At 46.1% G+C, this 71,799-nt stretch overlaps 1 long non-coding RNA gene, 5 other non-coding genes and 3 pseudogenes across 6 annotated transcripts; 6 read left to right on the plus strand and 3 right to left on the minus strand.

Annotated features, from left to right (window-relative positions):
- Window positions 1–24,311: 24,311 nt before the first annotated feature.
- On the plus strand, window positions 24,312–24,475 carry LOC131126791 (U1 spliceosomal RNA). Its single transcript, XR_009129309.1, has one exon. It is a non-coding gene; the product is annotated as a U1 spliceosomal RNA (small nuclear RNA).
- Window positions 24,476–25,567: 1,092 nt separating this feature from the next.
- Window positions 25,568–25,746, minus strand: LOC131126956 (U2 spliceosomal RNA; annotated as a pseudogene).
- A 9,825-nt stretch (window positions 25,747–35,571) lies between these two features.
- LOC131126792 (U1 spliceosomal RNA) lies at window positions 35,572–35,735 on the plus strand. The gene has a single exon (XR_009129310.1). It is a non-coding gene; the product is annotated as a U1 spliceosomal RNA (small nuclear RNA).
- A 1,093-nt stretch (window positions 35,736–36,828) lies between these two features.
- LOC131126970 (U2 spliceosomal RNA) lies at window positions 36,829–37,006 on the minus strand (annotated as a pseudogene).
- Window positions 37,007–52,268: 15,262 nt separating this feature from the next.
- On the minus strand, window positions 52,269–52,437 carry LOC131126977 (U2 spliceosomal RNA; annotated as a pseudogene).
- A 4,824-nt stretch (window positions 52,438–57,261) lies between these two features.
- LOC131125314 (uncharacterized) lies at window positions 57,262–58,870 on the plus strand. Its single transcript, XR_009129007.1, has 3 exons — window positions 57,262–57,401; window positions 58,132–58,253; window positions 58,402–58,870. It is a non-coding gene; the product is annotated as an uncharacterized LOC131125314 (long non-coding RNA).
- Window positions 58,871–66,611: 7,741 nt separating this feature from the next.
- On the plus strand, window positions 66,612–66,693 carry trnas-aga (transfer RNA serine (anticodon AGA)). The gene has a single exon. It is a non-coding gene; the product is annotated as a tRNA-Ser (tRNA).
- Window positions 66,694–68,783: 2,090 nt separating this feature from the next.
- trnas-aga (transfer RNA serine (anticodon AGA)) lies at window positions 68,784–68,865 on the plus strand. The gene has a single exon. It is a non-coding gene; the product is annotated as a tRNA-Ser (tRNA).
- Window positions 68,866–70,127: 1,262 nt separating this feature from the next.
- trnas-aga (transfer RNA serine (anticodon AGA)) lies at window positions 70,128–70,209 on the plus strand. Its single transcript has one exon. It is a non-coding gene; the product is annotated as a tRNA-Ser (tRNA).
- Window positions 70,210–71,799: the final 1,590 nt, after the last annotated feature.

The following is a 71,799-nucleotide window of genomic DNA, read 5'->3' on the forward strand; positions in this document are numbered from 1 at the left end:
AGCTAGTCTTTTTGCTTGTTGGCCGCTTGGTGGGATGGGTTCTTCTTCAGATTCAGGTGATAGTAGGCTGACTTCCAGGTGAGTGCACCCTTCGCTTGCCAGCAGACCACTCTGAGTCATGGATTCTGGGGCCTCTGTAAGCCCCTCCCTCTGTCCCGCCTCACCTGTTTCTTCTCCAATCACAGGTTTTGGCGGGAGATTTGAATTATTTTGGGTCTCAACAGCCATATTGGCCCCAGCATTTTCCTCTCCATTTTTCTGTTCTTTTCCAGCCTTTAGCTTGTTGGCAAAGGATTTCGGGCAGTCTCTGAAGAGATGGTTAGAGTCTCCACAGAGGTTGCACTTCCTGCCATTGGTACATTGTTCAAAAGTATGTCCAATTTGCCGACAGTCTGCTGACATGCCTCTGCCAGGTGCCCGTGCTCTCCACACTTGCGGCAGAGCTTGGGCTGACCCTGGTAGTGTATGTAGCCTCGGTTTTCTCCCAGAACTATCATTGATGGGAGATGTTTCAGACCCTGGAAGCCCTGAGGGTCCTGCCATTGCTGGATGGGGACCCTCCAGGCGCAGTTCCAGATGCCATCTTCATCCCTCACCTTCATAGCCTGGCCTTTAACCGTGCAATATCTTCCCAGCCAAAAGCAAATGTAATCTGCGGTCACTGTCTCATTAAACATTCTAACAATAACGGTTTTAGCCGCATTGTCAGTCAGTTTTTCAACGTTGAACACAGGCAACTGTGATAAGAACAGATTTTTTTTTTTTTTTTGAAACTGTTTATTGTCACTAATACAAAATTTCACCACATTTCATTATTTTTGAAAACTGCCCTTTAAAAAAAATGTAAAATACACACCACATTTAATATAAAAGTGTTCAATTAACTTTTTGTTTTTGTTAAAAACTAGTGCTGTGGGCAGTAAAATGTGTAAAATTTGTACAAAACATTTTAAAATATCATAAAAAAGAAGCTTCAATGTCTTCTGCTCTACAGGAGCGCAGTGAGTCCTTATCAATAGTCTCTACATCCCACCCTCCCAGACAGCTAATCTCCAGGACACTGTCAGGGTACCCTCAGATCCTTATCCTTCTTCTCTTTCTCTTCCTTCTTCTCTCGGAGAGTCAGGCTGCCGCTGCCGAGACCTTTTCAGTGAAGCTCCGGGTGCCACCTCCGGGTGGGCACAGACGATTCTTCTTTGTGGCTGTGTCCTTGGCCCGCCGCTTGCAGCTGTGAGGGTTGCTGCAGCCATTCGGATCACAGCCACGGGGGGGATCTGTCTGTGCCTCCTTACCAGCAAGTTGCGGGAGGTCCAGATGGCGTCTTTGATGGTGGCGAGGGCGAGCCACTGCTTTCCGAAGTCTTTGTCGGTTGACTTCTGGTGGCTCACCCCGTACAGCACAAGCTGTTCATTTAGGACCTCCCTTGCTGGCAAGTCCGGGAAATTTAGGTCGCCGGCTGTCGCCCACAGGTCTACGGCAGCACTGCACTCCCAGAGGAGGTGCCTCACCGACTCTGGTGCGCCACAACCCGGTCGGGGGCAAGTTGGGTTCGCTGACATTCCTCGGGAGTGCATAACAGACCTGACTGGGAGGATCTCGTGGGCCACCATCCATGACAGGTCCCGAAGTCTGTTTGGGAGAGCAGGATGGTTCACATTGCGCCAAACCGATGTGGGCTCGCCGAAAGCAAGCCCGCGCACTGGGCTCACTGGGTCCCGCTCCTGCACAACAGAAATGACAGAGCGATGATTTTTTAAAATGTCTAATGTTTGTCTTTCTAAATTAAAATGTTTTAAAAAAGTCCTTATAAATATATATGCCGGTGGTAAGTTAAAAGCCACAGGTATCGTTAGATCTGTTGGAATCATTTTTAGTTTTCTTAAGTAGGAGCCCATCCAGTATCGTACCAAGGCTTTGGTCTTGGGAGTACTGGATGAGCCCACTGCATTTTCCAGGTGCAATGCTATATATCTTGCGCCTAAAAACAGTTTCAGATCTGGTATTGCTTTTCCACCTTTTTCTTTTGCCTTTTTGAGAGTATCTCTTCTCACTCTCTCCCACTTGGAGCCCCAAAGGAAATAAAAAATGGCTCGATCTAGTTCTAAAAGCACATGTCTTTTGGGGATAAAAACAGAGCTGATCAGTAAAAGCAAAGGTAAAATCACAGCTTTTATGATTAAAACCTTTCCCTCTAAAGTCAGTTGTCTTAGTCCCCAAAAGCCCAGTCTTTGTCTCACTTTCCCTACCACGTCTCCCCAGTTGGTTTCCCCTCCCCCTTCCTTGCCAAATTTAATTCCCAGTATTTTTTGGTCAGTCTGTGTCACAGTCAGGGGAAGTCCTATTTTCTCTGTTGCCGTCCAGGGTCCGTAAAATTGGGCTTGGGTCTTATCCCTATTGAGTTTGGACCCAGAGGCCCCTCCAAACCAGTCAGTCAGGTCCAGTGTTCTGTTAACTGATGTAATATTTGTGCATAAAATGTTAAAATCGTCCATGTATAAAATGCATTTTGTCGTCAGTCCCCCTGGAATAGTCACCCCGTTGATCCATTTGTCCCTTCTCAAAATCTGTGCCAGGGGTTCTATACATAAAATATACAGGAGGGCAGATAACGGACATCCCTGACGGACGCCACAGTTGATTTTAACTGCTTTTGTCAGATTCCCGTTAAGCACAAATTTGCTGGTAATATCCTGGTACAGCAGTCCCACCCACGCTACGAACCTTTTTGGAAAACCCACTTTTTGCAGTACCCTAAAAAGGTACTGGTGCGAGACCCGATCAAAGGCTTTCTCAAAGTCTAAATTTAGTACTACTAGCCGAATATTTCTGTCTCTCGCAAGACAGATGGTGTCACGGATCAGCATGAGGCTGTCTGTGATCTTCCTCCCAGGGATGGCACAGGTTTGATCCGGGTTGATCAAGTCGTCTAAAACCATGGTCATACGTGTGGCTAAAAGTTTGCTAAAAAGTTTACAGTCACAGTTTAGAAGGGTGATCGGTCTCCAGTTTTTCAAGTCGGTCTTGTCTTTAGTTTTGTAAAGGAGTGTCACTATCCCTACTCTAAAACTGTCAGGTAGTCGGCTACTTTGGTCAAATTCATTAAAAACAGTGAGTAAGTCTGGTGCTAAAATGTCCCAAAAAGTTAAATAAAATTCCAAGGGAAGTCCATCCTCCCCGGGGGACTTCCCTTTCTTAAAAGCCCTGATACATTTATTTAACTCTTCGTGACTAAAATCCTGTGTTAAAACTATGTTTTCATCCACTGTTTTTTCCATAAAATCTAGTGCTCTTGAGATGACCTCTGGGTTTGTATTTTTGATTTCATATAGTTCTTGGTAGAAGAATTCTACCGTTTCATTTATCTCATTTTTTGTCTCCACCATGTACCCGTCTTTGTTTTTTAATTTAAAAATACCTCCTGCTTTGCTCATAATCTTTTTAAAGAAGTACCGGGTACATTTTTCTCCTTCTTCAATTTCTTTTTCCTTACTCCTTAGAAGCACCCCTTTACTTTTAATTTCCGCTAAGGCAGCCATTTCATTTTTTACCTGTTTGATTTCTTCATTAAAATTCAGCCCTTTTTGTGTTAAGTAAAAATAACGTTGTAAACGTTTTTGCAGTCCCAGCATGCATCTCTTTTCTTTATTACATTTTTTTCGCCCTGCTTTTTTAAAAAAGGTCCGGGTCCTTGCCTTCACCATTTCCCACCACTGTGCTCGTGACTCATGCAAGTCTTGAAGGGTCTGCCAGTCCCTGAACCGCTCCCTGTACTGGTTGACCAAATCTTGATCTTCCAGCAGGGAGCAGTTCAGTTTCCACAGACCTCTTCCCACCGCTGCACCAGACGGGAGCGAAAGAGTGCAGGTGAGAACCAGGTGGTCAGAGAAGAAAACAGGGGTCAATCTAGCATCAGTAGGGGCCCAGTCCCGTGTGAATATATAATCTATGCGAGAGGCTCTGGTGCTGTCACCACTGAACCAGGTGAAGCCCTCCTCTCTGGGATGCATGGCTTTATAACAGTCATGTAAGTTAAAATCCCTACTCATGTCCTGTAATAAAACTGATGATTTATCTACTTTAAAATCTTCCCCCACCCCCTTTCTGTCTTTCCTACTTAAAATACAATTAAAATCCCCACCCACTATAAAAGGTACCCGGCCTAGCATGTGGGACTGCAAGTTTTCTAAAAAATCATACCTTTCATTTTTGTCGTTAGAACCATAAATATTTAAGAGGTTAAAATCCTGTCCCATAAAAGTCAAATGTGTTAATAGTGCTCGCCCTTCCCTCACCACAGTGCTCCCCTTTACCGTGACATGTGGGTTTTTTATTAAAATGGCCACGCCATCATTTTTATTTTCATTTGACCCACTCCATAAGGATGTTTGTGGCCACATTTCTTCCCACTGCTTGTAGTTTGTTAAAAAGGGCAAACCACATTCTTGTAATAAAAACACATCTGACTTAAAAGTTTGAAGGAAGGATAAAACACTTTGAGCTCTAACTTTCGACTTCACACTTCTCACATTGATGGTAGAGAAGGTGAGAGTCATAAGTACGATTTTAAAATTAAAAAACAAACTTAAAAGGGCCTAAAAGTTAAATAATTGCTCTAAAATTTATACTGTGACTATGAGATTTCTTGTGAGTGAGGCTCCTCCTTCACTCCAGTGGGTGAGGGTTGGAGGGGAAGAGCCTCCCTTCCCGGCCGACGTCTGGGTGTCGGTCGTTCCTGGAGTCTGCCATTAAAAGTTCGCTTCTCACGAGGGGTTGACTGCAAAACAATATTTAAAAAGGACAATTCATTCGGGGAGCCCGAGGGGAAGACTCGAGGCTCCTCCAGTGAAGAACTGTCAGAGAGAGCCTCAGGCCTTCCCCGCTTCTCTGATAAAACAGAGGAATCCGACAGCTCTGAAGCTAGTCTTTTTGCTTGTTGGCCGCTTGGTGGGATGGGTTCTTCTTCAGATTCAGGTGATAGTAGGCTGACTTCCAGGTGAGTGCACCCTTCGCTTGCCAGCAGACCACTCTGAGTCATGGATTCTGGGGCCTCTGTAAGCCCCTCCCTCTGTCCCGCCTCACCTGTTTCTTCTCCAATCACAGGTTTTGGCGGGAGATTTGAATTATTTTGGGTCTCAACAGCCATATTGGCCCCAGCATTTTCCTCTCCATTTTTCTGTTCTTTTCCAGCCTTTAGCTTGTTGGCAAAGGATTTCGGGCAGTCTCTGAAGAGATGGTTTGAGTCTCCACAGAGGTTGCACTTCCTGCCATTGGTACATTGTTCAAAAGTATGTCCAATTTGCCGACAGTCTGCTGACATGCCTCTGCCAGGTGCCCGTGCTCTCCACACTTGCGGCAGAGCTTGGGCTGACCCTGGTAGTGTATGTAGCCTCGGTTTTCTCCCAGAACTATCATTGATGGGAGATGTTTCAGACCCTGGAAGCCCTGAGGGTCCTGCCATTGCTGGATGGGGACCCTCCAGGCGCAGTTCCAGATGCCATCTTCATCCCTCACCTTCATAGCCTGGCCTTTAACCGTGCAATATCTTCCCAGCCAAAAGCAAATGTAATCTGCGGTCACTGTCTCATTAAACATTCTAACAATAACGGTTTTAGCCGCATTGTCAGTCAGTTTTTCAACGTTGAACACAGGCAACTGTGATAAGAACAGATTTTTTTTTTTTTTTTGAAACTGTTTATTGTCACTAATACAAAATTTCACCACATTTCATTATTTTTGAAAACTGCCCTTTAAAAAAAATGTAAAATACACACCACATTTAATATAAAAGTGTTCAATTAACTTTTTGTTTTTGTTAAAAACTAGTGCTGTGGGCAGTAAAATGTGTAAAATTTGTACAAAACATTTTAAAATATCATAAAAAAGAAGCTTCAATGTCTTCTGCTCTACAGGAGCGCAGTGAGTCCTTATCAATAGTCTCTACATCCCACCCTCCCAGACAGCTAATCTCCAGGACACTGTCAGGGTACCCTCAGATCCTTATCCTTCTTCTCTTTCTCTTCCTTCTTCTCTCGGAGAGTCAGGCTGCCGCTGCCGAGACCTTTTCAGTGAAGCTCCGGGTGCCACCTCCGGGTGGGCACAGACGATTCTTCTTTGTGGCTGTGTCCTTGGCCCGCCGCTTGCAGCTGTGAGGGTTGCTGCAGCCATTCGGATCACAGCCACGGGGGGGATCTGTCTGTGCCTCCTTACCAGCAAGTTGCGGGAGGTCCAGATGGCGTCTTTGATGGCGGCGAGGGCGAGCCACTGCTTTCCGAAGTCTTTGTCGGTTGACTTCTGGTGGCTCACCCCGTACAGCACAAGCTGTTCATTTAGGACCTCCCTTGCTGGCAAGTCCGGGAAATTTAGGTCGCCGGCTGTCGCCCACAGGTCTACGGCAGCACTGCACTCCCAGAGGAGGTGCCTCACCGACTCTGGTGCGCCACAACCCGGTCGGGGGCAAGTTGGGTTCGCTGACATTCCTCGGGAGTGCATAACAGACCTGACTGGGAGGATCTCGTGGGCCACCATCCATGACAGGTCCCGAAGTCTGTTTGGGAGAGCAGGATGGTTCACATTGCGCCAAACCGATGTGGGCTCGCCGAAAGCAAGCCCGCGCACTGGGCTCACTGGGTCCCGCTCCTGCACAACAGAAATGACAGAGCGATGATTTTTTAAAATGTCTAATGTTTGTCTTTCTAAATTAAAATGTTTTAAAAAAGTCCTTATAAATATATATGCCGGTGGTAAGTTAAAAGCCACAGGTATCGTTAGATCTGTTGGAATCATTTTTAGTTTTCTTAAGTAGGAGCCCATCCAGTATCGTACCAAGGCTTTGGTCTTGGGAGTACTGGATGAGCCCACTGCATTTTCCAGGTGCAATGCTATATATCTTGCGCCTAAAAACAGTTTCAGATCTGGTATTGCTTTTCCACCTTTTTCTTTTGCCTTTTTGAGAGTATCTCTTCTCACTCTCTCCCACTTGGAGCCCCAAAGGAAATAAAAAATGGCTCGATCTAGTTCTAAAAGCACATGTCTTTTGGGGATAAAAACAGAGCTGATCAGTAAAAGCAAAGGTAAAATCACAGCTTTTATGATTAAAACCTTTCCCTCTAAAGTCAGTTGTCTTAGTCCCCAAAAGCCCAGTCTTTGTCTCACTTTCCCTACCACGTCTCCCCAGTTGGTTTCCCCTCCCCCTTCCTTGCCAAATTTAATTCCCAGTATTTTTTGGTCAGTCTGTGTCACAGTCAGGGGAAGTCCTATTTTCTCTGTTGCCGTCCAGGGTCCGTAAAATTGGGCTTGGGTCTTATCCCTATTGAGTTTGGACCCAGAGGCCCCTCCAAACCAGTCAGTCAGGTCCAGTGTTCTGTTAACTGATGTAATATTTGTGCATAAAATGTTAAAATCGTCCATGTATAAAATGCATTTTGTCGTCAGTCCCCCTGGAATAGTCACCCCGTTGATCCATTTGTCCCTTCTCAAAATCTGTGCCAGGGGTTCTATACATAAAATATACAGGAGGGCAGATAACGGACATCCCTGACGGACGCCACAGTTGATTTTAACTGCTTTTGTCAGATTCCCGTTAAGCACAAATTTGCTGGTAATATCCTGGTACAGCAGTCCCACCCACGCTACGAACCTTTTTGGAAAACCCACTTTTTGCAGTACCCTAAAAAGGTACTGGTGCGAGACCCGATCAAAGGCTTTCTCAAAGTCTAAATTTAGTACTACTAGCCGAATATTTCTGTCTCTCGCAAGACAGATGGTGTCACGGATCAGCATGAGGCTGTCTGTGATCTTCCTCCCAGGGATGGCACAGGTTTGATCCGGGTTGATCAAGTCGTCTAAAACCATGGTCATACGTGTGGCTAAAAGTTTGCTAAAAAGTTTACAGTCACAGTTTAGAAGGGTGATCGGTCTCCAGTTTTTCAAGTCGGTCTTGTCTTTAGTTTTGTAAAGGAGTGTCACTATCCCTACTCTAAAACTGTCAGGTAGTCGGCTACTTTGGTCAAATTCATTAAAAACAGTGAGTAAGTCTGGTGCTAAAATGTCCCAAAAAGTTAAATAAAATTCCAAGGGAAGTCCATCCTCCCCGGGGGACTTCCCTTTCTTAAAAGCCCTGATACATTTATTTAACTCTTCGTGACTAAAATCCTGTGTTAAAACTATGTTTTCATCCACTGTTTTTTCCATAAAATCTAGTGCTCTTGAGATGACCTCTGGGTTTGTATTTTTGATTTCATATAGTTCTTGGTAGAAGAATTCTACCGTTTCATTTATCTCATTTTTTGTCTCCACCATGTACCCGTCTTTGTTTTTTAATTTAAAAATACCTCCTGCTTTGCTCATAATCTTTTTAAAGAAGTACCGGGTACATTTTTCTCCTTCAATTTCTTTTTCCTTACTCCTTAGAAGCACCCCTTTACTTTTAATTTCCGCTAAGGCAGCCATTTCATTTTTTACCTGTTTGATTTCTTCATTAAAATTCAGCCCTTTTTGTGTTAAGTAAAAATAACGTTGTAAACGTTTTTGCAGTCCCAGCATGCATCTCTTTTCTTTATTACATTTTTTTCGCCCTGCTTTTTTAAAAAAGGTCCGGGTCCTTGCCTTCACCATTTCCCACCACTGTGCTCGTGACTCATGCAAGTCTTGAAGGGTCTGCCAGTCCCTGAACCGCTCCCTGTACTGGTTGACCAAATCTTGATCTTCCAGCAGGGAGCAGTTCAGTTTCCACAGACCTCTTCCCACCGCTGCACCAGACGGGAGCGAAAGAGTGCAGGTGAGAACCAGGTGGTCAGAGAAGAAAACAGGGGTCAATCTAGCATCAGTAGGGGCCCAGTCCCGTGTGAATATATAATCTATGCGAGAGGCTCTGGTGCTGTCACCACTGAACCAGGTGAAGCCCTCCTCTCTGGGATGCATGGCTTTATAACAGTCATGTAAGTTAAAATCCCTACTCATGTCCTGTAATAAAACTGATGATTTATCTACTTTAAAATCTTCCCCCACCCCCTTTCTGTCTTTCCTACTTAAAATACAATTAAAATCCCCACCCACTATAAAAGGTACCCGGCCTAGCATGTGGGACTGCAAGTTTTCTAAAAAATCATACCTTTCATTTTTGTCGTTAGAACCATAAATATTTAAGAGGTTAAAATCCTGTCCCATAAAAGTCAAATGTGTTAATAGTGCTCGCCCTTCCCTCACCACAGTGCTCCCCTTTACCGTGACATGTGGGTTTTTTATTAAAATGGCCACGCCATCATTTTTATTTTCATTTGACCCACTCCATAAGGATGTTTGTGGCCACATTTCTTCCCACTGCTTGTAGTTTGTTAAAAAGGGCAAACCACATTCTTGTAATAAAAACACATCTGACTTAAAAGTTTGAAGGAAGGATAAAACACTTTGAGCTCTAACTTTCGACTTCACACTTCTCACATTGATGGTAGAGAAGGTGAGAGTCATAAGTATGATTTTAAAATTAAAAAACAAACTTAAAAGGGCCTAAAAGTTAAATAATTGCTCTAAAATTTATACTGTGACTATGAGATTTCTTGTGAGTGAGGCTCCTCCTTCACTCCAGTGGGTGAGGGTTGGAGGGGAAGAGCCTCCCTTCCCGGCCGACGTCTGGGTGTCGGTCGTTCCTGGAGTCTGCCATTAAAAGTTCGCTTCTCACGAGGGGTTGACTGCAAAACAATATTTAAAAAGGACAATTCATTCGGGGAGCCCGAGGGGAAGACTCGAGGCTCCTCCAGTGAAGAACTGTCAGAGAGAGCCTCAGGCCTTCCCCGCTTCTCTGATAAAACAGAGGAATCCGACAGCTCTGAAGCTAGTCTTTTTGCTTGTTGGCCGCTTGGTGGGATGGGTTCTTCTTCAGATTCAGGTGATAGTAGGCTGACTTCCAGGTGAGTGCACCCTTCGCTTGCCAGCAGACCACTCTGAGTCATGGATTCTGGGGCCTCTGTAAGCCCCTCCCTCTGTCCCGCCTCACCTGTTTCTTCTCCAATCACAGGTTTTGGCGGGAGATTTGAATTATTTTGGGTCTCAACAGCCATATTGGCCCCAGCATTTTCCTCTCCATTTTTCTGTTCTTTTCCAGCCTTTAGCTTGTTGGCAAAGGATTTCGGGCAGTCTCTGAAGAGATGGTTTGAGTCTCCACAGAGGTTGCACTTCCTGCCATTGGTACATTGTTCAAAAGTATGTCCAATTTGCCGACAGTCTGCTGACATGCCTCTGCCAGGTGCCCGTGCTCTCCACACTTGCGGCAGAGCTTGGGCTGACCCTGGTAGTGTATGTAGCCTCGGTTTTCTCCCAGAACTATCATTGATGGGAGATGTTTCAGACCCTGGAAGCCCTGAGGGTCCTGCCATTGCTGGATGGGGACCCTCCAGGCGCAGTTCCAGATGCCATCTTCATCCCTCACCTTCATAGCCTGGCCTTTAACCGTGCAATATCTTCCCAGCCAAAAGCAAATGTAATCTGCGGTCACTGTCTCATTAAACATTCTAACAATAACGGTTTTAGCCGCATTGTCAGTCAGTTTTTCAACGTTGAACACAGGCAACTGTGATAAGAACAGATTTTTTTTTTTTTTTTTGAAACTGTTTATTGTCACTAATACAAAATTTCACCACATTTCATTATTTTTGAAAACTGCCCTTTAAAAAAAATGTAAAATACACACCACATTTAATATAAAAGTGTTCAATTAACTTTTTGTTTTTGTTAAAAACTAGTGCTGTGGGCAGTAAAATGTGTAAAATTTGTACAAAACATTTTGAAATATCATAAAAAAGAAGCTTCAATGTCTTCTGTTGTACAGGAGCGCAGTGAGTCCTTATCAATGGTCTCTACATCCCACTCTCCCAGACAGCTAATCTCCAGGACACTGTCAGGGTACCCTCAGACCCTTATCCGTCTTCTCTGTCTCCTCCTTCTTCTCTCGGAGAGTCAGGCTGCCGCTGCCGAGACCTTTTCCGTGAAGCTCCGGGTGCCACCTCCGGGTGGGCACAGACGATTCTTCTTTGTGGCTGTGTCCTTGGCCTGCCGCTTGCAGCTGCCAGGGTTGCTGCAGCCATTCGGATCACAGCCACGGGGGGGATCTGTCTGTGCCTCCTTACCAGCAAGTTGCGGGAGGTCCAGATGGCGTCTTTGATGGCGGCGAGGGTGAGCCACTGCTTTCCAAAGTCTTTGTAGGTTGACTTCTGGTGGCTCACCCCGTAGAGCACAAGCTTTTCATTTAGGACCTCCCTTGCTGGCAAGTCCGGGAAATTTAGGTCGCCGGCTGTCGCCCACAGGTCTACGGCAGCACTGCACTCCCAGAGGAGGTGCCTCACCGACTCTGGTGCGCCACAACCCGGTCGGGGGCAAGTTGGGTTCGCTGACATTCCTCGGGAGTGCATAACAGACCTGACTGGGAGGATCTCGTGGGCCACCATCCATGACAGGTCCCGAAGTCTGTCTGGGAGAGCAGGATGGTTCACGTTGCGCCAAACCGATGTGGGCTCGCCGAATGCAAGCCCGCGCACTGGACTCACTAGGTCCCGCTCCTGCACAACAGAAATGACAGAGCGATGATTTTTTAAAATGTCAACTGTTTGTCTTTCCAAATTAAAATGTTTTAAAAAAGTCCTTATAAATATATATGTCGGTGGTAAGTTAAAAGCCACAGGTATCGTTAGATCTGTTGGAATCAGTTTTAGTTTTCTTAAGTAGGAGCCCATCCAGTAACGTACCAAGGCTTTGGTCTTGCTAGTACTGGATGGGCCCACAGCATTTTCCATGTGCAATGATGTGTATCTTGCGCCTAAAACAGTTTCAGATATGATTCTTGAATTGAAAAAATATAAAATGGCGTAAGATTTAAATAACTGCTTTAAAATTTACACTGTGGTTAAGATATTTCTTGTGAGTGAGGCTCCTCCTTCACTCCAGTGGGTGAGGGTTGGAGGGGAAGAGCCTCCCTTCCCGGCCGACGTCTGGGTGTCGGTCGTTCCTGGAGTCTGCCATTAAAAGTTCGCTTCTCACGAGGGGTTGACTGCAAAACAATATTTAAAAAGGACAATTCATTCGGGGAGCCCGAGGGGAAGACTCGAGGCTCCTCCAGTGAAGAACTGTCAGAGAGAGCCTCAGGCCTTCCCCGCTTCTCTGATAAAAACAGAGGAATCCGACAGTTCTGAAGCTAGTCTTTTTGCTTGTTGGCCGCTTGGTGGGATGGGTTCTTCTTCAGATTCAGGTGATGGTAGGCTGACTTCCAGGTGAGTGCACCCTTCGCTTGCCAGCAGACCACTCTGAGTCATGGATTCTGGGGCCTCTGTAAGCCCCTCCCTCTGTCCCGCCTCACCTGTTTCTCCTCCAATCACAGGTTTTGGCGGGAGATTTGAATTATTTTGGGTCTCAACAGCCATATTGGCCCCAGCATTTTCCTCTCCATTTTTCTGTTCTTTTCCAGCCTTTAGCTTGTTGGCAAAGGATTTCGGGCAGTCTCTGAAGAGATGGTTTGAGTCTCCACAGAGGTTGCACTTTCTGCCATTGGTACATTGTTCAAAAGTATGTCCAATTTCTCTACATTTCCGACACACAGTCTGCTGACATGCCTCTGCCAGGTGCCCGTGCTCTCCACACTTGCGGCAGAGCTTGGGCTGACCCTGGTAGTGTATGTAGCCTCGGTTTTCTCCCAGAACTATCATTGATGGGAGATGTTTCAGACCCTGGAAGCCCTGAGGGTCCTGCCATTGCTAGATGGGGACCCTCCAGGCGCATTTCCAGATGCCATCTTGTTGGAATAAAACTGTATATATCATGTACTCACATTTAATAAGCTTGCTTCATATTATCCAAGTTAATATCATGTAATCACATTCTTCATATTATTCTTCATATTATCCAAGTTACTGTTACATGCACATATTATTCTTCATATTATCCAAGTTACTATTACATGCACATAGAACACACGCTTGCATAGAGCATCACATTCCTTTAGACACTGCTTTCTCTTGACATTCCTTTAGACACTGCTTTCTCTTGATGTCCTTGAACTATCTGTCTCTGCTTTGCTTTCTCAAAATATGCTTGCTTGATGTTGAAACCAGTCTCAACCGTGTGAACTGTTCCCCCTCCCTTAGACGATTGAGACCTATGTAATAGGGCACACCTAAACTTTAATAAAAGAAGGAGAGCAGGGACTGTTTTTCAGAGTAGGTTGGATGAATGTTACTGAACAGTCTCTGATCACTCTCCTTGCAAGCCTATATCTCACGTCTTTGTGTCTTCTTTCACAGTTGGTGATAATGTTTTGGGTTTAACCCTAACATTAAATTGGTCCTTCGAGCCGGATTCCAACAGACCCGACGATTCCAGCGTGGGAGAGAGATCCAGGCAAGTCTGTGGCCACAGCGACCAATACCCTTTCCGGGACTGGTTCCTCCCTCTCGGGCTGGGATCCGACGGTTGACGGAGATCCAGGAACACGGAGACGTGAGTAGAATATTTCACTTAAAAAAGGAATGTGTGACGAGTGAAATAAAATACCGGTATTCAAGGGGTGACGAGTTAGGCGATAAGGTATAAAAATCCTGCAGGTCAGACAGTTAAATTCCGTAGGTGGGTAGACGCCCCTAGTTGAAACAGACTAGTTAAATTCTACACAGGACGGCGGAGTCCTCTGTGCTGAAAGAAGTGTACCAAACCCTGACAATTCTAGACTCTATCAGGTAAACAAAGACCAGTTAAAGTCCGCGCGAGGGCAGACTCGCCTGTTGAAAAGGATACAGTTAAATTCTGCAAGCGAGGGCAGACTCGCCTGTTGAAAAGGACACAGTTAAATTCTGCAAGGGCGGCGGCGTCCTCTGGCAAAAGGAAAACGCGTTAAAGGTGTGAACATGTGTGTGTGAATGGGAGTAAGATTACCACTAGGTTTCGAACTCCATACCAAACAGTGAGATTGTAAGTGGTGACTTGTTGTGGATGCAAAGGCAAGAATTGTCCGCCCTCACCGGGGTAGAAGCTTGACAATTACCACAATAAGGCATTGATCACCACCTCACTAAGAACATCCCCAACTAGTAGGACTCCCTAGGAGCGCTCATCATAGTTGGGACCAAATTGTCAAAATGGGAAAAGGGCAAAGTAAACAACGTAAAAAAGTAATAGACAGTCTAGAATGCAAAGATTGGATAATGGTAGAAAAACAGGATCCAGATGCGTTAAAACCGTTACCGTATTGGATAAAACAATATGATTTTAATGGCAAACTGTCTACGGCAGGAATAAAAGACTTACAGCAAAAAATCAGAAACAAAACAAACTGTAAGGAAAAACAAATGAACAAAGAAGGTATTCAGCATACTTTTGTATGGATGAAAATAGCAGGACAGAGAGAGGCAGGTGAAAAAAGAGCAAGGCAGGCTAAAATAGATAAGAAGGAACAGGAGAGGCAGCAACAGAGATAAAAAACAAGAACAAGAATGTAGGGAGCAAGACAAAACAACCACATTGTTTCACAGAAAAGAAGATGATGAGTATGTAGGGCCGTACAGAGAGGCAAGAGAAATGTTAGACAGAAGGTCACCAAAAGAGGAAGGTAATAAACCACCAGTTTATTCTCCTCCTAGTGCAGCTACGTTACATCCTACTGCCCCAGATGCGCCTTATACTAGATCGCAGGGCACTGTAGGTGATTGGACAAAGAAAATGGTAACTGGTAGAGAAAACATGTTCTCTCCGGAAACATCTCGTCTACCAGAAAATACACCTCCACCGGAAGATCTTTGTCCCCTCATTGAATTACCAAACCCCAGAGCAGGTCAAAAAGGTGAAGATTTGACAATTAGGGTTTTTAGGACCTGGACAAAAGATGACATCAAGAAGGCCCTTGAGGGGATACCCTCTCCCAAAGAGGACATAGCTGAATGTGTGACTCAAATGGAAAATATAAGACAATCCTACCATCTGAATGGAACGGAAGTTCAACAGGTCTGGATGACCCTCTTGGGACCCGACTGGTTTCATGTGAAAGGGGGTTACACTCCAGCTGATGACGATGGTAGACCATTTGCTCCACATTCTATGGCATTACGCCTTCAACTAGAACCACTCATAGAAAGAGTGATTACCAGATTCCGCAAAAGGGCAAACTACACTGAGATAGGTAGATGCAAACAGAAACCAGACGAATCCTTTGAGGATTATCGTGCTAGGTTAGAAAAAGTGTTCAGGGCAAACAGTGGGTTACCTTATAATGATGAAGAGACGGGCCCTTACAAACAACAACTAAAAAATGCCTTACATGCAGGTACTAAAACTGAAATCAGTCAGTGGGTAGCGAAGCATTATATAAATCTTCCATCAGGTAACCTGGAAGAGTATATCACACATGCAACTCACGCAGAAAAAGTTACTAAAAACAAACAAAAGAAAGAAGCACAGGATACCTTTCACATAGGAGAAAGTGAGGTGTACTATCAAAAGAGTGCTAACAGGGGAAGAGGAAGAGGTCAGTATAGAGGTCGGGGAGGACGAGGAAGGAATGGAGGACGTGGGAGATTACCATATTTTGGGAGACCGAATGTTTGTTGGACATGCGGGAAACTTGGACATTTCTCACGGGAATGTACTCGTACTCACAGTACCTCCCCAAATGAGTCAATGTCAGCATGACTAGATAAGGAACAGTGCGCTCACCTTGAGGAACCGCCACCGTTTGCCTCAGATGACGTCGACACTGTGCTAGAGCCAGACGAGATTTTAAACCTACAGGATATACTCTTCTCAGAAAAAGTAAAACCGGAAGTGACCATAATGATAAATGGAACTCCAGTTAACTTCCTATGTGATACTGGTGCATGTAGAACAACTATCAACATACCAGTACCAGGTATGAAAATGAGTCAAAAGGTAGCAGTCGTAAGGGCAGCCCAAGGGTCAGTATCTCATGTATGTTACACTGAACCACTCTGGCTCAGAGACCCTGATGGGAAATCATGTAAAATGCAGATCCTGTACTTACCTGATTGTCCCGTAAACTTATTGGGGAGAGATGCTCTCATACAGCTAGGACTTACCATAGCTCCTACTCCTGAGGGCTTGACCATCATCCGAAAAAGACCAGAATCAGTGTATGTTGTTGAAGGAGTGGGAGTACCACATTACTACTACTCCCTAGACGTCAACAACACACCACCTACTTGTGTAGGTTCATCCCTGGTCAACATGGCAAAACTTGCAGTGCATACTGTTCAAGATGCTATGTCACCTGATAACTTACATGTCACCATGTGGTTTACTGAGAAACCGGACGTAAAATATCAGGAGAAACTAGAGAAAGAGACACCCGCCAGAATAGTAATAGATTCACTATACTATGACCAAGCAGGAAACGCTGTAGCTAGCGTTAACTTACCACAGCACTTAAAAGGACTTTTCAAACAACACTTTGTTCCACATGTGTCACTGTGCAAAAATAAAGCATTTCAGTGGAGAGATATGGGGAAAATAGTGACTAGGGGAGTACAAACACATGGATGGGAACAAGTCAGTGGGAACACCTACTACAGTGAGATAGCGGGGTTGTTCAAGAAAAAATTACACTGGACAGTGAATGTGAAAGGCAGGGCACATATGGTAGAACAACAACAATGACCCATTTATTTCACTGAAGCTGAAGAAGCACTCCTCAATCAGGTTCCACCCAAATTGTGGTCTCAGGGACCCACAGACGTAGGACTAGTTAAAGGAGCTCAACCAGTGGTTATTAGGCCTAAAACAGAACATAGACCTCGCATTAAACAATATCCATTAAAACCAGATGCACAAGAAGGTATAATACCTGTCATAAATGATTTGAAAGCAGCAGGAGTGATAATAGAGTGTGCCGATTCACCTGTAAACACGCCCATATTTCCTGTCAAAAAGGCACCCCCATCCACGGGATGGAGGATGGTACAGGATTTAATAGCAGTCAACAATGCCGTCATACAAAGAGCACCATGTGTAGCTGTTCCACACACTCTATTAAACTCCTTGACGCCGGAAGCAAAATACTTCACGGTTATTGATGTAAGCAATGCGTTCTTTTCTATACCGGTCCATAAAGATAGCCAATTTTGGTTCGCGTTCACGTTTCAAGGCAAAAAATATACTTACACCAGACTACCTCAAGGTTACTGTGAAAGTCCTACGATATACTCTCAAGTGATGAATGCAAGTTTGTCAACTCTTAATCCACCAAGGAATAGTCAGATACTCACGTATGTAGATGACATACTTATTGCATCAAAAACGAAAGAAGATTGTGAGGTTGACACTTTGGCAACCTTAAAACATTTAGCAGAAGAAGGTCACAAAGTTAGCAAGGCTAAATTGCAATTCTGTAAAGAAAAGGTTAAATACTTAGGTCACCAATTAAGTGCAGGTGGAAGAACTATTCTAGAAGATAGGAAAACAGCTATCCTGCGAGCACCCAAACCCCAAACAAAAAAACAAATGATGTCCTTTCTAGGACTTACAAATTATTGCAGGATGTGGGTACCTAATTATTCTGAAATATCAGCTCCATTGCAGGCCTTAATGTATACTGAAGATATAAAAATGACAGATAATCTTAAATGGACTCCTGAGGCACAAAAGGCCTTTTGTGATCTCAAACAAGCATTGGTTAGCACCTCTACGCTAGCTCTACCTGACTATAATAAAACCTTTTACCAGATGGTCGATTGTAAAGGACATTTTATGACATCCGTCCTAACTCAAATGCATGGTAGTAAGTTACGTCCTGTGGCATACTATTCAACTAAATTAGATGCTGTCGCTCGCGCAATGCCCCACTGCGTTAGAGCGGTGATTGCTGCATCTTTGGCTGTTACATCAAGTGCGGATGTGGTCCTTTTTCATCCTTTGGTGTTAAAGGTTCCTCATGCTGTCTCCGCTTTGCTATTACAAACCAAAATGACCTTCTTGTCACCTGCAAGACATTTGTCGTGCATGTCCATTCTGTTGTCTCAACCACACTTGACAATAGAACGGTGTACAGCCTTGAATCCAGCAACGCTTATACCTACTAGTGAGGATGGCAGTCCTCATGACTGTCAAGCCTTGGCTGAACAAGCTGCTAAGAGTAGGCCAGACTTACAGGATACACCCTTACCTGAAGGCCATACTCTGTTTGTAGACGGTTCATCACGAAAGGATGATCAGGGAAAAACAAGAACTGGTTATGCTGTAGTTACATATGATCAAATTTTAAAAGCTGGTGCTTTATCCCAACATTACTCTGCACAAGCAGCTGAAATTATTGCGCTTACTGAAGCCTGTAAACTGATGACGGGTCAAAATGTTACCATCTATACAGATAGTCAATATGCGTTTGCAACTACACACACATTTGCTCAATATTGGAACAATAGAGGTATGGTAACTTCCGTTGGTAAACCTGTTACTCACGCGCGTTTACTGATTGATCTACTGCAAGCTATCAAACTGCCCGCTAAGTTAGCCATTTGCAAATGCGCAGCGCATACCTCTGGTACTGATGCTGTGTCAAAAGGCAATGCCTTTGCTGACAAAATTGCTAAGCAAGCTGCTGCTGGCGCTGTTCGTGTTCTCCTTACTTCTGAGGATTCCCCTTCTACTCTAGACAGGGCCATTTTACGTGACATGCAACAACAATCTTCCAAACAAGAACTTGATATGTGGCTTAGGAGGGGAGCACACCTAGATGATGGTATATATTTCTGACCAGCAAACAAACCCATTCTACCGAAAAATTTGTACAAATGGGCTGCATTGTTGAGTCATGGGAAATCGCATGTCTCAACAGGAGGCATGGTGAGCCTAATATCAGCTGTCTACACTACATATGGGTTTCATTCCTATTCAAAAAATTTTTGTAGAGCATGTTTAGTGTGTGCTAAATATAACGCACAAGGTAATTTACGTCCACAAAGAGGTCAGTTTCCTAAACCAAGCTATCCATTTCAACATATACACATGGATTTTATCGAATTAAATCAAAGCGAAGGTAAAAAATTCTGTTTGGTTATAATAGACTCATTTTCTAAATGGATAGAACTATTTCCAACAAAACATCCAGATGCACTTACAGTAGCAAAAGCATTGTGTAAAGACATTATACCAAGATATGGTATTCCAGAAAAAATATATAGCGATAATGGCTCACATTTTGTAAACCAGATTATAGATAACATAGGCAGAGCATTTCATATTGATTTAAAACGACATTGTGGTTATCACCCACAGAGTGCAGGACTAGTAGAAAGAATGAATGGAACAATAAAAAATAGATTAAAGAAATGCATGGAAGAAACAGGCAGACAATGGACTCAGTGCCTAGACTTGGTCAAACTACACATTAACATAACTAGTACCAACGGGTTAACACCTTATGAAATTATGTTTGGGCGACCATACCGATTACCATACTTTAAAAATGAATGGGAAACGAATGAAGATAGCAACCTAGCAGATTATATGAGAAAAATGTTGCAAAATATCAACAAATTAGACAAACAAAATAATGTTGAGCAAACATCATCCGTTTCTCCACAGGAGGACCAACTGGTAGAACCAGGAGATTGGGTACTGATTAAAAGCATCAAGAAGAAACATTGGTACTCACCAAAGTGGGAAGGCCCTTATCAAGTATTATTGACCACACCAACTGCATTAAAAATAGCAGAACGTAATACGTGGATTCATTTAACTCATTGTAAAAAGATTCTGAAATATGACTAAATTAACTGCTTCTATCGTGATTTTCAGTGTAGGAGTTCTTATGTGCGTCATTACCATAGCATTGTGGTACTTACTGTAATAAAAAAAAAAAAGAGATTAAATAAATAAATAAATAAATAAAAAGGGCTTGTTAAATAAATAAATAAATAAAAAGGGCTTGTTGGGAGGGTTTCTTTGGGTTCCTACCGTCCTGCAAGGTAAAGTCCGACTACAAAGGGGGCTGCACTTTTAGTGTGTAGTCGTCTCAAACCCGGTGAAGATTGTCCACAGCCTTGTAGGACTTTAGAGGGAGCCGGGGAATACCCGTCAACATGGCCTACGTTAAAATAGGCATAGCATTATTGGTTACAGTGGGTATTGGAATGATCATTACAGGCACAGGCTTACTCCTTCATGACCAGATGCAACAACCGGACAGGCGACGTTTTTCTGACCTAAACATAAAACAAAACATCACGGATCCTGCTTGTGGCCAACACCAACATTTTAGTCTGCTCAGAGTATGTATTCCACAAAATAAAACTACCGTCATCACTCTAACAGTTAAGCACTTACGTCACAGGGGAACATATGCTAAGCCAGATGGGAGTCCTTGGTACATGATTAATGATAGAAAAGGGGGTTGGGAAACACTAGTGGCAGATCCTCAAGGTTACGACTGGTCGTCATATACTGAAACTAGTTACGCTAAACATCAGAGGCCACTAATGTCACTTGTTGAGAAAAACCAAGGTAAAACTTTAGTTTTGACTGTAGATTTGACATCAGGACAGCTCCTAAGCCCAATTCCAACCAAAGATACTTCATGTGTGTGGTTGGGATGCACCCGTTGGGAATTCTTGTTATGCCAATGGAGGACAGGCTATGATACGTGTTACCCAATTCAGTTATGCCAGACTTACTCAGCAAAACTACAAAGACCAGAATTAACCAGAGCATCAATTAGAGCAGGTGTTAAAGTAGCTGTACTTCAAACCACTGATGATTGGTTCCAAGTATTTACTGGTATTTCTGGCCAAAACAACAACTGGTTACTCATGGCAGAGCAAGCAGCAAACACCACCAACCAGGACTGTTTGGTTTGCATGGGACCAAGACCGCTGCTGCAGATAGTTCCTTCTGTTTTGAATAAAAGTTGCCTTTTACAGGTCATGACGAAGACCAACCCCACGGGAAACTGTGCTATTTTCGATAAGGTTTTCCCCCTTACAGGTCCAGAGAAGAAGAAACCACTGTTTTCAAATAAAGTTGCAATGGGAAATTTCACATGTATTCACAGGACTGGGACTGGCAACACATTGGGTTCATTGAATGCTTCCTTATGTGTGGAAACTGAGACCGTCGACGTACATTTTTCTCCCTTATCACGAAGCGACATATGGTGGTGGTGTGGTGGTAACGCCATATATGACAAATTACCTTTCAATACTACAGGATATTGTGCTACTGTTACCTTAATTCTGCCTGTACACATACGTATTCCAGATCACAGCGGTTGAGTTACTACATACATTTGACACCATACTCCCACATTTATGGACTAGGACTAAAAGAGGCTTGGGATGGGGTGATAATGATCCAACTTATATTGATGCTATAGGTATTCCACGAGGTGTTCCTGATGATTATAAACTGGTTAATCAAATAGCAGCTGGGTGGGAATCTATTGTACCTTGGATAACAATAAATAAAAATGTAGATAGGATCAACTACATCCACTACAATGTGCAGAAGCTAGGAAATTATACTCAAGATGGTTTTCAAGCAATTCATGAGCAATTGTCAGCTACGTCCTTGATGGCTTTCCAGAACCGCATTGCTCTTGACATGTTACTGGCGGAGAAAGGACATGTCTGCGCCCTTTTTGGTGAGAAGTGTTGCACGTTCATTCCGAACAATACAGCAGCAGATGGCAGCCTCACCAGGGCCTTGGATGGACTTCGGTCCCTGAATAAGAAGGTGAAAGAGCATTCAGGTGTTGATACCTCTATGTGGTCTGGGTTCGCTGACTTCTTCAGTAAGTGGAAGCCTCTTTTAATGACAATTGCATTGGCAGTGACAGTTTTTGTCAGCATTCTGGCAGTGTGTGGATGTATTTGTATCCCCATTTTTCGCAGGATTTGCACCCAGGTAATATCCTCTGCTATTTCACCCATTCAGTTACATGTTCAAAAGCTTTACACTCTTATTCCACAACATGACGACGACGAAGATGGTGTTAACATTAATAAAGATAGTGTTGACCATGACGATGAAACATCTTTTAACATTACTGATCTTTTTCCAGATCCAGGTGACTATGAGTAACATTTCTCCTCTAGGTGTAACTTTTTCTCATATGTTTTTGACTTTATGATCGAAAATCCTCGTGAAGTGATCAATAAATGATGTTCTACAATGAGTAAATTGGATAAACAGGGGGGAAATGTTGGAATAAAACTGTATATATCATGTACTCACATTTAATAAGCTTGCTTCATATTATCCAAGTTAATATCATGTAATCACATTCTTCATATTATTCTTCATATTATCCAAGTTACTGTTACATGCACATATTATTCTTCATATTATCCAAGTTACTATTACATGCACATAGAACACACGCTTGCATAGAGCATCACATTCCTTTAGACACTGCTTTCTCTTGACATTCCTTTAGACACTGCTTTCTCTTGATGTCCTTGAACTATCTGTCTCTGCTTTGCTTTCTCAAAATATGCTTGCTTGATGTTGAAACCAGTCTCAACCGTGTGAACTGTTCCCCCTCCCTTAGACGATTGAGACCTATGTAATAGGGCACACCTAAACTTTAATAAAAGAAGGAGAGCAGGGACTGTTTTTCAGAGTAGGTTGGATGAATGTTACTGAACAGTCTCTGATCACTCTCCTTGCAAGCCTATATCTCACGTCTTTGTGTCTTCTTACGTCTTTGTGTCTTCTTTCACAGTTGGTGATAATGTTTTGGGTTTAACCCTAACACATCTTCATCCCTCACCTTCATAGCCTGGCCTTTAACCGTGCAATATCTTCCCAGCCAAAAGCAAATGTAATCTGCGGTCACTGTCTCATTAAACATTCTAACAATAACGGTTTTAGCCGCATTGTCAGTCAGTTTTTCAACGTTGAACACAGGCAACTGGGATTTCACATCTTCATAACGCGTCCAAAATTCTCTCAAAGTTGCAGCAGACTGGAAACTTACATCATAGCCTTTGTTGTAAGGCAGTGCCAAAATGCAGTTGAGGTCATCAGGTTTAAATTGAAGGATTTTTTGGATGATTTTTCTGGAAAAATCCAATCTGGACAGTCCCAGTGACTCACCCTCCATTTCCTTATATGTGAAACGCACACTGTGGTGCCTCCGCATACCGGCATAGCTGGCCGACATGGTGGAGGCACCACCAACTGAAATTTTCCTGCTCAATGAGAGTTTTAAAACAAATAAATACTTAAAAAAGCAATAAATACAAAAAATAAAACTTACCTTGCACTGCTGCGGGAATAAGAAAAGTTAAAATACCCTGAAAAGCGTAGGAAATTTCCTCCCGAATGTTGGCAGAATTCTATGCACCTGAAGCATACAATTCTCCACCCAAAGGAGGTGACCGCAGTCTTAGCCAAAAGGCCGAGAAGCGATGCCGATGGGCGCTCGTAGGGGAGGAGGGCACTTCCGGCATGACAAGCTAAAGGACCGGTTGCACGCATGTTCGAATAAAATGTAGACGGAACAAACATAGCGTCAGTTATCACCCTTATATCCATTCGCTTAGACAATAGAAAGTGTTTGAATGTGCTGAAGAAGAAATGTGCCCGTGACCCTGATCAGAGACCCCCAGCGAGCCCCAGGTCCTGGAGGTGCCTGGAAGCGCCAACAGCGACCCTGCAGATGTTCACGTTAATCCTGCAAGAATGTGTCAAGAAAAGAACTCGTAAAACAATGAAAGTAATTACTCTCACACACACACACACACATAGACAAACAGACACAGCTTGCACAACTGCCTCCCCCCAGTGTTGCACGACCATGCCGTAGGGGACCCCTGAAAGAGAATAAAACGAGAGGGGCGTGAACTGCATATTCACAGTGGAGCGGCATGCCACTGGGTATGTGGTTTCACTGTCCTCGCTGCGAGTAACTTTGAATATTTTTGTCTGTCTCTTCTGTATTCCTGCATTTGAGTGTTTTTTTTACAAGTGTCACAGGAGTTTGAACCTGACAACCCACTGACTCATGACGACCTCGCATGTCTACACGTGTCAGGGTTAAACATATTGGCCTCTCATGTTACATGGTGTGACTAGGCACGTGGAGTCAGTACTCCAGTCTCCCCATTGAACGTCTGCAGCAACTGCACTAAGCCACTTGCTGCCGCTGCCTTTGCTCAGAATGAAGTCACACGAGAGCCACACAGACCGACTCCTTGAGACAACCAGAGTACGTTCTCTGAATTTGGACACAGGTCCAGTGGCTGGGCTTGTTGCGGGCGACCTGATGAGACCACCACTTAGCATGTGGCATGTGCGAGAGACTCCTCCGGGCGAGACCGGTCCAATTCATACTTACCTGGCAGGGGAGATACCATGATCAAGAAGGTGGTTCACCCAGGGCGAGGCTCAGCCATTGCACATGGGCTGAGCTGACCTCTGCGAATTCCCCAAATGTGGGAATCTCGACTGCATAATTTGTGATAGTGGGGGACTGCGTTCGCGCTCTCCCCTGATCCCGTGTTTAAAACAAGAGGCAGGTGCAGCGCCGTGCCGAGCTCCTTGGCTTGCGAGTGCAGCCGGACTCGAGCAAGAAACGACCAGGCCAGCACTACCAACGCTTGCTGGAAAGGTCTGCCCGTCCGCGGGAGACAACCAACCAACCAGCCGAGAGGCTGATCTGCTCTCAGTCAGGAAACCTCAATGAAAAACGGCAACCAGGCAGAGAAAGGGGCGTCGGCCAAGCGCCTCCACTTTACCGGCACACCGGAACCACTGGCCACAGTGGACCAGGTGGCCGTCAGAAACAACCGTCCAACTCAAGCGGAAGCGGCTCAAATTGCTGTTGTCGCTCTCAGCGGCCTTCCCAGCCGCAGAGGCAACCGCTTCGGATCTTTATGTCCAAGGAAGGCAAGCAGCGACACCCAAGATGGAAGCCACAACATTGTGGTTCATGGTAAACCTACCCGCACAGGCCAGCTCCTGCACTTTGAGTCCCTTCGCCCACTGGAACCCGAGCCAGAAGCTGTCAGAAGCGCAAACAAGAGAGCAGAAAATACCGGGTCACTCACTCACCGAGGGTGGCAGACGCACAATTTACAGGCTCTGACCGCCTGTGGCTATCCCACGTGGTTTTTTTTTTTTTTTTTTCCTTTTTTTGTCATAGCCAACACACAAAGGGCCACCAAACCCGACCCTGAGAAGCCAAATGGAAGACGGAAAAGCCCCTTATGCCACTGGTTTGTGGAGGAAACTTGGAAGGCCTCCACCAGACAAGATCATCGTGTCAGATTCCATCCAGCAGTTGATCAATGCGACACTCACAGGGCCCCGGGAAGCGCGCACGAAACCTGAGCATCAGGAGCCGGTGGGAGACTGCAGGAGGCAAGGCTGACAAAAAGTGGCTGACACCCTCTGGAAACCGGCTGCTGCGAGGGAAATGGGGTCCACGGAGTGCGCAGACACAGTGCCCCGCTACCACGAGCCATTTCCTCTGCAGAATTACTGCTCAGGGGGCACCAAACGTGAGCACGTTCAGTGCATTTCTTTCAGCATCATCCACAAGATGCACCCTGCCAGAGTCTGCTGTTGCTGTTTACACAAGAAGGAGAAGTGCACCGTTCCTGGAAGCGCTGCAATACCAGGTCGATGCGTGGAGCGGATGGCGCAAGCCCCAATCGCAGCTCCCTGTTCCAAAAAGCAATTTAATATTTAGTCCCCTGTTGGGGGACGTATCAGATATTAAACTGATAAGAACAGATTTATTTTTTTTTTTTGAAACTGTTTATTGACACTAATACAAAATTTCACCACATTTCATTATTTTTTGAAAACTGCCCTTTAAAAAAAAAGGTAAAATACACACCACATATAATATAAAAGTGTTCAATTAACTTTTGTTTTTGTTAAAAACTAGTGCTACGGGCAGTAAAATGTGTAAAATTTGTACAAAACATTTTAAAATATCATAAAAAAGAAGCTTCAATGTCTTCTGCTCTACAGGAGCGCAGTGAGTCCTTATCAATAGTCTCTACATCCCACTCTCCCAGACAGCTAATCTCCAGGACACTGTCAGGGTACCCTCAGATCCTTATCCTTCTTCTCTTTCTCCTCCTTCTTCTCTCGGAGAGTCAGGCTGCCGCTGCCGAGACCTTTTCCGTGAAGCTCCGGGTGCCACCTCCGGGTGGGCACAGACGATTCTTCTTTGTGGCTGTGTCCTTGGCCCGCCGCTTGCAGCTGTGAGGGTTGCTGCAGCCATTCGGATCACAGCCACGGGGGGGATCTGTCTGTGCCTCCTTACCAGCAAGTTGCGGGAGGTCCAGATGGCGTCTTTGATGGCGGCGAGGGCGAGCCACTGCTTTCCGAAGTCTTTGTCGGTTGACTTCTGGTAGCTCACCCCGTACAGCACAAGCTGTTCATTTAGGACCTCCCTTGCTGGCAAGTCCGGGAAATTTAGGTCGCCGGCTGTCGCCCACAGGTCTACGGCAGCACTGCACTCCCAGAGGAGGTGCCTCACCGACTCTGGTGCGCCACAACCCGGTCGGGGGCAAGTTGGGTTCGCTGACATTCCTCGGGAGTGCATAACAGACCTGACTGGGAGGATCTCGTGGGCCACCATCCATGACAGGTCCCGAAGTCTGTTTGGGAGAGCAGGATGGTTCACGTTGCGCCAAACCGATGTGGGCTCGCCGAATGCAAGCCCGCGCACTGGACTCACTGGGTCCCGCTCCTGCACAACAGAAATGACAGAGCGATGATTTTTTAAAATGTCAACTGTTTGTCTTTCCAAATTAAAATGTTTTTAAAAAGTCCTTATAAATATATATGCCGGTGGTAAGTTAAAAGCCACAGGTATCGTTAGATCTGTTGGAATCAGTTTTAGTTTTCTTAAGTAGGAGCCCATCCCGTATCGTACCAAGGCTTTGTTCTTGGGAGTACTGGATGAGCCCACTGCATTTTCCAGGTGCAATGCTATGTATCTTGCGCCTAAAAACAGTTTCAGATCTGGTATTGCTTTTCCACCTTTTTCTTTTGCCTTTTTGAGAGTATCTCTTCTCAGTCTCTCCCACTTGGAGCCCCAAAGGAAGTAAAAAATGGCTCGATCTAGTTCTAAAAGCACATGTCTTTTGGGGATAAAAACAGAGCTGATCAGTAAAAGCAAAGGTAAAATCACAGCTTTTATGATTAAAACCTTTCCCTCTAAAGTCAGTTGTCTTAGTCCCCAAAAGCCCAGTCTTTGTCTCACTTTCCCTACCACGTCTCCCCAGTTGGTTTCCCCTCCCCCTTCCTTGCCAAATTTAATTCCCAGTATTTTTTGGTCAGTCTGTGTCACAGTCAGGGGAAGTCCTATTTTCTCTGTTGCCGTCCAGGGTCCGTAAAATTGGGCTTGGGTCTTATCCCTATTGAGTTTGGACCCAGAGGCCCCTCCAAACCAGTCAGTCAGGTCCAGTGTTCTGTTAACTGATGTAATATTTGTGCATAAAATGTTAAAATCGTCCATGTATAAAATGCATTTTGTCGTCAGTCCCCCTGGAATAGTCACCCCGTTGATCCATTTGTCCCTTCTCAAAATCTGTGCCAGGGGTTCTATACATAAAATATACAGGAGGGCAGATAACGGACATCCCTGACGGACGCCACAGTTGATTTTAACTGCTTTTGTCAGATTCCCGTTAATCACAAATTTGCTGGTAATATCCTGGTACAGCAGTCCCACCCACGCTACGAACCTTTTTGGAAAACCCACTTTTTGCAGTACCCTAAAAAGGTACTGGTGCGAGACCCGATCAAAGGCTTTCTCAAAGTCTAAATTTAGTACTACTAGCCGAATATTTCTGTCTCTCGCAAGACAGATGGTGTCACGGATCAGCATGAGGCTGTCTGTGATCTTCCTCCCAGGGATGGCACAGGTTTGATCCGGGTTGATCAAGTCGTCTAAAACCATGGTCATACGTGTGGCTAAAAGTTTGCTAAAAAGTTTACAGTCACAGTTTAAAAGGGTGATCGGTCTCCAGTTTTTCAAGTCGGTCTTGTCTTTAGTTTTGTAAAGGAGTGTCACTATCCCTACTCTAAAACTGTCAGGTAGTCGGCTACTTTGGTCAAATTCATTAAAAACAGTGAGTAAGTCTGGTGCTAAAATGTCCCAAAAAGTTAAATAAAATTCCAAGGGAAGTCCATCCTCCCCGGGGGACTTCCCTTTCTTAAAAGCCCTGATACATTTATTTAACTCTTCGTGACTAAAATCCTGTGTTAAAACTATGTTTTCATGCACTGTTTTTTCCATAAAATCTAGTGCTCTTGAGATGACCTCTGGGTTTGTATTTTTGATTTCATATAGTTCTTGGTAGAAGAATTCTACCGTTTCATTTATCTCATCTTTTGTCTCCACCATGTACCCGTCTTTGTTTTTTAATTTAAAAATACCTCCTGCTTTGCTCATAATCTTTTTAAAGAAGTACCGGGTACATTTTTCTCCTTCTTCAATTTCTTTTTCCTTACTCCTTAGAAGCACCCCTTTACTTTTAATTTCCGCTAAGGCAGCCATTTCATTTTTTACCTGTTTGATTTCTTCATTAAAATTCAGCCCTTTTTGTGTTAAGTAAAAATAACGTTGTAAACGTTTTTGCAGTCCCAGCATGCATCTCTTTTCTTTATTACATTTTTTTCTCCCTGCTTTTTTAAAAAAGGTCCGGGTCCTTGCCTTCACCATTTCCCACCACTGTGCTCGTGACTCATGCAAGTCTTGAAGGGTCTGCCAGTCCCTGAACCGCTCCCTGTACTGGTTGACCAAATCTTGATCTTCCAGCAGGGAGCAGTTCAGTTTCCACAGACCTCTTCCCACCGCTGCACCAGACGGGAGCGAAAGAGTGCAGGTGAGAACCAGGTGGTCAGAGAAGAAAACAGGGGTCAATCTAGCATCAGTAGGGGCCCAGTCCCGTGTGAATAAGATTAAGATTAAGATTAAGATTAAGATTAAGATTAAGATATGCCTTTATTCGTCCCTCAGTGGGGAAATTTGTATTGCACAGCAGCAAGAGTACAGAATCAGTTAAGCAGTACAAAATACACAATATAGAAAAATAAACAATATAACGACTCAAGTATTAACAAAAATCAACAGTTTTTCCCAGAGTTATATACAATACAGTATGTAGATAATATGAGACGAGATGATATATATGACCAGTCTATACACTGAGATCTTGCTAGTGAGTTAATATGAGGCATTATAGAAATACTTCACATAGAACTTAATATATTGCATTTAGAGCCTTAATATTGCACATGGAGGTTGATCAGATATTGCACAGTGAATGGGGTCTGGAGTAACTATACTGAATGTAAAAAGCAAAGTATTACACAGATGTACATAGCAGTGTAGAAGTCTATTGGGAGCAGTGCTGGTTGTACAGCCTGACAGCTGCAGGAAGAAAAGACCTGCGATATCGCTCCTTCACACACTTGGGGTGAAGCAGTCTATCGCTGAAGGAGCTTTCAAGTGCTGTCAAGGTGTCCTGCAGGGGGTGGGAGTTGTTCTCCAACATGGATGATAGCTTAGCCAACATCCTCCTCTCTCCCACCACCTCCACTGGGTCAAGGGGGCAACCCAGTGCAGAGCTGGCCTTCCTGATGATCTTATCCAGTCTCTTCCTATCCGCAGCCGAAATGCTGCTGCCCCAGCAGACCACTCCCTGGAAAATGGCTGAAGCCACAACAGAGTCATAGAACGTCTTGAGGAGTGCCCCTTGCACTCCAAAAGACCTCAGTCTCCTGAGCAGATAGAGTCTGCTCATGCCCTTCCTGTAAAGTGCTTCTGTGTGATGAGTCCAGTCCAGTCTATTGTTGAGATGAACACCCAGGTACTTGTAAGATGTCACCATCTCAATGTCCATTCCCTGAATGTTCACTGGTGTTGGAGGAGAGTGGATGCGCCTGCGGAAATCCACCACCAGCTCTCTGGTTTTCCCCGTGTTGATCTGGAGGCAGTTCCGCTGGCACCAGTCCACAAAGTCCTGTGTCAGTCCTCTGTACTCCAAGTCGTCCCCATCTGTGATGAGGCCAACAATTGCAGAGTCGTCAGAGAACTTCTGCAGGTGGCAGGTTGGTGTGTTGTAGGAGAAGTCTGCTGTGTAGAGGGTGAAAAGGAACGGAGCCAGGACCGTTCCCTGCGGAGCCCCCGTACTGCAGACAACTGTGTCGGACACACAGTCCCGTGTCCTCACATACTGTGGACGGTTGGTGAGGTAATCCAGTATCCACGATGTGAGGTGCAGGTCCACCCCTGTGTTCTCCAGCTTGTCCCTCAGAAGTGCTGGCTGGATGGTGTTGAACGCACTGGAAAAATCAAAGAACATGATTCTCACCGTGCTCCCAGGTTTCTCCAGGTGAGAGAGCGCTCTGTGCTGGAGGAAGATGACAGCGTCGTCCACCCCAGTGCCAGGTTGATAGGCGAACTGGAGCGGGTCCATCGAAGGACCCACCAGGGGGCGGAGATGGTCAAGGATCAGCCGCTCCAAGGTCTTCATCAGGTGTGATGTAAGTGCCACCGGCCTGTAGCTGCTGAGGTCCTTGGGGTGCGGCGTCTTGGGGACAGGAACCACGCAGGATGTCTTCCACAGCTGTGGCACCCTCCCCAGCTTCAGGCTCAGGTTGAAGATGTGCTCAACAATCCCGCACAGCTCGTCCGCGCAGGACTTCAGGAGCCTGGAGCTGATGCCGTCTGGTCCCGCCGCCTTCCTCGCCTTGGTTTTCCGGAGCTGGTTTCTCACCTGGGATGTTGTGAGGGTCAGGTTGGAGCAGTGGGGCTGTGTGCGGGGGGAGGTTAGTGAGGAGGTTGAGCTGATTAGGTGAGAAGTGGTGGGGGATGGCTGTGTGCAGGAGGGGGAGGTGGGGGTAGGGCTGTCCACTCGAGGTGTCGATGGGGGGAGTTTCGGCAGAAGTTTCGGCAGGAGGTGCTGGGCCGGGGGATGGGCAGATGGTTGATCAAACCTGTTGAAAAATAGATTCAGATCGTTAGCCTTTACCTGGTCCCCAGCAGCCTGGGAGTCGGGCCCCTTGTGGCCAGAGATGGTTTTCAGGCCTCTCCAGACTCCTCTGACGTTGTTCTGCTGCAGCTGTTCCTCCATCTTTTTCCTGTAGCAGTCCTTCCCCTCCCTGATTTTCCTCCTCAGCTCCTTCTGCACAGCCTTCAGCTCTTCCCTATTTCCTGACTTAAAGACCCTCTTCTTCTCCTTTAGGAGAGCCTTTATGTCCGGATTAATCCACGGTTTGTTGTTGGAGAAACACCGTACAGTCCTGGTGGGTACAGTGTTTTCCACACAGAAGTTTATGTAGCCTGTGATGCAGTCAGTGAGACTGTCTATATCGTCCCCATGAGGATGGCAGAGTTCCTCCCACACTGTTGTGTTGAAACAGTCCTTCAGAGCCTCGTCGGCTTCATCAGACCATCTCTTCACTGTGCGGGACACAGCTGGCAGCCTGCGTACCAGAGGTTTGTACACAGGCTGGAGATGTACCAGGTTGTGGTCTGATCTTCCCAGGGGAGGAAGTGCTGTTGAATTGTATGCCTCCTTGGTGTTGGCATAACACAAGTCCAGTGTTTTATTGTCTCTAGTGCAGCAGGTGACATACTGGGTGAAGGTGGGCAGGGTGGAGGATGGAGAAGCGTGGTTGAAATCACCTGAGAGAAGAAGGAGAGCCTGCGGATGTTGTGTCTGTAGCCGGCCCACGGCAGAGTGGATGACGTCACAGGCCGCGTCGGCGTTAGCAGAGGGGGGAATGTACGCCGCTATCGCGATAACGTGCGAGAATTCCCGCGGCAGATAGTACGGTCTCATGCTAACGGCTAACAGTTCAATGTCTTTGCAGCAGAGTTGCTCTTTAATAGTGATGTGCCCAGAGTTACACCATCTATCATTCACAAACACTGCCAGCCCGCCTCCTTTCCTCTTACCGCTCTCCTTTGTCCTGTCCGCCCGCAGTAGTGTGAATCCGTGTAGTGTAGCGATCGTGTCTGGGGTCCGTGTATCCAGCCACGTTTCCGTAAACAACATGACGCTACACTCCCGGAACTGCCTCTGATGCCGGGTCAGCGCCGCTAGTTCGTCCATCTTATTGGGGAGAGATCTTACGTTCCCCATGATGATGGACGGGAGAACTGGTCTGTATCTCCTCCTCTTGTCGCGGCATTGGGCTCCGGCACGGCTTCCCCGTCTTCTCCTCTTTACCTCCCGGGGAACCTCGAGGGGTTCCCCGGGGGGCAGCGCCGCTGTGTTGCGGAGCGCCAACAGCTGGTCCCTACTGTAAACAATAGAGTTTCGGCGTGCGGTCGAAAACATCGTCGAAAAATTATGAGAAATGCCAGCTCAACACTATCACTATGGTGGACAGTTGAACTGAGCATTTACGAAGCCGTTCCTTTAAGAATAACCTAGAAAAAGAATGAAAAAGACAGAATAAAGAAGAAAGAACTCAACGAAGAGCGAGAGCTGCTGTAGCAGGCTGCCACCAGAGCGGCGCCAAAGCGCCAAAGCCATATATGATCTATGCGAGAGGCTCTGGTGCTGTCACCACTGAACCAGGTGAAGCCCTCCTCTCTGGGATGCATGGCTTTATAACAGTCATGTAAGTTAAAATCCCTACTCATGTCCTGTAATAAAACTGATGTTTTATCTACTTTAAAATCTTCCCCCACCCCCTTTCTGTCTTTCCTACTTAAAATACAATTAAAATCCCCACCCACTATAAAAGGTACCCGGCCTAGCATGTGGGACTGCAAGTTTTCTAAAAAATCATACCTTTCATTTTTGTCGTTAGAACCATAAATATTTAAGAGGTTAAAATCCTGTCCCATAAAAGTCAAATGTGTTAATAGTGCTCGCCCTTCCCTCACCACAGTGCTCCCCTTTACCGTGACATGTGGGTTTTTTATTAAAATGGCCACGCCATCATTTTTATTTTCATTTGACCCACTCCATAAGGATGTTTGTGGCCACATTTCTTCCCACTGCTTGTAGTTTGTTAAAAAGGGCAAACCACATTCTTGTAATAAAAACACATCTGACTTAAAAGTTTGAAGGAAGGATAAAACACTTTGAGCTCTAACTTTCGACTTCACACTTCTCACATTGATGGTGGAGAAGGTGAGAGTCATAAGTATGATTTTAAAATTAAAAAACAAACTTAAAAGGGCCTAAAAGTTAAATAATTGCTCTAAAATTTATACTGTGACTATGAGATTTCTTGTGAGTGAGGCTCCTCCTTCACTCCAGTGGGTGAGGGTTGGAGGGGAAGAGCCTCCCTTCCAGGCCGACGTCTGGGTGTCGGTCGTTCCTGGAGTCTGCCATTAAAAGTTCGCTTCTCACGAGGGGTTGACTGCAAAACAATATTTAAAAAGGACAATTCATTCGGGGAGCCCGAGGGGAAGACTCGAGGCTCCTCCAGTGAAGAACTGTCAGAGAGAGCCTCAGGCCTTCCCCGCTTCTCTGATAAAACAGAGGAATCCGACAGCTCTGAAGCTAGTCTTTTTGCTTGTTGGCCGCTTGGTGGGATGGGTTCTTCTTCAGATTCAGGTGATGGTAGGCTGACTTCCAGGTGAGTGCACCCTTCGCTTGCCAGCAGACCACTCTGAGTCATGGATTCTGGGGCCTCTGTAAGCCCCTCCCTCTGTCCCGCCTCACCTGTTTCTCCTCCAATCACAGGTTTTGGCGGGAGATTTGAATTTTTTTGGGTCTCAACAGCCATATTGGCCCCAGCATTTTCCTCTCCATTTCTCTTTTCTTTTCCAGCCTTTAGCTTGTTGGCAAAGGATTTCGGGCAGTCTCTGAAGAGATGGTTTGAGTCTCCACAGAGGTTGCACTTCCTGCCATTGGTACATTGTTCAAAAGTATGTCCAATTTCTCTACATTTCCGACACACAGTCTGCTGACATGCCTCTGCCAGGTGCCCGTGCTCTCCACACTTGCGGCAGAGCTTGGGCTGACCCTGGTAGTGTATGTAGCCTCGGTTTTCTCCCAGAACTATCATTGATGGGAGATGTTTCAGACCCTGGAAGCCCTGAGGGTCCTGCCATTGCTGGATGGGGACCCTCCAGGCGCAGTTCCAGATGCCGTCTTCATCCCTCACCTTCATAGCCTGGCCTTTAACCGTGCAATATCTTCCCAGCCAAAAGCAAATGTCATCTGCGGTCACTGTCTCATTAAACATTCTAACAATAACGGTTTTAGCCGCATTGTCAGTCAGTTTTTCAACGTTGAACACAGGCAACTGGGATTTCACATCTTCATAACGCGTCCAAAATTCTCTCAAAGTTGCAGCAGACTGGAAACTTACATCATAGCCTTTGTTGTAAGGCAGTGCCAAAATGCAGTTGAGGTCATCAGGTTTAAATTGAAGGATTTTTTGGATGATTTTTCTGGAAAAATCCAATCTGGACAGTCCCAGTGACTCACCCTCCATTTCCTTATATGTGAAACGCACACTGTGGTGCCTCCGCATACCGGCATAGCTGGCCGACATGGTGGAGGCACCAATAAAACTTACCTTGCACTGCTGCGGGAATAAGAAAAGTTAAAATACACTGAAAAGTGTAGGAAATTTCCTCCCGAATGTTGGCAGAATTCTATGCACCTGAAGCATACAATTCTCCACCCAAAGGAGGTGACCGCAGTCTTAGCCAGAAGGCCGAGAAGCGATGCCGATGGGCGCTCGTAGGGGAGGAGGGCACTTCCGGCATGACAAGCTAAAGGACCGGTTGCACGCATGTTGGAATAAAATGTAGACGGAACAAACATAGCGTCAGTTATCACCCTTATATCCATTCGCTTAGACAATAGAAAGTGTTTGAATGTGCTGAAGAAGAAATGTGCCCGTGACCCTGATCAGAGACCCCCAGCGAGCCCCAGGTCCTGGAGGTGCCTGGAAGCGCCAACAGCGACCCTGCAGATGTTCACGTTAATCCTGCAAGAATGTGTCAAGAAAAGAACTCGTAAAACAATGAAAGTAATTACTCTCACACACACACACACACATAGACAAACAGACACAGCTTGCACAACTGCCTCCCCCCAGTGTTGCACGACCATGCCGTAGGGGACCCCTGAAAGAGAATAAAACGAGAGGGGCGTGAACTGCATATTCACAGTGGAGCGGCATGCCACTGGGTATGTGGTTTCACTGTCCTCGCTGCGAGTAACTTTGAATATTGTTGTCTGTCTCTTCTGTATTCCTGCATTTGAGTGTTTTTTTACAAGTGTCACAGGAGTTTGAACCTGACAACCCACTGACTCATGACGACCTCGCATGTCTACACGTGTCAGGGTTAAACATATTGGCCTCTCATGTTACATGGTGTGACTAGGCACGTGGAGTCAGTACTCCAGTCTCCCCATTGAACGTCTGCAGCAACTGCACTAAGCCACTTGCTGCCGCTGCCTTTGCTCAGAATGAAGTCACACGAGAGCCACACAGACCGACTCCTTGAGACAACCAGAGTACGTTCTCTGAATTTGGACACAGGTCCAGTGGCTGGGCTTGTTGCGGGCGACCTGATGAGACCACCACTTAGCATGTGGCATGTGCGAGAGACTCCTCCGGGCGAGACCGGTCCAATTCATACTTACCTGGCAGGGGAGATACCATGATCAAGAAGGTGGTTCACCCAGGGCGAGGCTCAGCCATTGCACATGGGCTGAGCTGACCTCTGCGAATTCCCCAAATGTGGGAATCTCGACTGCATAATTTGTGATAGTGGGGGACTGCGTTCGCGCTCTCCCCTGATCCCGTGTTTAAAACAAGAGGCAGGTGCAGCGCCGTGCCGAGCTCCTTGGCTTGCGAGTGCAGCCGGACTCGAGCAAGAAACGACCAGGCCAGCACTACCTTGTACGCTTGCTGGAAAGGTCTGCCCGTCCGCGGGAGACAACCAACCAACCAGCCGAGAGGCCGATCTGCTCTCAGTCAGGAAACCTCAATGAAAAACGGCAACCAGGCAGAGAAAGGGGCGTCGGCCAAGCGCCTCCACTTTACCGGCACACCGGAACCACTGGCCACAGTGGACCAGGTGGCCGTCAGAAACAACCGTCCAACTCAAGCGGAAGCGGCTCAAATTGCTGTTGTCGCTCTCAGCGGCCTTCCCAGCCGCAGAGGCAACCGCTTCGGATCTTTATGTCCAAGGAAGGCAAGCAGCGACACCCAAGATGGAAGCCACAACATTGTGGTTCATGGTAAACCTACCCGCACAGGCCAGCTCCTGCACTTTGAGTCCCTTCGCCCACTGGAACCCGAGCCAGAAGCTGTCAGAAGCGCAAACAAGAGAGCAGAAAATACCGGGTCACTCACTCACCGAGGGTGGCAGACGCACAATTTACAGGCTCTGACCGCCTGTGGCTATCCCACGTGTTTTTGTTTTTTTTTTTCCTTTTTTTGTCACAGCCAACACACAAAGGGCCACCAAACCCGACCCTGAGAAGCCAAACGGAAGACGGAAAAGCCCCTTATGCCACTGGTTTGTGGAGGAAACTTGGAAGGCCTCCACCAGACAAGATCATCGTGTCAGATTCCATCCAGCAGTTGATCAATGCGACACTCACAGGGCCCCGGGAAGCGCGCACGAAACCTGAGCATCAGGAGCCGGTGGGAGACTGCAGGAGGCAAGGCTGACAAAAAGTGGCTGACACCCTCTGGAGACCGGCTGCTGCGAGGGAAATGGGGTCCACGGAGTGCGCAGACACAGTGCCCCGCTACCACGAGCCATTTCCTCTGCAGAATTACTGCTCAGGGGGCACCAAACGTGAGCACGTTCAGTGCATTTCTTTCAGCATCATCCACAAGATGCACCCTGCCAGAGTCTGCTGTTGCTGTTTACACAAGAAGGAGAAGTGCACCGTTGCTGGAAGCGCTGCAATACCAGGTCGATGCGTGGAGCGGATGGCGCAAGCCCCAATCGCAGCTCCCTGTTCCAAAAAGCAATTTAATATTTAGTCCCCTGTTGGGGGACGTATCAGATATTAAACTGATAAGAACAGATTTTTTTTTTTTTTTGAAAACTGTTTATTGACACTAATACAAAATTTCACCACATTTCATTATTTTTTGAAAACTGCCCTTTGAAAAAAAAAGGTAAAATACACACCACATTTAATATAAAAGTGTTCAATTAACTTTTTTTTTGTTAAAAACTAGTGCTGTGGGCAGTAAAATGTGTAAAATTTGTACAAAACATTTTAAAATATCATAAAAAAGAAGCTTCAATGTCTTCTGCTCTACAGGAGCGCAGTGAGTCCTTATCAATAGTCTCTACATCCCACTCTCCCAGACAGCTAATCTCCAGGACACTGTCAGGGTACCCTCAGATCCTTATCCTTCTTCTCTTTCTCCTCCTTCTTCTCTCGGAGCGTCAGGCTGCCGCTGCCGAGACCTTTTCAGTGAAGCTCCGGGTGCCACCTCCGGGTGGGCACAGACGATTCTTCTTTGTGGCTGTGTCCTTGGCCCGCCGCTTGCAGCTGTGAGGGTTGCTGCAGCCATTCGGATCACAGCCACGGGGGGGATCTGTCTGTGCCTCCTTACCAGCAAGTTGCGGGAGGTCCAGATGGCGTCTTTGATGGCGGCGAGGGCGAGCCACTGCTTTCCGAAGTCTTTGTCGGTTGACTTCTGGTGGCTCACCCCGTACAGCACAAGCTGTTCATTTAGGACCTCCCTTGCTGGCAAGTCCGGGAAATTTAGGTCGCCGGCTGTCGCCCACAGGTCTACGGCAGCACTGCACTCCCAGAGGAGGTGCCTCACCGACTCTGGTGCGCCACAACCCGGTCGGGGGCAAGTTGGGTTCGCTGACATTCCTCGGGAGTGCATAACAGACCTGACTGGGAGGATCTCGTGGGCCACCATCCATGACAGGTCCCGAAGTCTGTTTGGGAGAGCAGGATGGTTCACATTGCGCCAAACCGATGTGGGCTCGCCGAAAGCAAGCCCGCGCACTGGACTCACTGGGTCCCGCTCCTGCACAACAGAAATGACAGAGCGATGATTTTTTAAAATGTCTAATGTTTGTCTTTCTAAATTAAAATGTTTTAAAAAAGTCCTTATAAATATATATGCCGGTGGTAAGTTAAAAGCCACAGGTATCGTTAGATCTGTTGGAATCATTTTTAGTTTTCTTAAGTAGGAGCCCATCCAGTATCGTACCAAGGCTTTGGTCTTGGGAGTACTGGATGAGCCCACTGCATTTTCCAGGTGCAATGCTATATATCTTGCGCCTAAAAACAGTTTCAGATCTGGTATTGCTTTTCCACCTTTTTCTTTTGCCTTTTTGAGAGTATCTCTTCTCACTCTCTCCCACTTGGAGCCCCAAAGGAAATAAAAAATGGCTCGATCTAGTTCTAAAAGCACATGTCTTTTGGGGATAAAAACAGAGCTGATCAGTAAAAGCAAAGGTAAAATCACAGCTTTTATGATTTCTTTTTTTTTTTTTTTTTTTTTTTTTTTTCCTTTTTTTTTGTCCCGTCCAGCCATTGGGGCAGATAGTATTGTTGATCTAAATGCCCTTACATGCTAGACAGATTTGCTCTGTGTCAGGAAAGGTGTTGGCTACAACTTCCCTGTACCATGAAATTTTATTTGCCGTTATTTGACGTCTTTGTTATGCCATTTGGGACGACCGGACCGGAGCAAGAAGAAGAACAGAAAAGAAGAAGAGAGAAGAGAAAGGTGGGGTCGGGGGGGGGGGGGGGGGCAGTAGAGGGAGAGACAAAAACAGCAGCAACAAGAATTCCCAAAACAACAACAGTGACAAACAGAACAGTTAAATGTCAATGATGGCTAAGGGTCACACTGGAGATGATATCAGTGGAATGAAACAGTCCAACTTACCAATAGCAATAGTAACAATGAGGACATGACCCATGATAGTAAACACAATTGCAACCATACAGTTACAGTAATTAAAATCTCATTGCTTGACATCATTATTACTGTAATAATAGCATACCAATACTATATAAACATCAGGGATAAGAGAGTAGATTGTATAGAGAAGCACCCATGTGCTGTGAGTGCCCATATGGAGGTGTGTTGTGTATGTGAATGCGAGTGTGTGAATGTGTAATTGTCACTGAGAATGACAAAAGGAGAGAGACTGCCTTCTACCACCCAGCAAACCCCGCCCCGCGCAGCCAGGTCAAGCCCCCACCGCCAGAGATCCTCCGGCCCCGTGGGTGTGGGCAAAGCCAGGGCCGACTCCCCAAGACCCGCCCCCGAAGCAACTCCCCGAAGAGACCAGCAAGAGGCCATGGAGGAGCAATCCCAACCGGCAACAGGGCGCCAGCAGGCCGGAGGAGAGCCGCACCCCCGAGACCAGCGGGAGACCATACCCTACTAGGGCAGAAGGGCATCGAAGGCCACACACCCGTGGGCACAGGGGCGCCCCTGCCGGCCGGAAGGGAGCCCGTCCACGGCCGGAGGCACCGCCTCCCGCCCCCCACACACCCCCAGGAAGCAGAACCCGGCCCGCCCCAGGTAACCCCAGGCCCGACCACCGACATAGGACCGCCCCGGCCAGGACAGAAGAGGCCCGGGCACACTGCCCCATGGAGGACCGGGCGGTTGAGATGGAACACCCTACGCCAGACCCCCGCAGAGCCCCCCCCCCCGTATATCTACATGGCCATATACCCACATACACATCCACACATATACATATATATATACATATATATATAATTATAATAAAACTAATCATTAATTATCTAAGTATTTAAAACAATAAATACATAAAATAAACTCAGACACATGCACACCCCATCCACTCAATACACACACATGCTGTGGACGTCCCCGGGTGGGGCGTCTGGGGCATCACAGGGTGGGGGACCCAGGGGTCCCAGACCCACAACCAGGCCCCGAGCCCAGGGAGGTACGGACCGCCAAGGCATAGCACCCCCAAACTCCCCTCGACCACGGCATCAGGGCTACTGCAGTGTGGCAGACAAAGGAGCGGGCGAGGGGAGGAGGCCCGCACATGAGCAAGCGGAGGGGGCGAGCAGGCGAGTGGTGAAGCGCTCCACTGCGCCGGCCGACATCCACCGGGCAGCTCACCCCCGTGAGGGAGAGCCATAGCTCCAAGTCATGGGGAGGCCACGCACCAGAGCCGAGGAGTTAAGACCAGCGCAAGGCCCCCGAAGGACCCCACCATCCACCGGGAGGGCCAGCCCCCCCCCGCCCCCAGAACCAGCAGCGCTCCGCCCACGTACCGGAGAACCATCCCCGACGAGCCCTAAGGCAAGACTGGGGATGGGCAAAGACAGGGACAGCGATGCGGCAGAGCATAGGACCAGTGGCAGCAGACACCCAAACGCCCGAAAGAGCACCGCCCCCCCAGCAGGCCCCACCCCGAGGAGCATGCTCCCCATCCCCACACGCCACCCCGGCCCCCGTACCCACGAGCAGGATCAGGTCCCCTCCCAACACACAGCCCGGTCCCCGCAGCAGCCACCACAGCGCAACAACCCCAAGCCACCACCGTAGACTTCAGGCCACCAGCAGCGCGGACCCCACTGCCTGGAAGCCGGTGAACGCCCCCCCAAGGGCACGTTGGCGCCCGCGACCCAGGACAGATCCAGGGAGGTAGCGCCAACCATGACACCAGGGCAAGCCCCGGCGTCAGCTGGTTCCAGTGGGACCCCCAGGAAGGCCAGGCAGACCAGACCAAAATATCCTGCAGCCCAGGGCACCCCGAGCGAGCCGCCAAGCCCCAGCAGCCAGCGGGCCAATCGCGGGGGTAGGCAGTAGGCTCTCCGGTCCAGCCCGCTACACCTGTGTGTGTGAAGATGGTATTGTGTAGATAGTGCAATTAAAAATAGGCCTGTCCCATAGGGCTGACCTATGTGTGTGGTGTATGTGTATGTGTGTGTGTGTGTGTGTGGAAGGAAGCTGAGCAATGGTGGGTCCCCTGCCTGCCCAGACCCCCCCCAGAACTGAGTGTCTAAGGTGCGGTTAAAATTGAAGGGTGACCAGCCAGAGGAATGCCGAGGACAAAAGGGCATCCGCAAGGAAACCCTTCGCCCCCGGCAAAACCAGTTGCAGGCCACCCCCCAAAGTCCTACATGTATGTGAGGTGGTGCAGTGCAGCAGGGAGGATCGGGGCCCCACACACGCCCACCCCGCACTACCGGCCAACCGAGCCGGGCAAGCCAGCCGCCCGGAGCAAGCCCTGGGCCACAGGACCAACCACGGGCCCCACCCAGCCCATCGTGGCGGCCAGTCCGGCCTGCCAGCTCCCCCCCGGCGGGCCCCACCAGAGATTGAGCCAGCTATGCCACCCCCGGACCACCAGGAGCCGCGGACAAACCACACGCCCCGAGGCTGCTCCTACAACCACCAGAACAGCAGGAACCGCGCCCCGGCAACACATCCGTCACCATGGCCGCCCAGGGAGTGACACCACAGAGACCGCAGGAGAACCGGGACCCGCATGGGGAAGAGCCCAACCCCACCCCCCGGGCTCGTGAGCCAAGAGTGCCAGGGCGGGACAGAGACACACACACCAGGCAGCAGAGCCCACCAGGCAGACGATACCCCAACAGCCGCAAAAAGTGAATGCCCCCCCCAGTCCCACCCTCCACCACAGCGCCGACCCGTCTCCACCACATCTCCCATCCACCCACGGACCCGCCAAGTAGGACACCCCGGAGGCGGGAAGACCGCCACCAGACCGGAGACAGAAGGGGCCAACCAGACACCGGCAAATAGCAGGAGCCGCCCGTGAGCCACCGGCCAGCCCCACCCCCCAACCCTTGGTCGAGGCCCCCCCACGACCCAGAGCCCACCACCCCGCCCCCCAAGCAAGCCCCCCGCTAATCCCGGCCCACGCCGCGCAGAGCACCACCCCCACCGCTATCCGCCCCGCTACCCACGCACCCACAGCCAGCCCCCCACCCGCCCGCCCCACATCCACCACAACCCAGCCATCCCTCCACCGAAGGGAGGGAAGCAGGTAATGCCCCACCCCAGCACCGCACCTCCCCACCCAGAGCCCAAGCTGCACAAACGAGACCCCCCCTCCCGTATGAGCTTACCAGGCGCCCCACCCGGGGCCATACACCTACCATACACAAAAATTAAAATTGAGAATAAAAATAATAATAATAAAAAAAATAATAATAAATAAATAAATAAATAAAAATAAAAATAAAGTAAAGTAATTGATAATAATAATAATAGTAACCATAATAATAATAGTAGTAATAATAATAATAATAATAATAACAATAATAATAATAATAACAATAATAGTAATAACAATAATAGTAATAATAATAATATTTATTGATAGTTATGTATGTATAATAATGATACTACTATTGATACTTAATATATAATAATTTATATAAAATATATTTTCTAATAATTTAGATTTTTTAACTATTTTAGATATGATAATAATAAATATATACATGCATACCTACACACACACATATATAGCCATGTACATACCTAAGAGGGAAGGCTCTGCAAGGGCAGCGGGGTATAACCACCCGTGCCCACACCAAGGGCAGGGCCAAAGCCTCCCATGCCCACACCCCACGGTCCCACACAGTAGCCAGGCCAGAGCACCCAGGGCAAACCCGGCCCACCCCCAGGGGCGAGGGAGGCCGCGGAGGAACCAGCGCCACCGGACGCACACAGGCCCCCCCCAGCAGCAGCAGGCGCCCACCACCCACAGGATGCGGCTCCCCGTCTACCCACCACCCCGAGGGACGGCCTGCACCACCCCCGGGACGACCACCACCACCCCACCCACGCCCCATCCCCAGATCCGGACAGCCCCCCACCAACCCCCACCTGAACCTCCAGGGGGTCAGCCCAGCAGGAAGGGACAGAGATACACGGCACCCACCCGCTCACCCCCCAGACGCCAGGGCAACCCGGCGACCAAGACCATGCCCCAAGCCAGAGGAACGAGACCGCCAGGGGCAGAGACAGGCACACTCAGCCCTTCGAGAATTACAAAAAGAGATTAATTTAAGAGATTAATTATTGGAGCCCATATAGATTGAAATTCTGACAGTTGTTCTTTGGATTCAGCAGACATTCTCTCAATTGCTATATGATCTAACAGAAGATTTTTGTAAAAGGCTATGTTCAGTTTTTTTTTGGATTTCCAATTGATAAGAATGGTTTTCTTGGCAATGCTTAACGCTGTGATGAGGAGTTGTGTGTGATTTGTTTCTACGTTGACTGTAGAAAGATCACCCAACAAGCATAATACAGGTGAGGAAGGAATAGAGGTCCCAAGTGCCAAAGAAAGGTCCTCGCACACTGCTTGCCAGAAATTACTAATGGGGGCACATGCCCACATGGAGTGTAAATAATCATCTACTACATGATCTGGGCAGTATACACAGATGTTGGAGTCGGTTAGACCCATTTTAAACATTCTCTGCCCTGTGTAGTGTACTCTATGAATGGTTTTGAACTGAACCAACTGTAGGTTGGGATTTTTTATTAAACGGAACGAATTAAGGCATATTTGCTTCCAGAACTCAGGGTCACAGCTTATAGATAAATCTAGGTTCCATTTGGAGACTGGAACCCCAACGGTGTTGTCACACTTTGACAAAAGAATGTACAACTTGGATAATGTTTGGGGAGCGGATATGTTTAAGAATTGGTCAATGGTGGGATAGCTTTCCCAAGATATGTTACGAAACCTAGCTCTAATTATGGATTTAATTTGTGAGTATTCAAGAAATGTATTCTGGCTTAACCCATACTGTGTAACAAGGTAAGTGAATGACACAAACTTTCCCCCCCTTATGATATTTTCCAAGCAACTTATTCCTTTGTCATGCCATGTTGTAAAATCCAAGGGTTTTTTTTTAAGCAATATATCAGGGTTATTCCAGATCGGAGTGTACTGGCAAGGATTGAGCGAGGACCTGGTTATTTTTAAAAATTCCCACCAAGCTGTCAGAGTGGTTTTAATATTTATGCTTTTAAAACAATCGTGTTTCCTAAGGATTTGACTTATGAAAGGTAAGTTAAAGATGGGGATTTCTTGGCTAAATGATTGTTCAATGTCTAGCCATAACTGATCCAAGGGGTTAGGTTTTATCCATTTTAAGATATACTGTAGCCTATTTGCCAGGAAGTAATTGGGGAAATTTGGCAGTTCTAAGCCCCCACATTCTTTAGATTTTTGTAATGTTTTTAGGCTTATTCGTGCTGGCTTATTTTTCCAAAGAAATTTATTTATATATGAGTCTAATGACTTAAACCAAGTTATAGATGGTTTGGTTGGGATCATAGAGAACAGATAATTGATCCTTGGTAATATCATCATTTTCACAGTGGACACTCTGCCCATAAGAGAGATCGGCAAAGTTCTCCAACGTTCAAGATCATCCTCAATCGATTTCAACAGTGGGGTATAATTCAAGCTGATCAGGTCTGACAGATTGGAGGAAATGTTGATGCCCAAATACCTGATATTCCCTGAACGCAGTGGTATAGAGGGGGTGCTCTGGAAAACGAAATTAATGGGCAATACTATGGATTTAGACCAGTTAATAGAGTAGTCCGAGAAGGTGCTAAAGTTATTGATGAGTGTGATAGCTTGGTGAAGTGAGAAGTGTGAGTTTTTTAGGAAGAGTAACACATCATCAGCATAAAGGCTTATCTTATGATGAACATTTGTTGTCTGGATCCCTTTAATATTTCCATGTTGTCGAATAGCAGCTGCAAGAGGTTCAATAAAGATAGCAAACAATGAGGGGGAGAGTGGACAACCTTGCCTAGTACCTCTTTGTAAAGTGAATTCTGTAGAGATCAGATTATTGGTTCGACCGGAGGCCTTTGGGATGCTATATAATATTTGGATCCACGTTCTAAATGACTCGCCAAAGCCAAATTTCTGTAGGGTTGCAAAGAGAAATTTCCAGTTAACTCTGTCGAATGCCTTTTCAGCGTCTAGTGAGACGATTGTGGTTTCCAAATTATGGATGATAGAGTGATCAATCAGATTGGTTAAGCGGCGTACATTGCTAACTGAGTGTCTCCCCTTGATAAATCCTGATTGATCGGGATGTATTATATGAGGGGTAACTTTTTCCAGTCTTCTAGCTAATACTTTGCATATTATTTTAAGATCCGCATTAATAAGTGAAATTGGACGATAACTGGAAGGTAATGTTGGGTCCTTTTCTGATTTTAGCAAAAGACTGATTATAGCAGAATTCATATATGGGGGTAGGCGTGCATTTTCTTTTATTTCCTGAACCATTTAAAAAAAAACTGGGGCTAGCAGTGACCAGAATGTTTTATAAAATTCGGCAGGAAACCCGTCCGGTCCTGGTGCCTTGTTATTTGGCATTTCCTGTAGAGCATCATAAAGATCTGTTAGTGAAATGGGTAAGTCCAGGGTTGTCACCTGATTTTTTTCTAATTTTGGTAATTCTATGGTACTTAGAAATGTTTCAATGTCTGGATCAGAAGGGTTAATCTGAGGTGTGTATAGTCTTTTATAAAAGTCCCTAAAGACTGAATTAATTTCCTCCGGAAGGTGAGTGATGTTACCTTCTGAGTTTCTAATGGAGGAGATAGAGTTTTTTTCTTTATTGAGTTTTAGTTGGTTAGCTAAGAATTTTCCAGATTTATTGGCATGTTCAAACTTCTCCAAACGTAGTCTTTGTAATTGGAACTGAATTTTCTTATCAGTAATTTCTTTTAAATCTAATTTCAATTTTCTAAGATTATTCAGAGTATTCTCATCCTGTGAATTTGCATAAGCGGTTTCAAGGAGTTTAATTTTTTCCTCCAATTCCAATAATCTTTCTTTCTTTTTCTTATATGATGAGTAGGAGATAATTTTCCCGCGCATTACTACTTTTGCTGTCTCCCAGAGAACACAAGCCGAGGTTCCCGGTTGGTCATTAAAATCTAAAAACATTGTCCACTCTCTCTCAAAGTCGTTTAAAAAGTCTGGGTCTTTAAGCAATGATGTATTAAATCTCCAGCATTTAGTAGGTGTACTTGTGGTTTGGTTAGTGAGAAAGAGAGAGACTGGTGCGTGATCACTAATAATGATAGGGTGTATGTGAATATTTGATATGTCAGATAAGATTGAGCTACTTGTTAAGAAGTAGTCAATTCGGGAGTACGTGTGGTGCACTGGTGAGAAATACGTATATTCTCTGTGAGTAGGGTGATAAGAGCGCCAAGCATCACAAAGACCAAAATCAGACATATATTTTTTCAGTGTTGTTGTTGCTTGAGACTCACGATGTCCCCCAGCTGGGCTAGACCTATCTAAATCTGGATTAAATACCAAGTTGAAGTCCCCTCCCAAGATCAAGCTTGAATCCAGGTGTGCAGAGAGAGAAGAAAAAAAGGTGTGAAAGAAAGAGGGGTCATCAACATTAGGGCCATATATGTTGGCAATGCAAAATTTAACATTGTCCACCGATATGTTGATTATTATATATCTACCTTCTATGTCTATAGTATTGTTGAGCAGTGTAAAATTGACCCTCCGGCTAATTAAAATGGCTACGCCCCTCTGTTTGGAGTTGTAGTTTGCTAGGTATATGTGTGGAAACTGTGGTGAGTGAAATGTATGGGCAGCTGCATTGGAGATGTGAGTCTCTTGCAATAAGACAATGTCTGCTTGGATATTCTTTAGCTTTTATGATTAAAACCTTTCCCTCTAAAGTCAGTTGTCTTAGTCCCCAAAAGCCCAGTCTTTGTCTCACTTTCCCTACCACGTCTCCCCAGTTGGTTTCCCCTCTCCCTTCCTTGCCAAATTTAATTCCCAGTATTTTTTGGTCAGTCTGTGTCACAGTCAGGGGAAGTCCTAGTTTCTCTGTTGCCGTCCAGGGTCCGTAAAATTGGGCTTGGGTCTTATCCCTATTGAGTTTGGACCCAGAGGCCCCTCCAAACCAGTCAGTCAGGTCCAGTGTTCTGTTAACTGATGTAATATTTGTGCATAAAATGTTAAAATCGTCCATGTATAAAATGCATTTTGTCGTCAGTCCCCCTGGAATAGTCACCCCGTTGATCCATTTGTCCCTTCTCAAAATCTGTGCCAGGGGTTCTATACATAAAATATACAGGAGGGCAGATAACGGACATCCCTGACGGACGCCACAGTTGATTTTAACTGCTTTTGTCAGATTCCCGTTAACCACAAATTTGCTGGTAATATCCTGGTACAGCAGTCCCACCCACGCTACGAACCTTTTTGGAAAACCCACTTTTTGCAGTACCCTAAAAAGGTACTGGTGCGAGACCCGATCAAAGGCTTTCTCAAAGTCTAAATTTAGTACTACTAGCCGAATATTTCTGTCTCTCGCAAGACAGATGGTGTCACGGATCAGCATGAGGCTGTCTGTGATCTTCCTCCCAAAGATGGCACAGGTTTGATCCGGGTTGATCAAGTCGTCTAAAACCATGGTCATACGTGTGGCTAAAAGTTTGCTAAAAAGTTTACAGTCACAGTTTAAAAGGGTGATCGGTCTCCAGTTTTTCAAGTCGGTCTTGTCTTTAGTTTTGTAAAGGAGTGTCACTATCCCTACTCTAAAACTGTCAGGTAGTCGGCTACTTTGGTCAAATTCATTAAAAACAGTGAGTAAGTCTGGTGCTAAAATGTCCCAAAAAGTTAAATAAAATTCCAAGGGAAGACCATCCTCCCCGGGGGACTTCCCTTTCTTAAAAGCCCTGATACATTTATTTAACTCTTCGTGACTAAAATCCTGTGTTAAAACTATGTTTTCATCCACTGTTTTTTCCATAAAATCTAGTGCTCTTGAGATGACCTCTGGGTTTGTATTTTTGATTTCATATAGTTCTTGGTAGAAGAATTCTACCGTTTCATTTATCTCATTTTTTGTCTCCACCATGTACCCGTCTTTGTTTTTTAATTTAAAAATACCTCCTGCTTTGCTCATAATCTTTTTAAAGAAGTACCGGGTACATTTTTCTCCTTCTTCAATTTCTTTTTCCTTACTCCTTAGAAGCACCCCTTTACTTTTAATTTCCGCTAAGGCAGCCATTTCATTTTTTACCTGTTTGATTTCTTCATTAAATAAGATAAGATAAGAACAGATTTTTTTTTTTTTTTTTTTTTTGAAACTGTTTATTGACACTAATACAAAATTTCACCACATTTCATTATTTTTGAAAACTGCCCTTTAAAAAAAAGTAAAATACACACCACATTTAATATAAAAGTAAATAGCTTTTTGTTTTTGTTAAAAACTAGTGCTGTGGGCAGTAAAATGTGTAAAATTTGTACAAAACATTTTAAAATATCATAAAAAAGAAGCTTCAATGTCTTCTGTTGTACAGGAGCGCAGTGAGTCCTTATCAATCGTCTCTACATCCCACTCTCCCAGACAGCTAATCTCCAGGACACTGTCAGGGTACCCTCAGACCTTTATCCTTCTTCTCTGTCTCCTCCTTCTTCTCTCGGAGAGTCAGGCTGCCGCTGCCGAGACCTTTTCCGTGAAGCTCCGGGTGCCACCTCCGGGTGGGCACAGACGATCCTTCTTTGTGGCTGTGTCCTTGGCCTGCCGCTTGCAGCTGCCAGGGTTGCTGCAGCCATTCGGATCACAGCCACGGGGGGGATCTGTCTGTGCCTCCTTACCAGCAAGTTGCGGGAGGTCCAGATGGCGTCTTTGATGGCGGCGAGGGTGAGCCACTGCTTTCCGAAGTCTTTGTAGGTTGACTTCTGGTGGCTCACCCCGTAGAGCACAAGCTTTTCATTTAGGACCTCCCTTGCTGGCAAGTCCGGGAAATTTAGGTCGCCGGCTGTCGCCCACAGGTCTACGGCAGCACTGCACTCCCAGAGGAGGTGCCTCACCGACTCCGGTGCGCCACAACCCGGTCGGGGGCAAGTTGGGTTCGCTGACATTCCTCGGGAGTGCATAACAGACCTGACTGGGAGGATCTCGTGGGCCACTATCCATGACAGGTCCCGAAGTCTGTTTGGGAGAGCAGGATGGTTCACGTTGCGCCAAACCGATGTGGGCTCGCCGAATGCAAGCCAGCGCACTGGACTCACTGGGTCCCGCCCCTGCACAACAGAAATGACAGAGGGATGATTTTTTAAAATGTCAACTGTTTGTCTTTCGAAATTAAAATGTTTTAAAAAAGTCCTTATAAATATATATGTCGGTGGTAAGTTAAAAGCCACAGGTATCGTTAGATCTGTTGGAATCAGTTTTAGTTTTCTTAAGTAGGAGCCCATCCAGTAACGTACCAAGGCTTTGGTCTTGGTAGTACTGGATGGGCCCACAGCATTTTCCATGTGCAATGATGTGTATCTTGCGCCTAAAACAGTTTCAGATATGATTTTTGAATTGAAAAAATATAAAATGGTGTAAGATTTAAATAACTGCTTTAAAATTTACACTGTGGTTAAGATATTTCTTGTGAGTGAGGCTCCTCCTTCACTCCAGTGGGTGAGGGTTGGAGGGGAAGAGCCTCCCTTCCCGGCCGACGTCTGGGTGTCGGTCGTTCCTGGAGTCTGCCATTAAAAGTTCGCTTCTCACGAGGGGTTGACTGCAAAACAATATTTAAAAAGGACAATTCATTTGGGGAGCCCGAGGGGAAGACTCGAGGCTCCTCCAGTGAAGAACTGTCAGAGAGAGCCTCAGGCCTTCCCCGCTTCTCTGATAAAACAGAGGAATCCGACAGCTCTGAAGCTAGTCTTTTTGCTTGTTGGCTGCTTGGTGGGATGGGTTCTTCTTCAGATTCAGGTGATGGTAGGCTGACTTCCAGGTGAGTGCACCCTTCGCTTGCCAGCAGACCACTCTGAGTGATGGATTCTGGGGCCTCTGTAAGCCCCTCCCTCTGTCCCTCCTCACCTGTTTCTCCTCCAATCACAGGTTTTGGCGGGAGATTTGAATTATTTTGGGTCTCAACAGCCATATTGGCCCCAGCATTTTCCTCTCCATTTTTCTGTTCTTTTCCAGCCTTTAGCTTGTTGGCAAAGGATTTCGGGCAGTCTCTGAAGAGATGGTTTGAGTCTCCACAGAGGTTGCACTTTCTGCCATTGGTACATTGTTCAAAAGTATGTCCAATTTCTCTACATTTCCGACACACAGTCTGCTGACATGCCTCTGCCAGGTGCCCGTGCTCTCCACACTTGCGGCAGAGCTTGGGCTGACCCTGGTAGTGTATGTAGCCTCGGTTTTCTCCCAGAACTATCATTGATGGGAGATGTTTCAGACCCTGGAAGCCCTGAGGGTCCTGCCATTGCTGGATGGGGACCCTCCAGGCGCAGTTCCAGATGCCATCTTCATCCCTCACCTTCATAGCCTGGCCTTTACCCGTGCAATATCTTCCCAGCCAAAAGCAAATGTCATCTGCGGTCACTGTCTCATTAAACATTCTAACAATAACGGTTTTAGCCGCATTGTCAGTCAGTTTTTCAACGTTGAACACAGGCAACTGGGATTTCACATCTTCAAAACGCGTCCAAAATTCTCTCAAAGTTGCAGCAGACTGGAAACTTACATCATAGCCTTTGTTGTAAGGCAGTGCCAAAATGCAGTTGAGGTCATCAGGTTTAAATTGAAGGATTTTTTGGATGATTTTTCTGGAAAAATCCAATCTGGACAGTCCCAGTGACTCACCCTCCATTTCCTTATATGTGAAACGCACACTGTGGTGCCTCCGCATACCGGCATAGCTGGCCGACATGGTGGAGGCACCACCAACTGAAATTTTCCTGCTCAATGAGAGTTTTAAAACAAATAAATACTTAAAAAAGCAATAAATACAAAAAATAAAACTTACCTTGCACTGCTGCGGGAATAAGAAAAGTTAAAATACACTGAAAAGCGTAGGAAATTTCCTCCCGAATGTTGGCAGAATTCTATGCACCTGAAGCATACAATTCTCCACCCAAAGGAGGTGACCGCAGTCTTAGCCAAAAGGCCGAGAAGCGATGCCGATGGGCGCTCGTAGGGGAGGAGGGCACTTCCGGCATGACAAGCTAAAGGACCGGTTGCACGCATGTTCGAATAAAATGTAGACGGAACAAACATAGCGTCAGTTATCACCCTTATATCCATTCGCTTAGACAATAGAAAGTGTTTGAATGTGCTGAAGAAGAAATGTGCCCGTGACCCTGATCAGAGACCCCCAGCGAGCCCCAGGTCCTGGAGGTGCCTGGAAGCGCCAACAGCGACCCTGCAGATGTTCACGTTAATCCTGCAAGAATGTGTCAAGAAAAGAACTCGTAAAACAATGAAAGTAATTACTCTCACACACACACACACACACACATAGACAAACAGACACAGCTTGTACAACTGCCTCCCCCCAGTGTTGCACGACCATGCCGTAGGGGACCCCTGAAAGAGAATAAAACGAGAGGGGCGTGAACTGCATATTCACAGTGGAGCGGCATGCCACTGGGTATGTGGTTTCACTGTCCTCGCTGCGAGTAACTTTGAATATTGTTGTCTGTCTCAGCCCACCGGAACCACTGGCCACAGTGGACCAGGTGGCCGTCAGAAACAACCGTCCAACTCATGCGGAAGCGGCTCAAATTGCTGTTGTCGCTCTCAGCGGCCTTCCCAGCCGCAGAGGCAACCGCTTCGGATCTTTATGTCCAAGGAAGGCAAGCAGCGACACCCAAGATGGAAGCCACAACATTGTGGTTCATGGTAAACCTACCCGCACAGGCCAGCTCCTGCACTTTGAGTCCCTTCGCCCACTGGAACCCGAGCCAGAAGCTGTCAGAAGCGCAAACAAGAGAGCAGAAAATACCGGGTCACTCACTCACCGAGGGTGGCAGACGCACAATTTACAGGCTCTGACCGCCTGTGGCTATCCCACATGTTTTTTTTTTTTTTCTTCCTTTTTTTGTCATAGCCAACACACAAAGGGCCACCAAACCCGACCCTGAGAAGCCAAACGGAAGACGGAAAAGCCCCTTATGCCACTGGTTTGTGGAGGAAACTTGGAAGGCCTCCACCAGACAAGATCATCGTGTCAGATTCCATCCAGCAGTTGATCAATGCGACACTCGCAGGGCCCCGGGAAGCGCGCACGAAACCTGAGCATCAGGAGCCGGTGGGAGACTGCAGGAGGCAAGGCTGACAAATGTGGCTGACACCCTCTGGAGACCGGCTGCTGCGAGGGAAATGGGGTCCACGGAGTGCGCAGACACAGTGCCCCGCTACCACGAGCCATTTCCTCTGCAGAATTACTGCTCAGGGGGCACCAAACGTGAGCACGTTCAGTGCATTTCTTTCAGCATCATCCACAAGATGCACCCTGCCAGAGTCTGCTGTTGCTGTTTACACAAGAAGGAGAAGCGCACCGTTCCTGGAAGTGCTGCAATACCAGGTCGATGCATGGAGCGGATGGCGCAAGCCCCAATCGAAGCTCCCTGTTCCAAAAAGCAATTCAATATTTAGTCCCCTGTTGGGGGACGTATCAGATAATAAACTGATAAGAACAGATTTTTTTTCAAACTGTTTATTGTCACTTATACAAAATTTTACCACATTTCATTATTTTTGAAAACTGCCCTTAAAAATTTTAAAATACACCATACCACATTTGAAATAAGTGTTTCATTTACTTTTTTTTGTTAAAAACCAGTGCTGTGGGCAGTAAAAAGTGTAAAATTTGTACAGTACATTTTAAAATATCATAAAAAGAAGCTTCAATGTCTTCTGTTGTACAGGAGCGCAGTGAGTCTTTATCAACAGTCTCTACATCCCACTCTCCCAGACAGCTAATCTCCAGGACACTGCCAGGATACCCCTAGACCCTTATCCTTCCTGTCTTTCTCCTCCTTCTTCTTTCGAAGAGTCAGGCTGCCGCTGCCGACACCTTTTCCGTGAAGCTCCGGGTGCCACCTCCGGGTGGGCACAGACGATACTTCTTGGTGGCTGTGTCCTTGGCCCGCCGCTTGCAGCTGCGAGGGTTGCATCAGCCATCCGGATCACAGCCACGGGTGGGATCTGTCTGTGCCTCCTTACCAGCAAGTTGCGGGAGGTCCTGATGGCGTCTTTGATGGCGGCGAGGGCGAGCCACTGCTTTCCGACGTCTTTGTACACTGCAAAAACTACATTTCAAGAAAGTAAAAAAGTTCCATTTTAAGCAACCTTTTCTTATTTTTTCCCTAAAAAGTAAATATATCTTGTCTAGCAATTTTCACATGAGAAAATCAATCTTATATTAAGAATGTATAGCTAGCCAATTCTTATGAAGATATTTTTGCCAGAAATTAGACCTTTTTTCTGATAACAAGCTAAAAACCTCATTTTGATTATTCTTCAACAACAAATTAAGAATATTTATCTTAAAATGAGACTAAAACTGGTTTCTAAACTTTCTAAATTCAAGAATGGACTCACACAGAACTTACATCAATTTATAAACTTTATTTTCAGGGAAAATAATGAGACAATAATATACAATGTGCCATCAGTAAGAAAGCTTACCCTTGTAACATACGTTTGTAAATATTTTAGATAAGCAAACTATAATACATCAGATGAGACCTTATGTAACTCAATCACATCTCTAAGATTATATTTAATGGGTACATACGTCACATCTTTGTGCGTAAAAGTGTAATATGGAGTATAATCAACAAGGTTTTCAGAAGATAGAAGTTCATTTGCTTGTGCCATAATTGGAATTTCTATTTTGTATGCCATGTAATCCCTATCATGACAAAGAGTGGTGTATGGTTGGAGCTCAAAACAGTAAAGTGAAGAATTTATAACATATATATTTTTCACCAGTCCAAACTCAGGCAAATTAGCAGAAACTGCATTTAAAACTAATGTTTTTCCCGCGATATATTTATTTCCATTTAGAGTTAACCATTTAACAGACACAGCATGGTTGACATTGTCATTTCCCAAGAATACTCTCACTTTTTCTTTGAGGTAAGACATATTTTTTACTTCAGATGTGGGTCCTAGTATACTACCAGTTGAAAAAATTGGGTGTTCAGAGCTACTTAAATTCTGGCAACATTCATACATTTGATTGTGCCTTATTAAAGACCTGCACACGTTTTTAAAATTGACTTTGGAGATCCATCGTTTGAAAAAACAATGTTTTGATTCAAACCTCATGCACATATGACGTACCAACTGTCCCAGGTTTTTAATCTGAGATGGGATATGGATTAAATAATGCTGTTTTGGGGTGATGTTGTTTTTGGGGAAAATGTGCCTCATATGCCTTAAGTGTTGTTCTATAAGTATTTTTAATTGGACAATAGTTTGAAGACTTATAACAGGAGCTAACAAAATTTGAACAATCTCTGTTAGTTCGAGAATGATTGCATGACATTCCTTATTTTTATCTGCATCAATCAGAAAGGGCAGTATTTTTAGAAGAACAATCATTTGCCCTGACGACTGCTTTAACTTATTATCATTTGAAGCTAAAGTGCTGTAGGCTACAGGGCTTGGTTTGTCCCTGACATCCAGTGGGGAATATGGGAAGCCAGCTATTCCAGCATTCAAGGCTTCCAACTCCAGCTGACCTAGAAGTATTAATTGTTTTATCACGCATTTTATTTCTAAAGGAGCTATGCCTTCAAGAATTATGTGCATTATATCTTGGGGTGTTTGCTTAATCATATTAAAGGCTGGGAAGTCTACTAATTTACTTCTCCTATTGATCCCATATGTAGTTTTCAGGCTGTTTTTGAGGAACTCTGTGTTGGATCTCTCAATGTCATCACACTGTCTGATATGTCTTTCAAGTGTCCTTTCCTCAAAATGTTCTTCAACAAAGTGCATCTGCATGTCTTCAAATACACATTCACATTGTCGACATTTACTATAAGCAAAACCTACACCCTCTTTAAACCCACAGATTTCATGTTGTGCTAAAGTATCACCACAAATTGAAACTACTGCTCCATATATTTCCCGTTCACCAGTTCCTGTTTGAATTTTTACTCCATGATACAGTCTCAACAAATCTTCCTGAAGTCTATCTAAAATTTTGTCAACTCCGCATTCAGTGAGCGTATTTGTAATTGCCATGGCAAGAAGTCGAATTGAAGCTAGTTTAGATCTATATTTAGGATGAATATTTCCCAATGTGTAATAAAACATGATCAATTTATTCTTGGTAGCATGAGACCCAAGAGGATTGCAGATTTCAATTTCATCAGAATAAAGGATTATTTGTAAAGAAGAAGGTCGAGCAGAAAATAAAGGGTGTGACTTGATAAGGTCTCCATCTATGATGTCAGTCAGATATCCATTTGTGTATTTTGGTCCCTCATCAATCATTGCTAACACCTTCGGATGTGACAATAACTGTTGTAAACTTTTAATGAGAGGAATGTAATGAAAGCATTTGGGTTTGGAGGATAAAAGTCTTTTTGTTCCCTTATTTCTTAAGCAAGCAGTATATCCCACAGTAATCTCCTCTGAGCCTATGAAATCTAAATTATTTTTAATTACACTGTCCTGCCTGTATGTTGTTGATACTGTGGCAAATGGATCCTCAACCTGATCAAACACAGACATTGCCTCCTTTTCAAGTTCATTTCCTGGGTGTTGCTGGAAGACACTTTGAAGCTTGCCCCTCAAATCAGCCACCAACAGAGCCTGATATTGTTGCATTGCTGCCACTACTTCATTGACGCCACTCTGAAAAAAAGAGAAAACAACTTAATATAACAATAAAGATTTTCAGATCTGACATTTGAGAAGAGAAGTACCTGTGAAAGATGATGTTTTTCTCTTGCACACAACACAATGGAAGTAGCTTGTTTGATTAGACAACCAAAGCCAGGGCCAGCCTGTAAAGTACACAGTAAATGCATTCATCACATGTAAAAGTACATTTCTAAACAAAATAATATTTAGAAAAAAAAGCCACACCAAACCACAGCTGTCTATGTATTGCATATGTATTGTACCGTGTGTAAAGTGCCAAGCACCAATATTCTAAACTCAATATGAGACTGGCATTTTGAGTATAGTGCTTGACAATTCTAAAAAGACTAACTCCTCAGATTTTTTGTTGTCTTAATTAATTTATTACCAAATTACATATACTGCGTAAAATTAATTACTAATGTAAAACATACATACATTATATCAAATGTTTATAATTCACATGGCTTTATTTAAGCCTTTGTGATCTGCTACAAAAATGATATTATGCGTTATGTTATAAATACAAAGCAAAGACCTATCTCAATGGACAAATGAAGCAAAAATAGGTCAAACCTCACGAAAGAATCGGCTATACGACCGGCTCTAACGACGGGAGTCTTCTACTGTCATGATTTCAAAGAGTCGGCTCTGAGAGCCAATTCGTTCGCGACCGACACATCATTAAACCGACTTGGTAACTACAATATAAAGATGTTAGATTGCATTAGAATGGACAAATACTAAACAGTTTGGAGATGGTTATTATTGACTGCGTTCATTTACCTCAGAGGAGGATGCTGCAGGTGGGGTTTCTTCTGGTTGGACTGGTGCATCTGGCTTATCTGTGGCCACGACAGGAGAGGTGCGAGTCCGGGGTGGTGAATGGCGTGATGGAGGGGCGTTGAGAGCGCTTTCTTCAAAACCATCGTACAATATCACATTATTCTCAAAATGATCCGAAGTGGCTGCCATTTGACCCGTCGCTGCGCGCCCAGCTGGTCGCTCTGCAGTCACCGCGTCACCCATGGCAACCTGTTCCGGATGTTCCCGACGAGTTGGTCTGTAGGCCCACGAATTGTTACGATGCTCGTTAAGCCCCGCTGTGGGATTCCTCCAGGAGAACGGGGCTGTCCTATCCCGGCTACAGTCAAGATGTTCCGAGTGGCTTCTCCGGATATGATACCAAAGTGAGTTGTACACACGGTATTCCTTTTTACAGCCATCAATTCCACACACCACGCGAAAGTCTGGACTTCGGCTATGAGCTGAGTTTATATGACTTAGCAAGGATTTGAGTGTTAGAGCAACGAACACCATACATATAACGCAACGCCAAATCATTATTTTAAATAAAAGTACACCCTAACACTCTGTCTGCATCCACACCTGCCGTGGTTCTCCCGCGTTTAATTTACCCATGATGCTTTGTACGGTGGGTCTGACAACTTCATTTTAGTTTGTTAAATAAAATAGTGTTTTTTTATTCAGCTTGTCTGCACATATCGCACATAGTTTGATTAAATAAGTAATATGTATATGTTTAAATTTGTTCATACGATTATATCAAAATACCAAGTTATGTTGTTGACTCGCACCCCCTCGCAATGGACTAGCCCAATGCGCAGTGCTGTGTTTTAAAATCCAAGGGTGAGCGGGAAGAGTCGTAACGGCCGACGTAGCATTGCTGGGCGTCTTGCTATCGAGACACAAAATAGCATAAAAGGGAAAACAAGTTGCAAAAAGTTTGTTTGGCTATGGATACACTCGACGAGGTTACGATTGACACTCTAAAAGGTACGTTAAGTGGCAACAGGGTATAATGTAGACAGTTTAATGACTGCTATGCTAGCACAGGTCTTAGTTATTAGCTAATAAGTAAACAATTACGTTTATCTGGTGAGATTAAATTGTGTTTTATCGAAGATATTGTTCTTTGGAAATCCTATAACAAACCCCAAATAATTTACAATAATTAGCTAACAAATAATGCATTATTGAATTAAGCTGCTGTATCTTTTATTATAATGTATTATTGCACTACATATGTGAAGTGAACTTTTCCGTATGTGTTCATATATTTTATCGTATTCTGTTTTCGTAGTTTTCTTTACTTTTCTCTCCTGTCTTGTCTTGGTTGTTGTATTTTGTTATTAAGCTTATTCTGACATTGATTGGCGAGCTGCTGGAAACAGGAATTTCTCTTATTACTGAGGAAGCAATGAAAAACTAATGAGTAAGGGTTATGCAGATTTGTTCCTCATTAACTACTGTCATTTAGTGTACCTTATGGTAAAGTGTTATCAACAAAGTATATGTCGATTTTTGTACTGCATTATAACAACCACAATTGGTCAGAGTTCACACATGTTGTACATGGTAAAACTATTGTGACAGTCACAATATGGTTTCAGTGATAAAGCACGGATAAAGCAAGCAAGTGTGGTAATGGTTGAAACGTCATTTACAGTGGTGTGCAACAGACAAGTTTGGCATTTAATGACAAGTGTATTGCACTGTATTTCAGCTGCTAGTATTGGAGAAGACTTACTAAGGTCACTCTCCAGGGATGACATCAAAGATTTGTTTCCTGGTCCAGAAAACTTTCTGAGACGGCGGGCACTGTGGCTTCTTGTGAGTGGTGAACAGGTTAGTGCTATTTTTAAAACTCAGATTATACTCTTCCATTACACTACATTTGATGAAACTGTAAATTCGTTTTAAGGCTTACTACATTTATTCTTGAGGAAAATTGCAAAAGGTAGATCCACAGATCATTAAGTGAAATTTATTTTAGGTTCAGGCTTCTGTCAGTGATGTGGACTCGACTAAATCTTCATATACTGCAACCACCGGCCCTCCAGCAGAGGAACAAAACGTCTCAATATTTTTGACCATGTCCAGCCCAGAGTACATTGTCTATACAGACAGTGAACTTGAGCAGGCACGTTCATCCCATTTTGAACAAAAACGTCTTGGGGCAACACAAACTGCACTATCCAAGGAGCTCCTCTGCAGACTCATAAGGAACACTATGACCAACATGATCTCAATTGCAAGAGCCCTACGGGACCCTAGGTACCCCAGCAGACATGAGGTCGATTCCATGGCTAGGCGATTGGTGGAGTACTACCCTATGTTGAAGGACAACTCCTCAGGTGACAAGTGGGTATGTAAACTTTCTGGTACAATATTTATTCCATGCAGTAGACTATAGTTTTTGTTTCCAACAACTGTTGCAGGCACACATCGCTAAGAAACTCATGAAGAGACTTTCAAATGTCAAAAGCCCAACGAAGGCCAGGTCTAGCCCTTTAAAGAAAAAAGGTCGACTGACATCGGATGAGTTTTGTGCAAGTCACTTAAATACAGACTCTCCTGGGTCAAGCAATGCCTCTATGATCCCGGAGCAGCCTCCTGTTGGGTCCAGCACTCCAGAGACACAGCAGGAAACTACTGAAGATGATGCAGGTACAGTAGGTTCTGCTGAAATCCATTGGGGTTTCCCCGCGCAGGTTCAAATTCTTCGCAGCTGAAATAGCTCAGTTGGGAGAACGTTAGACTGAAGATCTAAAGGTCCCTGGTTCAATCCCGGGTTTCAGCACAGTCCCTCTTTACGTCCTGACTTGGCAAATAGTTTGAGAAGGCCTTTGCTGAAAGGACCTTCTCACATGAACTCTGACTCTCTTGAGCACTGACTTCTTATGAAGGGCTCAGCCGTGTTGTACAATCTGACAGTCCTTTGCTGCCACATCATTCCAGTCGAGGATCATGGACATGACCAGGAAAATGCCAGCTGTGGGATTTCAAGCAGTGCCTTCTGAGAGAAAAGAGTCTTAATCTGGCGCTTGAGACCAATCATCCACACAACCTAAAACGGTGCCCTGATCAGGAAAAAACTGTGACCTTGTGAGGTTTGCTGACAACGGAGGACACTCTAAAGAAGCCAGACAAAGCAACACACTCCTCAGCCTCCCTGGGAAAGTCTATTCCAGGGTGCTGGAGAGAAGGGTACAACTGTTGGTCGAACCTCTGCTACAAGAGGTCCAATGTGGTTTTCGTCCTGGTCACGGAACACTAGACCAGCTCTGTGACAAGTTGTTGTGGCCGAGTGGTTAAGGCGATGAACTAATCCATTGGGGTTTCCCCGTGCATCAAATCCTGCCGACAACGTACAGTTTTGGGGGCACTCTTGGTGTCAAGACTTCACTGACGGTGGCGATCCACGGCAAATCCTCAGACCAAAAACATGTCAGGGAATCCATGAAAATTGCCTGCACTGGAAAAAGCAGTGCGCCACCTTCGCAGCTGAAATAGCTCAGTTGGGAGAGCGTTAGACTGAAGATCTAAAGGTCCCTGGTTCAATCCCGGGTTTCAGCACAGTCCCTCTTTACGTCCTGACTTGGCAAATAGTTTGAGAAGGCCTTTGCTGAAAGGACCTTCTCACATGAACTCTGACTCTCTTGAGCACTGACTTCTTATGAAGGGCTCAGCCGTGTTGTACAATCTGACAGTCCTTTGCTGCCACATCATTCCAGTCGAGGATCATGGACATGACCAGGAAAATGCCAGCTGTGGGATTTCAAGCAGTGCCTTCTGAGAGAAAAGAGTCTTAATCTGGCGCTTGAGACCAATCATCCACACAACCTAAAACGGTGCCCTGATCAGGAAAAAACTGTGACCTTGTGAGGTTTGCTGACAACGGAGGACACTCTAAAGAAGCCAGACAAAGCAACACACTCCTCAGCCTCCCTGGGAAAGTCTATTCCAGGGTGCTGGAGAGAAGGGTACAACTGTTGGTCGAACCTCTGCTACAAGAGGTCCAATGTGGTTTTCGTCCTGGTCACGGAACACTAGACCAGCTCTGTGACAAGTTGTTGTGGCCGAGTGGTTAAGGCGATGAACTAATCCATTGGGGTTTCCCCGTGCATCAAATCCTGCCGACAACGTACAGTTTTGGGGGCACTCTTGGTGTCAAGACTTCACTGACGGTGGCGATCCACGGCAAATCCTCAGACCAAAAACATGTCAGGGAATCCATGAAAATTGCCTGCACTGGAAAAAGCAGTGCGCCGCCTTCGCAGCTGAAATAGCTCAGTTGGGAGAGCGTTAGACTGAAGATCTAAAGGTCCCTGGTTCAATCCCGGGTTTCAGCACAGTCCCTCTTCACGTCCTGACTTGGCAAATAGTTTGAGAAGGCCTTTGCTGAAAGGACCTTCTCACATGAACTCTGACTCTCTTGAGCACTGACTTCTTATGAAGGGCTCAGCCGTGTTGTACAATCTGACAGTCCTTTGCTGCCACATCATTCCAGTCGAGGATCATGGACATGACCAGGAAAATGCCAGCTGTGGGATTTCAAGCAGTGCCTTCTGAGAGAAAAGAGTCTTAATCTGGCGCTTGAGACCAATCATCCACACAACCTAAAACGGTGCCCTGATCAGGAAAAAACTGTGACCTTGTGAGGTTTGCTGACAACGGAGGACACTCTAAAGGAGCCAGACAAAGCAACACACTCCTCAGCCTCCCTGGGAAAGTCTATTCCAGGGTGCTGGAGAGAAGGCAACAACTGTTGGTCGAACCTCTGCTACAAGAGGTCCAATGTGGTTTTCGTCCTGGTCACGGAACACTAGACCAGCTCTGTGACAAGTCGTTGTGGCCGAGTGGTTAAGGCGATGAACTAATCCATTGGGGTTTCCCCGTGCATCAAATCCTGCCGACAACGTACAGTTTTGGGGGCACTCTTGGTGTCAAGACTTCACTGACGGTGGCGATCCATGGCAAATCCTCAGACCAAAAACATGTCAGGGAATCCATGAAAATTGCCATTGCAATGGAAAATGTTTGCCAAAAGCAACCATGAGACTTCTCAACTCGTGAGTGGTATTGCAGCTCACGGTTTTGGGGGATCTCACATGAATTCCCATGAATCCTCTGAAACGATTTTGGTCTGATGACTTCCCATGGATCGCCACCATCAGTGATGTCTTGACACCAAAATCGTGTCGGAGGATTCATGGGAATTCATGTGAGATCCCCCAAAACCGTGAGCTGCAATACCACTCACGAGTTGACAAGTCTCATGGTTGCTTTTGGCAAACATTTTCCATTGCATTTGCAGGGCTCAGCCGTGTTGTACAATCTGACAGTCCTTTGCTGCCACATCATTCCAGTCGAAGATAATGGACATGACCAGGAAAATGCCAGCTGTGGGATTTCAAGCAGTGCCTTCTGAGAGAAAAGAGTCTTAATCTGGCGCTTGAGACCAATCATCCACACAACCTAAAACGGTGCCCTGATCAGGAAAAAACTGTGACCTTGTGAGGTTTGCCGACAACGTACAGTTTTGGGGGCACTCTTGGTGTCAAGACATCACTGATGGTGGCGATCCATGGGAAGTCATCAGACCAAAATCGTGTCAGAGGATTCATGGGAATTCATGTGAGATCCCCCAAAACCGTGAGCTGCAATACCACTCACGAGTTGACAAGTCTCATGGTTGCTTTTGGCAAACATTTTCCATTGCATTTCGACTGATATACAACGGCATAATCTGTGAGGTTCTACGTTTGTGACAATTTGTTGTGGCCGAGTGGTTAAGGCGATGGATTAGAAATCCATTGGGGTTTCCCCGCACATCAAATCCAGCCGACAACGCACAGTTTTGGGGGCACTCGTGGTGTCAAGACACCTGAGCAAATAGGTCAGCCAGAAGGACCACGATGGACCATCCTAAATCCCACTAAGTCGTGAGCTGGAAGGACCACAGTGGGTCATCCTGAATATCACTAAATTGGCAAGCAGTTGTCCTTGCAATTTAACCACTGGTCTTTCGGGGCAGTCATGGTGTCAGGACGCCTGTGACCACGATGGATCATCCGAAATCCCACTAAGTAGTTGTGAGCCCGAAGGGCCACAATGGGTCTTCCTAAATAAAGCTAACACATGTTCAAACTAACCGGTTCAAATTCTGCCGACAACGTGCAGTTTTGGGGGCACTTGTGGTGTCAGGACGTCTGTGACATTTCAACTGAAAAACAACGGTAAAGAAGAAGCGAAGTTCTTTGCAAGTTGTTGTGGCCGAGTGGTTAAGGCGATGGACTAGAAATACATTGGGGTTTCCCCGCGCAGGTTCAAATCCTGCCGACAACGTTTTTGGGGGCACCAGTTTTGGGGGCACTTGTGGTGCCAAGACTCCACTGACGGTGGCGATCCATGGCAAATCCTCAGACCAAAAACATGTCAGGGGATCCATGAAATCCTTTTCAGTCATGGTGTAAGGACGCCTGTTACAATAGAGATCTAGGTGAAATTGCCTGCACTGGAAAAAGCAGTGCGCCACCTTCGCAGCTGAAATAGCTCAGTTGGGAGAGCGTTGACTGAAGATCTAAAGGTCCCTGGTTCAATCCCGGGTTTCAGCACAGTCCCTATTTACGTCCTGACTTGGCAAATAGTTTGAGAAGGCCTTTGCTGAAAGGACCTTCTCACATGAACTCTGACTCTCTTGAGCACTGACTTCTTATGAAGGGCTCAGCCGTGTTGTACAATCTGACAGTCCTTTGCTGCCACATCATTCCAGTCGAGGATCATGGACATGACCAGGAAAATGCCAGCTGTGGGATTTCAAGCAGTGCCTTCTGAGAGAAAAGAGTCTTAAACTGGCGCTTGAGACCAATCATCCACACAACCTAAAACGGTGCCCTGATCAGGAAAAAACTGTGACCTTGTGAGGTTTGCTGACAACGGAGGACACTCTAAAGAAGCCAGACAAAGCAACACACTCCTCAGCCTCCCTGGGAAAGTCTATTCCAGGGTGCTGGAGAGAAGGGTACAACTGTTGGTCGAACCTCTGCTACAAGAGGTCCAATGTGGTTTTCGTCCTGGTCACGGAACACTAGACCAGCTCTGTGACAAGTTGTTGTGGCTGAGTGGTTAAGGCGATGAACTAATCCATTGGGGTTTCCCCGTGCATCAAATCCTGCCGACAACGTAAAGTTTTGGGGGCACTCTTGGTGTCAAGACTTCACTGACGGTGGCGATCCACGGCAAATCCTCAGACCAAAAACATGTCAGGGAATCCATGAAAATTGCCTGCACTGGAAAAAGCAGTGCCCCACCTTCGCAGCTGAAATAGCTCAGTTGGGAGAGCGTTAGACTGAAGATCTAAAGGTCCCTGGTTCAATCCCGGGTTTCAGCACAGTCCCTCTTCACGTCCTGACTTGGCAAATAGTTTGAGAAGGCCTTTGCTGAAAGGACCTTCTCACATGAACTCTGACTCTCATGAGCATTGACTTCTTTTGAAGGGCTCAGCCGTGTTGTACAATCTGACAGTCCTTTGCTGCCACATCATTCCAGTCGAAGATAATGGACATGACCAGGAAAATGCCAGCTGTGGGATTTCAAGCAGTGCCTTCTGAGAGAAAAGAGTCTTAAACTGGCGCTTGAGACCAATCATCCACACAACCTAAAACGGTGCCCTGATCAGGAAAAAACTGTGACCTTGTGAGGTTTGCCGACAACGTACAGTTTTGGGGGCACTCTTGGTGTCAAGACATCACTGATGGTGGCGATCCATGGGAAGTCATCAGACCAAAATCGTGTCAGAGGATTCATGGGAATTCATGTGAGATCCCCCAAAATCGTGAGCTGCAATACCACTCACGAGTTGACAAGTCTCATGGTTGCTTTTGGCAAACATTTTCCATTGCATTTCGACTGATATACAACGGCATAATCGGTGAGGTTCTACGTTTGTGACAATTTGTTGTGGCCGAGTGGTTAAGGCGATGGATTAGAAATCCATTGGGGTTTCCCCGCACATATAATCCAGCCGACAACGCACAGTTTTGGGGGCACTCGTGGTGTCAAGACACCTGAGCAAATAGGTCAGCCAGAAGGACCACGATGGACCATCCTAAATCCCACTAAGTCGTGAGCTGGAAGGACCACAGTGGGTCATCCTGAATATCACTAAATTGGCAAGCAGTTGTCCTTGCAATTTAACCACTGGTCTTTCGGGGCAGTCATGGTGTCAGGACGCCTGTTACAATAGAGATCTAGGTGAAATTGCCTGCACTGGAAAAAGCAGTGCGCCACCTTCGCAGCTGAAATAGCTCAGTTGGGAGAGCGTTAGACTGAAGATCTAAAGGTCCCTGGTTCAATCCCGGGTTTCAGCACAGTCCCTCTTTACGTCCTGACTTGGCAAATAGTTTGAGAAGGCCTTTGCTGAAAGGACCTTCTCACATGAACTCTGACTCTCTTGAGCACTGACTTCTTATGAAGGGCTCAGCCGTGTTGTACAATCTGACAGTCCTTTGCTGCCACATCATTCCAGTCGAGGATCATGGACATGACCAGGAAAATGCCAGCTGTGGGATTTCAAGCAGTGCCTTCTGAGAGAAAAGAGTCTTAATCTGGCGCTTGAGACCAATCATCCACACAACCTAAAACGGTGCCCTGATCAGGAAAAAACTGTGACCTTGTGAGGTTTGCTGACAACGGAGGACACTCTAAAGAAGCCAGACAAAGCAACACACTCCTCAGCCTCCCCGGGAAAGTCTATTCCAGGGTGCTGGAGAGAAGGGTACAACTGTTGGTCGAACCTCTGCTACAAGAGGTCCAATGTGGTTTTCGTCCTAGTCACGGAACACTAGACCAGCTCTGTGACAAGTTGTTGTGGCCGAGTGGTTAAGGCGATGAACTAATCCATTGGGGTTTCCCCGTGCATCAAATCCTGCCGACAACGTAAAGTTTTGGGGGCACTCTTGGTGTCAAGACTTCACTGACGGTGGCGATCCACGGCAAATCCTCAGACCAAAAACATGTCAGGGAATCCATGAAAATTGCCTGCACTGGAAAAAGCAGTGCCCCACCTTCGCAGCTGAAATAGCTCAGTTGGGAGAGCGTTAGACTGAAGATCTAAAGGTCCCTGGTTCAATCCCGGGTTTCAGCACAGTCCCTCTTCACGTCCTGACTTGGCAAATAGTTTGAGAAGGCCTTTGCTGAAAGGACCTTCTCACATGAACTCTGACTCTCATGAGCATTGACTTCTTTTGAAGGGCTCAGCCGTGTTGTACAATCTGACAGTCCTTTGCTGCCACATCATTCCAGTCGAAGATAATGGACATGACCAGGAAAATGCCAGCTGTGGGATTTCAAGCAGTGCCTTCTGAGAGAAAAGAGTCTTAAACTGGCGCTTGAGACCAATCATCCACACAACCTAAAACGGTGCCCTGATCAGGAAAAAACTGTGACCTTGTGAGGTTTGCCGACAACGTACAGTTTTGGGGGCACTCTTGGTGTCAAGACATCACTGATGGTGGCGATCCATGGGAAGTCATCAGACCAAAATCGTGTCAGAGGATTCATGGGAATTCATGTGAGATCCCCCAAAATCGTGAGCTGCAATACCACTCACGAGTTGACAAGTCTCATGGTTGCTTTTGGCAAACATTTTCCATTGCATTTCGACTGATATACAACGGCATAATCGGTGAGGTTCTACGTTTGTGACAATTTGTTGTGGCCGAGTGGTTAAGGCGATGGATTAGAAATCCATTGGGGTTTCCCCGCACATCAAATCCAGCCGACAACGCACAGTTTTGGGGGCACTCGTGGTGTCAAGACACCTGAGCAAATAGGTCAGCCAGAAGGACCACGATGGACCATCCTAAATCCCACTAAGTCGTGAGCTGGAAGGACCACAGTGGGTCATCCTGAATATCACTAAATTGGCAAGCAGTTGTCCTTGCAATTTAACCACTGGTCTTTCGGGGCAGTCATGGTGTCAGGACGCCTGTGACCACGATGGATCATCCGAAATCCCACTAAGTAGTTGTGAGCCCGAAGGGCCACAATGGGTCTTCCTAAATAAAGCTAACACATGTTCAAACTAACCGGTTCAAATTCTGCCGACAACGTGCAGTTTTGGGGGCACTTGTGGTGTCAGGACGTCTGTGACATTTCAACTGAAAAACAACGGTAAAGAAGAAGCGAAGTTCTTTGCAAGTTGTTGTGGCCGAGTGGTTAAGGCGATGGACTAGAAATCCATTGGGGTTTCCCCGCGCAGGTTCAAATCCTGCCGACAACGTACAGTTTTGGGGGCACTTGTGGTGCCAAGACTCCACTGACGGTGGCGATCCATGGCAAATCCTCAGACCAAAAACATGTCAGGGGATCCATGAAATCCTTTTCAGTCATGGTGTAAGGACGCCTGTTACAATAGAGATCTAGGTGAAATTGCCTGCACTGGAAAAAGCAGTGCGCCACCTTCGCAGCTGAAATAGCTCAGTTGGGAGAGCGTTAGACTGAAGATCTAAAGGTCCCTGGTTCAATCCCGGGTTTCAGCACAGTCCCTATTTACGTCCTGACTTGGCAAATAGTTTGAGAAGGCCTTTGCTGAAAGGACCTTCTCACATGAACTCTGACTCTCTTGAGCACTGACTTCTTATGAAGGGCTCAGCCGTGTTGTACAATCTGACAGTCCTTTGCTGCCACATCATTCCAGTCGAGGATCATGGACATGACCAGGAAAATGCCAGCTGTGGGATTTCAAGCAGTGCCTTCTGAGAGAAAAGAGTCTTAATCTGGCGCTTGAGACCAATCATCCACACAACCTAAAACGGTGCCCTGATCAGGAAAAAACTGTGACCTTGTGAGGTTTGCTGACAACGGAGGACACTCTAAAGAAGCCAGACAAAGCAACACACTCCTCAGCCTCCCTGGGAAAGTCTATTCCAGGGTGCTGGAGAGAAGGGTACAACTGTTGGTCGAACCTCTGCTACAAGAGGTCCAATGTGGTTTTCGTCCTGGTCACGGAACACTAGACCAGCTCTGTGACAAGTTGTTGTGGCCGAGTGGTTAAGGCGATGAACTAATCCATTGGGGTTTCCCCGTGCATCAAATCCTGCCGACAACGTACAGTTTTGGGGGCACTCTTGGTGTCAAGACTTCACTGACGGTGGCGATCCACGGCAAATCCTCAGACCAAAAACATGTCAGGGAATCCATGAAAATTGCCTGCACTGGAAAAAGCAGTGCGCCACCTTCGCAGCTGAAATAGCTCAGTTGGGAGAGCGTTAGACTGAAGATCTAAAGGTCCCTGGTTCAATCCCGGGTTTCAGCACAGTCCCTCTTCACGTCCTGACTTGGCAAATAGTTTGAGAAGGCCTTTGCTGAAAGGACCTTCTCACATGAACGCTGACTCTCATGAGCACTGACTTCTTTTGAAGGGCTCAGCCGTGTTGTACAATCTGACAGTCCTTTGCTGCCACATCATTCCAGTCGAAGATAATGGACATGACCAGGAAAATGCCAGCTGTGGGATTTCAAGCAGTGCCTTCTGAGAGAAAAGAGTCTTAATCTGGCGCTTGAGACCAATCATCCACACAACCTAAAACGGTGCCCTGATCAGGAAAAAACTGTGACCTTGTGAGGTTTGCCGACAACGTACAGTTTTGGGGGCACTCTTGGTGTCAAGACATCACTGATGGTGGCGATCCATGGGAAGTCATCAGACCAAAATCGTGTCAGAGGATTCATGGGAATTCATGTGAGATCCCCCAAAACCGTGAGCTGCAATACCACTCACGAGTTGACAAGTCTCATGGTTGCTTTTGGCAAACATTTTCCATTGCATTTCGACTGATATACAACGGCATAATCTGTGAGGTTCTACGTTTGTGACAATTTGTTGTGGCCGAGTGGTTAAGGCGATGGATTAGAAATCCATTGGGGTTTCCCCGCACATCAAATCCAGCCGACAACGCACAGTTTTGGGGGAACTCGTGGTGTCAAGACACCTGAGCAAATAGGTCAGCCAGAAGGACCACGATGGACCATCCTAAATCCCAGTAAGTCGTGAGCTGGAAGGACCACAGTGGGTCATCCTGAATATCACTAAATTGGCAAGCAGTTGTCCTTGCAATTTAACCACTGGTCTTTCGGGGCAGTCATGGTGTCAGGACGCCTGTGACCACGATGGATCATCCGAAATCCCACTAAGTAGTTGTGAGCCCAAAGGGCCACAATGGGTCTTCCTAAATAAAGCTAACACATGTTCAAACTAACCGGTTCAAATTCTGCCGACAACGTGCAGTTTTGGGGGCACTTGTGGTGTCAGGACGTCTGTGACATTTCAACTGAAAAACAACGGTAAAGAAGAAGCGAAGTTCTTTGCAAGTTGTTGTGGCCGAGTGGTTAAGGCGATGGACTAGAAATCCATTGGGGTTTCCCCGCGCAGGTTCAAATCCTGCCGACAACGTAAAGTTTTGGGGGCACTCTTGGTGTCAAGACTTCACTGACGGTGGCGATCCACGGCAAATCCTCAGACCAAAAACATGTCAGGGAATCCATGAAAATTGCCTGCACTGGAAAAAGCAGTGCCCCACCTTCGCAGCTGAAATAGCTCAGTTGGGAGAGCGTTAGACTGAAGATCTAAAGGTCCCTGGTTCAATCCCGGGTTTCAGCACAGTCCCTCTTCACGTCCTGACTTGGCAAATAGTTTGAGAAGGCCTTTGCTGAAAGGACCTTCTCACATGAACTCTGACTCTCATGAGCATTGACTTCTTTTGAAGGGCTCAGCCGTGTTGTACAATCTGACAGTCCTTTGCTGCCACATCATTCCAGTCGAAGATAATGGACATGACCAGGAAAATGCCAGCTGTGGGATTTCAAGCAGTGCCTTCTGAGAGAAAAGAGTCTTAAACTGGCGCTTGAGACCAATCATCCACACAACCTAAAACGGTGCCGTGATCAGGAAAAAACTGTGACCTTGTGAGGTTTGCCGACAACGTACAGTTTTGGGGGCACTCTTGGTGTCAAGACATCACTGATGGTGGCGATCCATGGGAAGTCATCAGACCAAAATCGTGTCAGAGGATTCATGGGAATTCATGTGAGATCCCCCAAAATCGTGAGCTGCAATACCACTCACGAGTTGACAAGTCTCATGGTTGCTTTTGGCAAACATTTTCCATTGCATTTCGACTGATATACAACGGCATAATCGGTGAGGTTCTACGTTTGTGACAATTTGTTGTGGCCGAGTGGTTAAGGCGATGGATTAGAAATCCATTGGGGTTTCCCCGCACATCAAATCCAGCCGACAACGCACAGTTTTGGGGGCACTCGTGGTGTCAAGACACCTGAGCAAATAGGTCAGCCAGAAGGACCACGATGGACCATCCTAAATCCCACTAAGTCGTGAGCTGGAAGGACCACAGTGGGTCATCCTGAATATCACTAAATTGGCAAGCAGTTGTCCTTGCAATTTAACCACTGGTCTTTCGGGGCAGTCATGGTGTCAGGACGCCTGTGACCACGATGGATCATCCGAAATCCCACTAAGTAGTTGTGAGCCCGAAGGGCCACAATGGGTCTTCCTAAATAAAGCTAACACATGTTCAAACTAACCGGTTCAAATTCTGCCGACAACGTGCAGTTTTGGGGGCACTTGTGGTGTCAGGACGTCTGTGACATTTCAACTGAAAAACAACGGTAAAGAAGAAGCGAAGTTCTTTGCAAGTTGTTGTGGCCGAGTGGTTAAGGCGATGGACTAGAAATCCATTGGGGTTTCCCCGCGCAGGTTCAAATCCTGCCGACAACGTACAGTTTTGGGGGCACTTGTGGTGCCAAGACTCCACTGACGGTGGCGATCCATGGCAAATCCTCAGACCAAAAACATGTCAGGGGATCCATGAAATCCTTTTCAGTCATGGTGTAAGGACGCCTGTTACAATAGAGATCTAGGTGAAATTGCCTGCACTGGAAAAAGCAGTGCGCCACCTTCGCAGCTGAAATAGCTCAGTTGGGAGAGCGTTAGACTGAAGATCTAAAGGTCCCTGGTTCAATCCCGGGTTTCAGCACAGTCCCTATTTACGTCCTGACTTGGCAAATAGTTTGAGAAGGCCTTTGCTGAAAGGACCTTCTCACATGAACTCTGACTCTCTTGAGCACTGACTTCTTATGAAGGGCTCAGCCGTGTTGTACAATCTGACAGTCCTTTGCTGCCACATCATTCCAGTCGAGGATCATGGACATGACCAGGAAAATGCCAGCTGTGGGATTTCAAGCAGTGCCTTCTGAGAGAAAAGAGTCTTAATCTGGCGCTTGAGACCAATCATCCACACAACCTAAAACGGTGCCCTGATCAGGAAAAAACTGTGACCTTGTGAGGTTTGCTGACAACGGAGGACACTCTAAAGAAGCCAGACAAAGCAACACACTCCTCAGCCTCCCTGGGAAAGTCTATTCCAGGGTGCTGGAGAGAAGGGTACAACTGTTGGTCGAACCTCTGCTACAAGAGGTCCAATGTGGTTTTCGTCCTGGTCACGGAACACTAGACCAGCTCTGTGACAAGTTGTTGTGGCCGAGTGGTTAAGGCGATGAACTAATCCATTGGGGTTTCCCCGTGCATCAAATCCTGCCGACAACGTACAGTTTTGGGGGCACTCTTGGTGTCAAGACTTCACTGACGGTGGCGATCCACGGCAAATCCTCAGACCAAAAACATGTCAGGGAATCCATGAAAATTGCCTGCACTGGAAAAAGCAGTGCGCCACCTTCGCAGCTGAAATAGCTCAGTTGGGAGAGCGTTAGACTGAAGATCTAAAGGTCCCTGGTTCAATCCCGGGTTTCAGCACAGTCCCTCTTCACGTCCTGACTTGGCAAATAGTTTGAGAAGGCCTTTGCTGAAAGGACCTTCTCACATGAACTCTGACTCTCATGAGCACTGACTTCTTTTGAAGGGCTCAGCCGTGTTGTACAATCTGACAGTCCTTTGCTGCCACATCATTCCAGTCGAAGATAATGGACATGACCAGGAAAATGCCAGCTGTGGGATTTCAAGCAGTGCCTTCTGAGAGAAAAGAGTCTTAATCTGGCGCTTGAGACCAATCATCCACACAACCTAAAACGGTGCCCTGATCAGGAAAAAACTGTGACCTTGTGAGGTTTGCCGACAACGTACAGTTTTGGGGGCACTCTTGGTGTCAAGACATCACTGATGGTGGCGATCCATGGGAAGTCATCAGACCAAAATCGTGTCAGAGGATTCATGGGAATTCATGTGAGATCCCCCAAAACCGTGAGCTGCAATACCACTCACGAGTTGACAAGTCTCATGGTTGCTTTTGGCAAACATTTTCCATTGCATTTCGACTGATATACAACGGCATAATCTGTGAGGTTCTACGTT

Source organism: Doryrhamphus excisus, chromosome 3 (assembly GCF_030265055.1).
Source record: "Doryrhamphus excisus isolate RoL2022-K1 chromosome 3, RoL_Dexc_1.0, whole genome shotgun sequence".
Lineage (NCBI taxonomy): Eukaryota > Metazoa > Chordata > Actinopteri > Syngnathiformes > Syngnathidae > Doryrhamphus > Doryrhamphus excisus.